The sequence below is a fragment of the Heterodontus francisci genome, chromosome 8, assembly GCF_036365525.1.
Source record: "Heterodontus francisci isolate sHetFra1 chromosome 8, sHetFra1.hap1, whole genome shotgun sequence".
Taxonomy (NCBI): domain Eukaryota; kingdom Metazoa; phylum Chordata; class Chondrichthyes; order Heterodontiformes; family Heterodontidae; genus Heterodontus; species Heterodontus francisci.
This window is the reverse complement of record NC_090378.1, coordinates 101,270,070-101,342,158: the sequence shown is the minus strand read 5'-3', so window position 1 is coordinate 101,342,158 and position 72,089 is coordinate 101,270,070. Positions and strand designations below refer to the sequence as shown.

The following is a 72,089-nucleotide window of genomic DNA, read 5'->3' as shown; positions in this document are numbered from 1 at the left end:
AGGAAACCGGAGCACCCAGCGAAAACCCACACGGTCACAGGAAGAACTTACAAACTCCGCACAGGCAGTACCCAGAATCGAACCCGGGTCCCTGGAGCTGTGAGGCTGCGGTGCTAACCACTACGCCACTGTGCTGCCCCTCCTCCTGTTGGAGGAGCCATGGTAACTGCATTCCTTCTTTAGCTAAGTTCCCTGCAGTGTGCCTGTGAGTGGAATCCTTCTTTGGCCTCCTTGTCTCAGGAGACAATGGGTAAGCACCTGGAGGTGGTCAGTGGTTTGTGAAGCAGTGCCTGGAGTGGCTATAAAGGCCAATACTAGAGTGACAGACTCTTCCACAGGTGCTGCAGAAAAAATTGGTTGACGGGGCAATTACACAGTTGGCTCTCCCCTTGCGCTTCTGTCTTTTTTCCTACCAACTGCTAAGTCTCTTCGACTTGCCACACTTTAGCCTCACCTTTATGGCTGCCCGCCAGCTCTGGCGATCGCTGGCAACTGACTCCCACGACTTGCAATCAATGTTACAGGACTTCATGTAGCATTTGCAGACGTCTTTAAAGCGGAGACATGGATGGCCGGTAGGTCTGATACCAGTGGCGAGCTCGCTGTACAATGTGTCCTTGGGGATCCTGCCATCTTCCATGCGGCTCACATGACGAAGCCATCTCAAACGCCGCTGAATCAGTAATGTGTATAAGCTGGGGATGTTGGCCACCTCGAGGACTTCTGTGTTGGAAATGCGGTCCTGCCACCTGATGCCAAAGATTCTCCGGAGGCAGCGAAGATGGAATGAATTGAGATGTCGCTCTTGGCTGACATACGTTGTCCAGGCCTTGCTGCCATGGAGCAAGGTACTGAGGACACAGGCTTGATACACTCGGACTTTTGTGTTCCATGTCAGTGCGCCATTTTCCCACACTCTCTTGGCCAGTCTGGACATAGCAGTGGAAGCCTTTCCCATGCGCTTGTTGATTTCTGCATCGAGAGACAGGTTACTGGTGATAGTTGAGCCTAGGTAGGTGAACTCTTGAACTACTTCCAGAGTGTGGTCGCCGATATTGATGGATGGAGCATTTCTGACGTCCTGTCCCATGATGTTCATTTTCCTGAGGCTGATGGTTAGGCCAAATTCATCGCAGGCAGCCGCAAACCTGTCGATGAGACTCTGCAGACACTCTTCAGTGTGAGATGTTAATGCAGCATCGTCAGCAAAGAGGAGTTCCCTGATGAGGACTTTCTGTACTTTGGTCTTCGCTCTTAGGCGGGCAAGGTTGAACAACCTGCCACCTGATCTTGTGTGGAGGAAAATTCCTTCTTCTGAAGACTTGAACGCGTGTGAGAGCAGCAGGGAGAAGAAAATCCCAAACAGCGTAGGTGCGAGAACACAGCCCTGTTTCAAACCACTCAGGATAGGAAAGGGGTTTGATGAGGCGCCGCTATGCTGAATTGTGCCTTTCATATTGTCATGGAATGAGGTGATGATACTCAGTAGCTTTGGTGGACATCCGATCTTTTCTAGTAGTCTGAAGAGACCACGTCTGCTGACGAGGTCAAAGGCTTTGGTGAGATCAATGAAAGCAACGTAGAGGGGCATCTGTTGTTCGCAGCATTTCTCCTGTAGCTGACGAAGGGAGAACAGCATGTCAATGGTCGATCTCTCTGCTCGAAAGCCACACTGTGCCTCAGGGGTAGACATGCTCGGCCAGCTTCTGGAGCCTGTTTAAAGTCACTCGAGCGAAGACTTTCCCCACTATGCTGAGCAGGGAGATTCCAGGTTGATGGTAATCTCAGGGAAATGTGAATCAAGCTTTCCACCTGCTTAGATTTAAAAAAAACATGATGTGGAACAGGTTCCAAGGACAATGCACCTCTTGGGAGCTCAGGCGACATTGGTAAACTAGTCGAGCTTTGCTCTTAACTCCTTGCTGTGCTGCTACTTTGTGAAACGTTGCTGTCTGCGTTATCCGGAGTGGAATCCATTCCAATATTAAAGGTGCGAATAACTTCAGGATGTCTACCCAGTATCTCAAACTCATCTGGAATGATAAAGAATGACTTGCATTTGTATAGCACCAGGACATCCCAAAGCACTTTACAGCCAATGAAGTTTTTTTTAAAGTATAGTCATTATTGTAACGTAGGATACACAGCAGTCAATTTTGTACACAGCAAGCTCCCACAAACAGCAATGTGATAATGACCAGATAACTTGCTTTGGTGCTGTTGATTGAGGGATGAATATTAATCAGGACACCAAGGATAACTCCCCTGCTCTTCTTTGAAATAGTATCACAGGATCTTTTGCATTCACCTTACAAAGCAGATAGGGCCTTGGTTTAACATCTTATCCAGAAGACAGCATCTCTGATAATGTAACACTCCCTCAATACTATACAGGAATTTAAGCAGAGATCATTTACTCAAGTTGTTAGGGTGGGACTTGAATTCACAATATTATAAGGCTGAGACAACAGTGCTATCAATAAAGCTACGCCTGCCACTGGAATGTACTACTCCCAGATAGCTAACTTTGCAATACAAAACATCGTGCAGTGAGTGGAGTTTCAAGTACGTCTGCAGACATTCCACAGAGCAAAGGCCTCCTGACTTGTGACTAAAAGACACATTTGAGGTGTCAACTTTGGCTCAGTAGAAGCATTTGTGACTCGGAGTGAGAAGATGGTGGATTAAAACCCCATTCTAGGAACTAGGCATTTCAGTATAGTACTGAGACAGCTCTGCACTGTTGGAGGTGTTGCCTTTTAAATGAGTTGTTAAACCAAAGCCCAGTCTGCCATCTTAAATGGATGTAAATGGTCCCATGTCACGATTTTGTATAAGAGCAGATAGTTCTCCCCAGTGCCATGACCAATGCATCCCTCAAGTAATATCGCCAAAAACAGATTTTTTGATCATTATCTCATCACCGTCAGTGGGATATAGCTCTGCACAAGTTGGCTGCCATGTTTTGTACAACAGTGACTGCACTTCAAAAGTATTTCATTTGTTTTATCATGCTTTGGGAGGTTGTGAGGTTGTGGAAGGTGCTACATAAATGCAAGTCTTTCTTTCTTTATATCTTCCCTTCTTATTGATGACAGTGACCTGGGGTTATATACCCTAGTGACTGGATATCTGAAGGAGTGACTGGGCCTGCTATGGTGACGTCTTATGAGCTGTCTTCCTGGATTGCCCGTTGTTCTTCCTTCACTTCTTCCTTCAACAAATTAATAATTTTGCCGCCTTGCCTTTGACTTTTGAAATTTTCTATAGAAGGAAGACTTTGTATGAAGACTTGGAAACAAAACTTGGCTCTTCAAAAATAATTGCAAAATAATTTCCAAGAAAATGTTCTATGACTGTCACTCTCTATAACGCCACAATGAAGCACAACAATTTACCTTTATGTTCCCAACATCTTCGCCCTTCCTAAGCTGCTATTCTATAATGTTTTATAGTGTTAGTTTTATCCTCGGACGGAAATGATGGAATTACAGACACATGATATCATTATGGCCCTGAACCTATCATTTGAATGGCTGTACTCTGGATTCACTCATGTCCTTCCTATAGCAGGTTATGAAGAGGGGCAATTGGGAGAAAAGTTAAGCAAAAAGTTAGTCATTCCTTGAATTACACACACATCTTACACACGCCCTCACTTCTCATGGAACCTAGGGACGAAAATAAATAGGAGCCAGACTATCCAAATTCCCAAATTCCCACCTTCTCCCAATGGATCTGCTGGGTTACCACCTTACTAATCTGCCAGATTGTTGGGGCTTGGATATTTATAGGTTCCATGTTGCACACGATGCTTGTAGCTGAGACTTAACTCTCTCAGCATTATAGGTAGCTTTTATTTGCTTTGATATTTAGGCAAAATTTATAGTATGCCTAGGAACTGAACAGAAAACCATTTTCAGTTTATTTCCACTGCAGGTTCTAACCCCTGCTTTTACTCAATCTTCCTGCTCTTTGAAGATGGGAGAACAACTCTGCACTAGAACTTTGTCTTCAGATTCAAGTGCCAACCAAAATGATTAAATGGTAAAAGAACAAGTGAACAGTAGCAGTAACACAGTATGCATTTATATAGTTATTAAGCTTAATAAGTTCCTCAAGGGGTAGAAAAGAAAAATAGTGCACAACTGCTATATTAAGCTATGATTTCTTAGTTAGCAGTTCTTTGTTCTCTTTCTGACCAATTACAGAATCTATCCGGCCTGACTATTGCTCTTGGAAAGCTTCAGGTAGGTTCACTCACTTGAAAAAGACAGACTGATAAATGCATTCAGACAGCAGCACTCACTGAGTTCAAATAACTGTCCAGTTCAAAAGAAGCATTACTTCTTGTTGCTATTGGAGTTTCTCACACTTGACTCTCTTGTCTTCAATTCTGTTTCATGGAACATGAGCAGTAAAGTGTTCAAAGCATGAAGCACTCAGCCTTTTCAATCATTAGACAGTTTCAGGTATTCATTCTACCACAGAACACTGACATGAACGCCACAGTATCGCTGAAACCATGCTACATGCCGTGTAATTTCTTGGCCTACTGCTCTTGACACCAGGGAGAACTCCCCTGCTTTTCTTGAAATGCATGCCGTTGGGATCTGTTAGGTCCACCGCAGACAGGAGGACCTTGGTTTAACATCTTATCTGAAAGACAGTAACTCTGACAGTGCAGCATTCCCTCAGTATAGCACTGGAGTGTCAGCATGGATGATACGCTCAAGTCTCCAGCAGGGGGCATGAACCCACAACATTTTGACTCACTGGTGAGAATGCTACCAATGTGCCAAGGCTTATACCATCAGTTGCCTCAGCAGCAAGTAGCTGATTTTTGACTTTCCTGTGCACTTTGGGCTCTTGGCTGAGAAATTATTCTGTTCTCTTAGTACTACTAATCTTCTGATTCCAAGCTGAATAGACTTCTTTCTATCTGATGTGACCTATTACCATAGTAGGCCATTCAGCCCCTCAAGCCTGTTCTGCCAGTTAATTAGATCATGGTGATCTGTATCTTAACTCCAGCAACTCACTTTGGTTCCATATCCCCTGAAACCGTTAACTAACAAAAATCTAACAACATTAGTTTGGACATTTTCAATCGTGCCAGCCTCAACAGCTTTTTTGGGAGAGAGTTCCAGATTTTCTCCACTCTTTGGTGAAGACATGCTTCCTGACACAATTCCAAAAGCTTTCAAAAATCTCCGTAGACTTCATATCTGAAGCCATTTAAAAAAAAATATTTTATCCTAGCTAAAAATTGCAGATCATCTTCGGCCCTTAGCTCTTTCAGCTGCTTTGCTGTCAATTTGCAAGCTTTACATCTGTCACTGCAAGATTTCAGTCAGTTTTGACTCTTTAGAAAGTTCTTACTGGTGCCATCACTCTGCTTGCCAATAGCCGTTCAGTCTGTGACTGTAGGTTTTCCTCTCAGCTCCTTATTAACATTAAGATGCAGAGCGTCACCACACAGGATCCTAATATTTAATCAGCACACTAATCATGATAGAAGCGTAGCGTTAATCGGCTTCATTGGTTTCCCTGACATGAAATTGTTCCCTCTTGATAAAAACACCAATATCTTATCTTGATGTCCGGAACTACAGGCTATCAGTGTCCCTCCTAATACAGGTAATAACCACAACAGTTCTGACATCTTTAGGCTGCTTAGCTAGATTATACTTGTATCTGTTTTTAAACATTTCTGGTTGACCCACAGTAAGTTGCTTCCACATTTGCTTCGTAGTACAACAATACACTGGGATCTAATGAACAGCATAATACTTCTGGCGTAGATGACTGTGCTCTCAACTGTGCCACAATCTTAATTGCATGCCACAGCTGTCAATCATGAAGCAACCTCCTCGCCTGAGGGCAGAGTTCAGGAGATTCCAGCACTTTCATGCAAAATTCCACTCCAATCTCATTGCACAGCCCTTGCTTTAGCTGCTAATGTGGAGAATTGGCAAGCACACAAGCCAATTTCTAAATAATTAATTTTCTTTTTTCGTGGATTTTCTTGGTGTCTGTGTAATGAAATTTTCATAGAGCTGGAAACAGAGAAGAAATATCAAGCTGGGCTTACATTCCAACTAGTTTTGTTACTTAATATTAAATATTCCGCATTTTGCTTTAATGAATCATTTATGCACAAACAAATAAATGCAAAATGCCATTTTTATCCCTTTGTCAATTTGACAGTGTCAACACGGTCAGAGTTACAGTCGCAGTGAAATATTGAATAGAAGGTTAGTGTTGCATCAGTGCTGCAAATATTTTAATGATCAACATTTCTTCTCACCACAGAATAAGTCTTTTGAACCTTTTTACTGAACTGGTTGCTCTGAGCAACAACAGAATGATCAAACCCATTCTTGGGCCTTTCTAAAGCTATTAGGAAGGTAAAGCTGTTTGTGTTAGCTCTGTCAAGAAGATCACCCATGTCACCTTCTGCTTTTAAGGACTGAGGGAGAATTCATCAGCTTCTCCCCAGAACCCTTGAGGCCAATGTTCAGTCTCTATAGAGTCCAGGCCCTGATGAAATGTTCTGACAGATGGGAACAGACTCTGGGCTTGTTTTCAGGCTGTACAGAGTATAGGCCCCCAGACAGTCTTGAGACTATACCACATATAGGAACTGACACAATGGGCTGGATTTTATTCTGGCAGGAGGGGTCCCTGCGGCGGGCTGGAAGGTGTGGGGGGGGGGGGTGGGGGGGGTTGTGGAGAACCCGCCTCAGCCCTCTGTTGGGCCCCCAGTTGCGATTTAATGGCAGGCAGCCAATTAACTGCCTTCCGTTGGAGACGCCGTCCCTTTAAGGGACGAGCTCCTGACTCTGGAATTGCCAGCCAAGACCAATCAGAGGGACGGCAGCTCCGCAGCACTGGGGGTGTCTTGTTTGTTTACTGTATTGAACCCTTTGCTGAGTCTATTAGGAAGGATGCAAGCATAAGAGGGGTGACAATCCCAGGCAGTGGAGGCACTCAGGTTAAAACCTCCCTGTACATGGATGACGTCGCCATCTTCTGCTCGGATCCGCTGTCTGTGCGCAGACTGATGAGCATCTGTGACCAGTTCAAACTGGCCTCAGGAGCCAAAGTTAACCACGGCAAGAGCGAGGCCATGTTCTTTAGGAACCGGGCTGACCGATCCTTTGTCCCCTTCACCGTCAGGTCAGACTACCTGAAGGTGCTGGAGATATGGTTCGGGAGGGCCAGGGTGTGCACCAAAACCTGGGAGGAGCGAGTAGCCAAGGTACAACACAAGTTGAGCATGTGGGGGCAGCGATCTCTCTCCATTGTGGGTAAGAACCTGGTCATCAGGTGTGAGGTGCTCACGTTATTGCTGTACGTGGCGCAGGTCTGGCAAGTACCTGACTCCTGCGCTGTGGCGGTCACCCGAGCCATTTTCCGCTTCATCTGGGGATCTAAAATGGACTGGGTCCGGAGGGACACGATGTTCAAACCTCTGGATAAGGGCGGGAAAAATGTACCCAACGTCGTCCTCATCCAGATGACCACATTCGTGTGCGGCTGCATCAAGCTGGGTGTAGACCTCCAGTACGCAAACACCAAGTGTCACTATGTGCTGAGGTTCTATCTGTCCCTGGTGTTGCGAAGGATGGGCCTGGTCACACTGCCGCGGAACGCTCCATCCAGTTGGACTGTGCCATACCACCTATCCTTCGTGGAGCAGTTTCTGCGGGAAAACACCTTTGACCACAATCCATCAGGCAGTGGTCTGCACGGAATGTCCTCTAGGCCCTACGGGAAAAGGAGAGGGTGGATCCTGTCGGATGGTTCCCCGAGCAGACTGCCAAAGTCATTTGGCGGAATGCCTCATCACCAAGCACCAAGATATAGCTTGGCCATTGGTGAGAAGAGCCCTCCCCGTCAGATCCTTCCCGCACGCCCGAAGTCTCACCCCCTCCGCACAATGCCCTCGCGGTGGCTGTGGTGGGGAAGAGATGGTTGCCCACCTCCTTCTGGAATGTGTCTTTGTAAAGCAGGTGTGGAAAGAGATGCAGTGGTTTTTGTCGAGGTTCATCCCAAGCAGCTCTGTAACACAGGAGTCTGTGCTCTACGGGCTGTTCCCAGGGACGCACACCGAGATAAACATCACCTGCTGCTGGAGGACTATCAATTCGGTGAAAGACGTCCTTTGGTCTGCCCGAAACTTGATGGTCTTCCAGAGCAAAGAGTTGTCCATGAACGAATGTTGCAGACTGGCACATTCCAAGGTCCAGGACTACGTGCTGAGGGACGCACTAAAGCTTGGGGCAGCCGCAGCAAAAGCTCAATGGGGAAAGATCACAGTGTAAGGTCCACCCACTAAGCTGAACGGAGGAGCTGGATCCGTGGGAAACCCCTCGAACTGTATCAGGAAAATATTGTGTGCTGTAAAACGTAAAAATGTATATGGCATGACAAATGAAATGGAAGGGTTGTGAGGCAACTCATGATTGTATAGAAGGAAACTTATCACCTTTGCACTGTTTGTTTTTTTTGACTTGGTGCTGTTTGAAACTGTTTGGTAATGTATTTTTTACAGATTTTTATGAATAAAGTATATATTAAAAAAAAATAACTGGCTTTACCTGGTGGCGTCTCCACATGGTGGCGGGCCCCTCCATCCTCCATGAAATTTGAGTGAAATCAGGAAGGTCGTCCTCACCCTCCCCTGCATTGGACAAAATAACAGGGGGCTGGGACAACACCGGGAACGGTATCCCTTGCCATTTTGTTCGAACCGCCCCTCACCTTTGCTCCTGTCTCCAAGGGCAGGATAAAATCCTGCTCAATGTTCCAACTATGACAGGAACAGGCTCTGAAGTAGTTTTCAGACTGTACAGCATGCAGGCCCCAAGACATCCTTGGGACTGTTTGAGGCAATGTTCAGACTCTGCTGACTATTGTCACTGAAGCAGTGAGTGTTCACTGTAAACAGCAAATGTATTTGTGTGAGCCAACATACTGTATAACTGGCAACCTGTCAATGGCTGTTAACCTGATATAATTATGGCAGATTAAGTTGGCAATGTCTTTTGTCCTGATATATGTTCTAAGGATTTTGAATGACACATTTGTGGCTGACTTCATGAGAGACTGAGCAGCATTTTGCTACATAAGGAATGAGCAATTGTAATTCATGGATTAATGTTAAGTTGAGGGTTAATACAGTAGAAATGTCTTCATTGCTGTGGTATTTTGGAGAGAATGCTAAAGTCTGTAATTACTGTGGCTATATTCATTGTGGAATTGTTCTTTTCTATCTTATTGTGAGAAATTACAGCATTTACTAAGTTGAAAGTAGAATATACTAAGGTTCAAGTTAAAATGCATTGAGGAAGGGCTTAGAACGGACTACAGTCCAGTCTCTTGGCCACATACATTGCGGCTAAAACGCACTAAATTACAGAATAGTCTTACTCTGCCACCTTCCGAAGACAAGCAACATCACATGAAGGCACAGAACAGAACTGATAATTGAAATAATCTGAATAAGGGTTCGCTAACATGCTACAAATTTTACTCAGGTTTCTGTATGAGTGATGATGGGAGCCAAGATTCACCTACAAGAGTAGTCTGAAAAATACAATCTCAAAATATCTAGAGTAAAAGAGATCCAAAAACAGAACACTTCTGCTTGCAAGTTGTAATTGGCAAATTTAAAGGATAGGACCACTTAAAGGACAAAAAATGTAGGTTACCTATAGGTTGTTTGGATAATAAAAGTTTCTGGCCAAACCTAGTGCCTGCCACAACAATAACAGAAACAAGTCTGTGGCTAGGTGCCAGAGTAGTGAAACTCCCCCCAACCCACTGTCTGGCAGCTGGTGAAGTGGAGGTGGCGCAGACTGAGGTAGTGTTTTGCCTTGTTTGCCACACCAGACATCCTGCCTCCCCTTAGGACAACATGTTGTACCTGAGGGCACAGCTGGCCAGTATTACCATTGTCAGTGCCCTACAGTACATGCTCACTCAGGTGACCTTGCAGTGGAAGGCTTGGCTCTGCACCTGTCTTCACCCAGAGCTAAAAGGGCTAAATTATGAGGAGAGGTAGCATAGACTAGGCTTGTCTTCCCTACAGCATAAAAGATTAAGTGTTATCTAATTGAAGTTTTAATGATGATTAAAAGATACAACAGGGTAACATAGAGAGAAACTATGGGGCAGTCCATAACAAGAGGCATAACCTTAAAATTAGAGCAACGCCATTCAGCAGTGATGTCAGGAAGCACTTCTTCACATGAAGGGTAGTGAAAATCTGGAACTCTTTATCCCCTTAAAAAGCTGCTGAGGTTGGGAAAAATTGAAAATTTCAAAACTGAGATGCATAGGTTTTTGTTAGGTAAGGGCATTCAGGGTTACAGAATCAAGATGGGTCGATGGAGTTAAGCTACAGATCAGCCATATACAGGCTCAAGTTGCTGAATGACCTCCTTCTGTTCCTGAGTTCACTGACTGAGAGCTGGCATCACCAGCTCTGCGTGATCATTGCCGATTGGTACTGGTGGATGGGCACAGTCTGTCTCTGGTGAAGACAGAGCCGACTGGTATTCCTCTATTGTTCCTTCCATTCTCCGTCATGAATCATGAGAAGAGGCGAATTCTTACTGAGAAGCCTGTTGCCCCGAAATGATCGATATGCCAAAAATAAATGGGCAGTGTCAGGATACATGACTCAAAGTCCTCTTAACAACTAAGTGGAAAAAAAGAACATAACAAAACAATCTAAATAATGTAAAAACAGAAAATGCTTGGAAGACTCAGCAGGTCTGTTAGCATCTGTGGAGAGAGAAACGGAGTTAACGTATCAAGTCGATGACCTTTCATCAGAGGTTCTCTTTTCACAGCTGCTGCCAGATCTGCTGTGTCCTTCCAGCATTTTCTGCTTTTATTTCAGATTTCCAGCATCTACAGTACTTTGCTTTTGTAACCTAAATGATGCAACGGGGGTCTAATTTTAATGATTAACTGTAAACTAATGAAGGTAATTGCACCTGATTAAAATCCAATCAGAAGAATGGATGGAACTTTAATTAGGTGGAAATCAGGTCCAATGAATCTCCCATCCCCCACCACCTCCCGACATTTCTCTAATTGGTAATGCCCGTTTTTACATATGTTAATTAGATATACCAGATAGGAAAATCCCCGCTGACGAATTACATTGACGTGCATTACAGTAACTGTCATGTTGGCAAATGTGGCAGCAATTTCTTTTTTCCCAACAAGGTCCTATGAGCAGCAATGAGATGAATGCCCAATGAATCTCTTGCTGCCCCCGCTGGTTGAGGAAGGAATTTTGGCCAGGACACCTCTGCCTTGAATCATTTTGAACAGGATCCAACCATCCACCTGAACTATGGGAATGAGGAGGAGGTTCAACAAACATCCCGGTCCTCAATGATGGGGGAGTCCAGCACATCAGTGCAAAAGACCAAGCTGAAGTATTAGCAATCATCTTCAGCCAGAAATGATGAGTAGATGATTCGTCTGGGCCTCCTCCTGAGATCCAATGCATTATAGACGTCAGTCTTCAGCAAATTCAATTCAACCCACACGATATCAAGAAACGACTGAAAGCATTGGATACAGCAAAGGCTATGGGCTCTTGACAACATCCCGGCTGTAGTGCTGAAGACTTGCACCACAGACCTAATCGTGCCTCTAACCAAGCTCTTCTAGAACAGCTACAACACTGGCATCTACCCGAAAATGTGGAAAATTGTCCCGGTATGTCCTGTCCACAAAACGTGGGATATATCCAGTCCGGCCAATTACTGCCCATCAGTCTACTCTCGATCATCAGCAAGGTGATGGATAGTATTGTTGACAGTGGCACTTACTCAGCAATAATCTGCTCACTGATGCTCAGTTTGGGTCCTACCAGGGGCACTCGGCTCTGGATCTCATTAAAGCCTTGGTCCAAACATGGACAAAAGAGCTGACTTTTAGTGGCAAGGTGAGGGTGATGGCCCCTGATATCAAGGCAGCATTTGACCTAGTGTGACATCAAAGAGCCCCAATAAAATTGAAGTCAATGGGAATTGGGAGAAAATTCTTCTCCTGTTTGGTTGTGGTTGTTGGAGGCAAATCATCACAACCCCAGGACATCGTTGCTGGAGTTCCTCAGGGTAGCATCCTAGGCTGAACCATTTTCAGCTGCTTCATCAATGACCTTCCCTCCATCATAAGGTCGGATGTGGGGATGTTCACTGATGATTGCACATTGTTCAGTACCATTCACAGCTCCTCAGATACTGAAACATTTCATGCTGACATGCAGCATGTCCTGGACAATATTCACATTTGGGCTGATAAGTGACAAGTAACATTCGTGCCACACAAGTGCCAGGCAATGACAATCTCCAACAAGAGATAATCTAATCATCTCCCCTTGACATTCAATGACATTACCATCACTGAATCTCTCACCATCAACATCCTGGGAGATACCATTGACCAGAAACATAACAGGACCGACCATATAAATACTGAGGATACAAGAGCCGGTTAGAAGCTGTGAGTTTTGCAGGCAAGTGACTCACCTCCTGACTCTCCAAAGTTTGGCCACCATCTACAAGGCATAGAATGCTTTCCACTTGCCTGAATGTGTGTAACTCCAACAACACTGAAGAAGTTCGACACCATCCTGGACAAAGCAGCCCACTTGATCAACACCCCAGCTACCACATTAAATATTCACTCGCTCCACCATCAGCAACCAATGGCAGCAGTGTGTACCATCTACAAGATGCACTGCATCAACTTGTCAACTCCTTTGACTGCACCTTCCAAACCTGCGACCTCTACCACTTAGAAAAACAGAGCAGCAGACACATGGGAACACCACCACCTGCAAGTTCCCCTCCAAGACACAGATCATCCTGAATTGGAACTATAATTGCCATTCCTTCACTGTTGCTGGGTCAAAATCCAGGAACTTCCTCCTTAACAGCACTGTGGATGTACCTAGTCACATGGACTGCAGCGGTTCAAGAAGGCAACTCACCACCACCTTCTCAATGGCAATTAGGGATGGGCAACAAATGCTGGCCTTGCCAGCAATGCTCACATACCATGAAAGAATAAAAAAAAAGTGGCACATGGTGTTGAGATATCACTCTAACAATGTAAGTAGTCCACACAGCATCACTGGAAGTAATGTCATTCAGACCATGATAAATTCGTTGGCGCTGAGCAAGACACCTAGTCACACATATTCTAGTAAATATGTCACTATACAAATAAAAAACCCACAGTTTTATAACCAACCAACTTAAGATTGTTTGGTACCTTATTGCTACATCAAAGTAATAACACAACACATATGGCCTCAGTTTGCACGCGAATGGCAGCATAGATGTGTGAGCTCAAATTCCTGCCATGCAGCATAAATCCATAACTCCTCCAGGCAACTGAGTTAAACTGAAATGCAAAAGAGAATCTACAATGGGTGGAAGCTGAAACGGCCGGTCAATGTGGAAGGGCAGGCTAGGACAAGTAGCAGAGGAATCCATAAGGTGTCATATTGTAAATCAGGAAATGTCAGCCCGCAGAATATTTTGTTCCGCCCAAAGGCTGTTTGCAACATCATGAAAAATTAATTTTCCTGAGAGGCATTTGCTACGACACATTTGATGTGTCAGGTTAGGTTTAGCAGTTCAGTGGCAATCACTGAACAGGTACAGATAAAGTTAAGTGTCTACCTCATTCACATCTAAATATGCTGAATCTTCACATTGGCAAGGACCTTATGTATAAATATAGCACAATATAATCAACAGCAAAAGTCTGTCTGCATTTTAGATGGTGCACAAGAACAGGACAGATTATTGCCCAAGCCAGTAGATGCAAAGGATGAAGTGCAGCATGGAAGAAAGGAGGAATGAATGATCCGGGAAAACCATGGGAGAACAGATCGACTGGGACACTCCAGAAGAGTGAGAGAAAGAAAATGAGATCCAAGAACTGACCTGCTAAGAGAACAACAGATAATGGAAACAAACCTGCTGATGCATGAGTTTCTATGATCAAAGCTCAATTAATAAATTCAACTACTAATTTCATTATTTATTAATTGCAGAAAGAAATTTACTGATTTAATGCATTCAAAGAGTTCAATGCATTCAAACATTAATTTATTTAATTAATTGTCAGCATTTTAATTATTCATGAAGTTCTGACAGTAAGTTATTTAATTAAGTCAGTATTTTAATGATTCATTAAAATAATACAGTAAGAAGCACAGAATGTTGGCTGGTAATTCGGTGCTGCATGTGAGAGTCTCCATTTTTTGAACTGAAATGCTATTCATCAGCTGTTTACCAAGTCATTCATTCTGGACCATTGCCAGGATGCCTATATGGTCGTGGTTGATAATAAGAAGAAGAGTCTGTACAAGGCCAAGATCAGTCGTTACAGGACCCTGACGTCCTTTTCTGAGGGGAATGGTGGTGCTCTACAACAGTCACAAGTTGACAGTTGATTAAAGAAATATTGGTAAAGTAAAGCGAATTGGGAAAGTGGTAAACAAGGCTTTTTAATATTGTAAGAATATTATTATTAACTTGTCCCTATGTTTAGGGAAATAACTTTATTACTGGCTCTAAATTTGAGTGGAGATGATTTCTACAGTAAATGGTTACTAAGATTTCTAAACACTTTATTCGATTTCCAATTTGATGTAACAGCTCTAAACAATGTTCACAACTGGGAACACGGTTTAGAATGTGGATTAACAAGATCCTTGTTCTTGAGGAGACCCCCGGAGTGTCTGTGGAAGCCATTTTTCCGCTCCTTCATTCTTTTTCTTCTTGACGACTGCCTCTTTTTTTATACAGCTTTTTTGAGGCTTTGTCTTCTGGCTGCCAACTCCCATAAACTGTCAACTTTCTTTTGCTGCAGCGTCCAAAGTCACGACCTTTCCAGTTCTATGCTTGTTTTCCAGCAGCAGGCAAAAGTCTGTGATTTGTTGCTGTTGCCGTGTTCAAAGTTGAGACCTTTACCCTTTCTATTTTCTATGGCTTTTCTTAGCAGTATACAAAGTCTGTGGTTTGTGCGTAACTTGAGCCTGGGTTTTCCATTAACCAAGAAAAAGGAGGAAAGTTCAGAGGAACATGGGCCATAGTATTGATTAAACAAGACGTGAGAACACTGGAGGTTAAAAATGAGAGAAGGTTCTCCTGTCAGATGACTTGTATCCTGCCATCGACAGCAGCCGACCACTCAAATTGAATACCAGTGAGCTTTTCATCAAATGTAGTCTCACCAAGGACTTATCTTAATGAGGTACACAATATTTTCTGATGAAAAGTCATTGACCTGAAATGTTAACTTTGTTTCTATCTCCACAGATGCTGCCTGACCTGTCAAGTATATCCAAGATTTTCTGTTTCATTTCAGCATTTTAGCTGTATGTTTGACTAGTTTCTGCACCTCTGTTTTAATTTCTACAATAGACCCTAACAGCAAGCTTGTATCTACTTCTTGTTGTTTCAGCTCCTGTGACACTTCAGCACGGACTACAAACAGCAACCATCTCAAATTTTGTGAAACTGGTCGAATAGTTGTGTCAACGTGAAGAGGATGACAGTACCCGTGGACTCCCCAAATAAAGAAGGATACTGGTGTGTATAATTGGCATCGTCACTGTGTGCTCCAGTGCGGTCTTCAATATGAACCCAAGCCTATCGAAAAGGTTTACCCCCATAAGCCTTTAGCTACATGGAAAGCGAACCTTTTTGTAGGGTACTAGAACTGTGATCGTCTCCAAAACTGGAATGATTGTGTCGTCATAAGCTTGAAGAATGTCTGTTGCAGGAGTGAGAGAGAATTATGAAAAATACCAATGATAGAGTTTGACACTCAAAATAGATACTTTCACGCCAACTTCGATAAGAAGTGAAACTGAGATGCCTGCGATCTCGACTGAGCACTCCTTAAAGTGACGTTTTTTTTATTCATTCATGGGATGTGGGCATCGCTGGTTAGGCCAGCATTTATTGCCCATCCCTAATTGCCCTTGAGAAGGTGGTGATAAGCTGCCTTCTAGACCCGCTGCAGTCCATGTGGGGTAGGTACACCCACAGTGCTGTTAGGAAGGGAGTTTCAGGACTTTGACCCAGCGACAGTGAAGGAATGGCGATATAGTTCCAAGTCAGCATGGTGTGTGGTTTGGAGGGGAACTTGCAGGTGGTGATGTTCCCATGCATCTGCTTCTCTTATCCTTCTAGCTGTTAGAGGTCGTGGGTTTGGAAGGTGCTATCGAAGGAGCCCGGGTGCGTTGCTGCAGTGCATCTTGTAGATGATACACACTGCTGCCACTGTGCACCAGGGGTGGAGGGAGTGAATGTTTGTGCATGGTGTGCCAATCAAGCGGTTGCTTTGTCCTGGATGGTGTCGAGCTTCTTGAGCGTTTTTGGAGATGCACCCATCCAGGCAAGTGGAGAGTATTCCATCACACTCCTGACTTGTGCCTTGCGGGTGGTGGAGTCAGGAGGTGAGTTACTCGCTGCAGGATTCCTAGCCTCTGACCTGCTCTTGTCGCCACAGTATTTATGTGGCTATTCCAGTTCAGTTTCTGGTCAATGGTGACCCCCAGGATGTTGATAGTGGGAGATTCAGTGAGTGTAATGCCATTGAATGTCAAGCGGAGATGGTTAGATTCTCTCTTGTTGGCGATGATCATTGCCTGGCACTTGTGTAGCACGATTGTTACTTGCCACTTATCAGCCCAAGCCTGCATATTGTACAGGTCTTGCTGCATTTCTACACAGACTGCTTCAGTATCTGAGGAATCGCGAATGGTGCTGAACATTGTGCAATCATCAGTAAACATCCCCGCTTCTGACTTTATGATTGAAGGACGGTCATTGATGAAGCAGCTGAAGATAGTTGGGCCTCGGACACTACCCTGAGGAACTCCTGCAGTGATATCCTGGAGCTCAGATAATTGACCTCCAAGAACCATAACTATCTTCCTTTGCGCTAGGTATGACTCCAGCCAGCGAAGTGCTTTCCCCTGATTTCCATTGACTTCAGTTTTGCTAGGGCTCCTTGATGCCATACTCGGTCAAATGCTGCCTTGATGTCAAGGGCAGTCACTCTTACCTCACCTCTTGAGTTCAGCTCTTTTGTCCATGTTTGGACCAAGGTTGCAATGAGGTCAGGGGCTGAGTGGCCCTGGCAGAACCCAAACTGAGCGTCACTGAGCAGGTTATTGTTAAGCAAGTGCCGCTTGACAGCACTGTCGATGACACCTTCCATCACTTTACTGATGATTGAGAGCAGACTGATGGGGTGCTAATTGGCCGGTTTGCACTTGCCCTGCTTTTTCTGTACAGGACATACCTGGGCAAATTTCCACATTGCCAGGTGGATGCCAGTGTTGTAGCTGTACTGGAACAGCTTGACTAGGGGCACAGCAAGTTTTGGAGCACAGGTCTTCAGTACTATTGCTGGAATATTGTCAGGGCCCATAGCCTTTGCAGTACCCAGTGTCTTCAGTCGTTTCTTGATATCATGCGGAGTAAATCGAGTTGGCTGAAGACTGGCATCTGTGATGCTGGGGACTTCAGGAGGAGGCCGAGATGGATCATCAACTCAGCACTTCTGGCTGAAGATTGTTGCAAATGCTTCTGCCTTATCTTTTGCACTGATGTGCTGGGCTCCCCCATCATTGAGGATGGGGATATTTGTGGAGCCACCTCCTCCAGTTAGTTGTTTAATTGTCCACCACCATTCACGGCTGGTGTGGCAGGACTGCAGAGCGTAGATCTGATCCGTTGGTTGTGGGATCGCTTAGCCCTGTCTATCGCATGCTGCTTATGCAGTCTTGCATGCAAGTAGTCCTAGGTTGTAGCTTCAGTAGGTTGACACCTGATTTTGAGGTATGCCTGGTGCTGCTCCTGATATGCCCTCCTGCACTCTTCATTGAACCAGGGTTGGTCTGCCAGATTGAAGGTAATGATAGAATGGGGGATATGCCAGGCCATGAGGTTACAGATTATTGTTGAGTACAATTCTGCTGCTGCTAATGGCCCACAGCGCATCATAGATGCCCGGGTTTGCATTGCTAGATCTGTTCGAAATCTATCCCATTTAGCATGGTGACAGTGCTACACAACACGATGGAAGGTATCCTCAATGTGAAGGCAGGACTTGGTCTCCACAAGGATTGTGTGGTGGTCACTCCTTCCAATACTGTCATGGACAGCTGCACCTGTGACAGGCAGATTGGTGAGGACGAGGTCAAGTAGGATTTTTCCTCTTGTTGGTTCCCTCACCACCTGCCACATACTCAGTCTAGCAGCTATGTCCTTTAGGACTCGGCCAGTTCAGTCAGTAGTGGTGCGACCGAGCCACTCTTGATAATGGGCATCGAAGTCCCCACCCAGAGTACATTCTGCACCCTTGCCATCTTCAGTGCTTCCTCCAAGTGGTGTTCAACATGGAGGAGTACTGATTCATCAGCAGAGGGAGGGTTGTAGGTAGTAATCAGCAGGAACTTTCCTTGCCCATGTTTGACCTGATGCCATGAGACTTCATGGGGTCTGGAGCTGATGTTGAGGACTTCCAGGGTAACTCCTCCTGACTGTATACCACTGTGCCACCACCTCTGCTGGGTCTGTCCTGCTGGTGGGACAGGATGTACCAGAGATGGTGATGGCAGTGTCTGGGATATTGTCTGTAAGGTATGATTCTGTGAGTATGACTATGTCAGGCTGTTGATTGAGCAGTATGTGGGACAGCTCTCCCAACTTTGGCACAAGCCCCCTAATGTTAGTAAGGAGGACTTTGCAGGGTCAACCGGGCTGGGTTTGCCATTGTCAGTGCCCAGGTCAATGCTGGATGGCCCATTTGGTTTCCTTATTTATTGACTTTGTAGTGGTTAGATACAACTGAGTGGCTTTCCCGGCCATTTAAGAGTCAACCACATTGCTGTGGGTTTGGAGTCACATGTAGGGCAGGTGAGGACAGCAGATTTCCTTCCTTGAAGGGCATTCGTGAACCAGATGGGTTTTTACAATAATTGGCAATGGTTTCACAGCCATCATTTGATTAGCTTTTTAATTCTAAATTTTTCTTTGTCAATTGAATTCGAATTTTACCTTCTGCTGTGGCAGGATTCAAACCCATGTCCCCAGAGCAATACCCTGGGTCGCTGGGTTATCAGTCCAGTGACAATACCACTACGCCACCGCCTCCCATGGTGCTTTACTTTTCATGATGGTAAATACATGTTGTACCTCACTCTCAGGAAGAGACACCCCAAATGTCGAACTGATGACATCTTTTTCCTCAACGACCTGCGCATCTTTGCTAAATGGTTCCACTTTAAACATGAGTTACACTTTTTTCTTCAAGCTGGATATGGCATTGTGACTCGATGAGCATTTTCACGATTTGATTAGATTAGATTAGAGATACAGCACTGAAACAGGCCCTTCGGCCCACTGAGTCTGTGCCGACCATCAGCCACCCATTTATACTAATCCTACACTAATCCCATATTCCTACCAAACATCCCCACCTGTCCCTATATTTCCCTACCACCTACCTATACTAGTGACAATTTATAATGGCCAATTTACCTATCAACCTGCAAGTCTTTTGGCTTGTGGGAGGAAACCGGAGCACCCGGAGAAAACCCACGCAGACACAGGGAGAACTTGCAAACTCCACACAGGCAGTACCCAGAATCGAACCCAGGTCCCTGGAGCTGTGAGGCTGCAGTGCTGACCACTACGCCACTGTGCCGGCCTGGGCATGGTTTTGATGGTAGCTGATCGTGATGGGGCACATTTTGATGACGTTGCTGAGGTCTTTTTGTCCTTAACCCTTGCACTGAAGCTGGTTGGGTAAGCAGTGTCTACAACCCTGAGTCTAAGGGTGCACGTGTGTGAAACCACTTTGAATCTAACATGGCAGATTCGATGTGGACTGCCAAGGTTATGGCTTTTTCCAAAGTTAAATCATCATCGTCCATGAGGAGACATTCCCTAATTCATGGAATTGAAGTCTTTTCAATTAATTGGTCACAAATCAGTTCATTGGTTAGTGTGCCAAATTTACATGTTGCCGCCAGTTGCTGCAGTGCTGTCATATATTATTTTATGGGCTCACCATGTCTCTGGGATCTCTGGCAAAATGCGTATCGCTCTATCATTACACTTTTCTTTGGCTCAAAGTATTTTTTGAGAGCACTTACTGCCATAACAAAGGTAGACATATCTCCTGTGAGCTGTTTGAATATGCACTGGCCTTCTGCTCCTGGACAATATACGAGTATTGCTTTCTTATGGTTCGCTGCTATATCTGGGCTGTCCATCCTCGTAGTGAGCAAGTAGGTCTTGAACCCCGAAATCCATCGCTCCCAGCACAAGGGAGGATTCCCCAGCATTGAAAGAAATGGTTCTGGAGTGGATAATATTAAATTTTGTTGAATCATCCTCTTCGCCACGTTTTTATACTTACGCTGGGTTGCTGGATACTTTTTTATATGTATCTGATTTATCTCAGAGCAATGTGGATATCACACTTGTATTCAATCACCAACTACTTTATTTACAGCACTTTACAATATCTCAGCACTACAAGGTCTCAGTACAATGTCTTCTTCAGAATGGTCTGTGTTTACTGTTTCGTGGAACATCCAAGCTCTTTCTTTTTAGTTTCAGTTTCAAACTCTTCAGCTCCACCCATAGGCTTAAGCAATCAAGTACAGTGAACACTGATCAATAGACAGACTAATACAATCAAATCCAGATCAATCAAACACTACACTCACTGCTGAGACTTAATTTTGTTCATTCAAAATTTTCTATATCGAGAGCTCAAAACGATATTCATTTCTTCTTGCAAAAGCAAAATGTCGCCAATGCTGGAAGTCTGAAATAAAAGTAGAAAGTGCTGGAAATGCTCAGTAGGTCTGGCAGCACTGATGAAGAGAGAATGTTTCAGGTCAATGACCTTGCGCCAGACTGGAAGATATTAGAGATTTAACAGTTTATAGCCAAGTAAAGAGCAAAGGGAAAAGTGAGGGGAGGGTGGGGAACAAAAGGGAAGGTATTTGATTTGGTGGAGAGCAGGAGAGATTAAATGACAAAAGGGATGACGGTGCAAGCAAAAGGGGGTGGTAATGGGACAAGCAAAGAAGCAAAAGATGGATCCAGAAAGCTGTCTGCCTGTCTTTGCTTTAAAACTGTTAGGGGTGAAATTGGTCCACACTAGCAGAGCAAAACAGGCTTATAGCAAATTGGCAGCCATTTTTCAATGTGCACGATCTTCTTTCCACTGAAATTCACAGAACAAGAGCTCAAACTCTCTTTGGAGACTATTTGCTCGACTCACCTTTATTTGGATTTGAAATTAAAAATCTTGGCAATATTTTCCAAGTCAAACAGAAAATAAAATTTGCCGCAGTGAAAAATTGGATGCTGCTTCAATACGAGCGTTTGCATTGCTGATATAAGCCATTTCCACTCTCCTAATCTCCAATACCTTTCAGTTCTGATGAAAGATTATTGACCTGAAATGTTAACTCCTGTTCTGTCTCCACCATTGCTGAGTTTCTCCAGCATTTTCTGTTTTTATTTCTTTTTTTTGAGTATGTTGCATTCAACAATGCTTTGATTCTGTCTTGAATTCGTGATGACTAGGCAAGGCTCAAAATAATACTTTTTGGTAATTTTTTTAACCCATTGCCTGGTCACAGGTCCAGAGAACCAGTGTCCTTGGGTCAAACATTTCTCTGCTCACCCAGCATGGCACTGAAAGAAACTAATATTATAGTAATAAAGCTACTCTTTATAGTTATAGCGATAAAGCTACTCTGTTGAAGAAGTTTAATTGCCACCATTTCAAACTATGGAGTCCAAAAATCTCACACGTATAAAAACATATAAAACATTCAACTTCTGTTTGTTGTATCTTTTTCCTCTTTCTATTATGACTGAACAACATTCATCCCTCAACAAGCACCATCAAAGACAATTTCTACGTACTTTTATAACTCAGTTTTAATTAGTTAAGAACTAGTGCAAATCTCACTGAATGGCAATGCCAGTAATAGGACACAGTTCTCCAAGGTCAGGCTACTTGCATAGTTATTCAGAGCTACAGCCCTAGGTGTGGACTGGTACAGGAAGCACACTCATGGTGGGAGCAAAATATTGTGGCTGACATGTAAAAGGGATGCAGATACTTAAAGGAAAGTTGCAGAAGATGAGTACTTAAAATTCTTGAATCTTTGGAAAGATTCAGAAACATATTAATCAATTGACAGCCTTTGCTAAAGCTTCAGGGACAGAACATAAAGAAGTAACAGGCAAACCTTAAGCAAAAGGGGACCCATAAGAACATAAGAAATAAGAGCAGGATTAGGCCATTCAACCTCTCGAGCCTGCTACACCATTCAATGAGATAAATGATCAGATAATCTGTTTTTAGTGGTGTTGTTTGAGGCATAAAATTGGACAGGACAAATTGTTGCATTGGAACAGCAGATTTGCTTCTAGAAAATGGCACAGTTCTAACACAAGCATTAAAAGGTAGGTGTGACAATGCAAGTAAATATAATTCAGCACCTTTTGGAAGATGCAATCAGTCAGATTTTGTTTGGCGATGGTCCCCTGGGATGCCTTCTCTCATGTAGTACCATAGAAAACATAACATACTCTAATAATATGTTTCCAAGTAACCATTCACCATAGTGGTTAGCCAACCACTGGGAACAGTGATGGGACTGATTATCTCCCAAAATGAGGTATGTGGACCTGTTACGATCAGGGGATGATGGGTCGAAGGGCTCCCCTCTTTTCCCTCTCCTTGTTTGACCACAACAGGTTTATTTCTTTTTTTAAATGGATATACTTGCTAATTCATTGAGTGTGATCATAAAAAGAACCAATTGAACAGGTTTTCTTGAGTTTAACAAAGAAAGAGGTTTGTTTTATTGTACTTAAACCGATATAAGTAAATAAAATACACGCTGACTTTCACATACACACACACACACACACACACAAACACTTGAAGTTCACACACACACACAGAAATAGGTTACAGAATGGAGAAGGATAGATTGGTCAAACTAGAGTCCAGAGAAATAAAAGGGTTATACAGTCTGTGGAGGTTGGTGACTCAGCTGGCTTCAGGCTGAATTCAGTGGTCATGCGACTTTCCTTTGGTGGTCCTGAGGCTTGAAGATGTGGATAGCTGATTCGGTGGTTCTCCTGGAGACAGTAGTGCGGCTGATTTTCTTCAAGAAGTCTCTGTCTGCAGCAGGAGCATCACAGGGTGGTCACAGTCAGCAAACAGGGTTCAAAGCTTGCATGGTAGATTGGAGAGAGAGAAAGGAAGGCGGGATCCCACTCAAGTCTTCTCTCATCAGTGTCTAGCAGGTTGTCTCTCTGCTGCAGGGAAAACACCAGCTTAAGCACATGTAGGATGACCATCAGCCAGTGTTTCAAGCATGCTGGTTACCAATGTGTATTCCCTCTTTTAACTTAATCAGTCCATGTCTAGGAATTCCCTTCTCATAGCTGGGGTCCCATTGATCAAGTGATTAGTTTTGAGTGGTTTGTCTCTACCAGTTAAACATTCAATTAATGGCTAATGGGAACAGGATAGGTGGTTCACTCAGATGCCCCAGGTCATTGTCCTTGATGGGTCTGTGCAGGCATGCTGTCTCCATCTCAGTGCACTGGAATGTAGAAAGTACAATGATGCAAATTGGGGTTGCCATCTTTTGCTGCCAGCATCAAGTCACCTTTAATCTTTTTTTAAAAAATTCAATTCAGGTTTCCCGCCAGTGGATTAAAATTATCAGTCACATAAAGCGTGTTTTCGTGACAGCACCCGTGTCTTTCTGTGCCAGTGACTGGGTACAACATATCTTCAGTGCAGCCTGGCATTACTGCATTGCTTCTTCTCCTCTTTCTCCAACGAGCTGAGATGGGGGAATTCTCATTGGTGACATTAGTGTAAGTGGAAAAACAAAAGGCAGATGAGCAATGACTGCACAGGAAACCTGAATTAATAGACCAAAACAAGAAAAAAATCACTGCCGAAATGTTGTTAAACCCACTGAGTAATCTTCTAACTAAACCTTTTAAACTGATATCTGCATGCAATATATAGGAGTACCACTATGATCGGGTGCTGTGTGGGTTTAATAGCCAGGGAATGATGTCAGAGGTATTATTACATCATTCCATTTAACTAAATGAGGTTCATTTCATTTTCATTTTCATTGTTAGCAGCTTTTTCGGGAGCAGAGAGTGCGAGCGAGTGAGCAGCTGGGAAGCAGCTTTTTCGGGAGCAGAGAGTGCGAGCGAGTGAGCAGCTGGGAAGGTCAGTTTAAAGTAAATTTAATTTCCTTTTGTTTTCGGCAGTGACCAGGGGGCTGCTGGGTAAGTAAAACCCTATATATTTGGGCCGTTTCTGAACCCGAGACACTACACCTGCCCTCCCACCTGCCCTCCTCCTCTAACCAAAAAAAAAGGACTCGGTGGTGTGTAGATAAGGTAAGGTTTTTTCTATTTCTCTTTTTTTTTATCGTGTGATTGGTAAAAAACTTTTCGTTCCTTTTTCATTTAACTAAGTTTAAGCTTAAGATTAAAAATGGCAGGAGATCTCAGACCCGTATCATGCTCCTCTTGCTCAATGTGGGAGCTCAGGGACATGGCTGATGACCCTGTCTCCTTCACGTGCAGGAAGTGTGTCCAGCTGCAGCTCTTGTTAGACCGCATGATGGCTCTGGAGCTGCGGATGGACTCACTTTGGAGCATCCGCGATGCTGAGGAGGTCGTGGATAGCACGTTTAGTGAATTGGTCACACCGCAGATTAGGATTGCTGAGGGAGAAAGGGAATGGGAGACCAAAAGGCAGAGAAAGAGCAGGAAGGCAGCGCAGGTGTCCCCTGCGGTCATCTCCCTCCACAACAGGTATACCGTTTTGGATACTGTTGAGGGAGATGGCTCACCAGGGGAAGGCAGCAGTAGCCAGGTTCATGGCACCGTGGCTGGCTCTGCTGTTCAGAAGGGCGGGAAAAAGAGTGGAAGGGCTATAGTCATAGGGGATTCGATTGTAAGGGGAGTAGATAGGCGGTTCTGTGGTCGAAAACGAGACTCCCGAATGGTATGTTGCCTCCCAGGTGCACGGGTCAGGGATGTCTCAGATCGGCTGCAGAACATTCTGAAGGGGGAGGGTGAACAGCCAGTTGTCGTTGTGCACATAGGCACCAATGATATAGGTAAAAAACGGGATGAGGTCCCACAAGCAGAATTTAGGGAGTTAGGAGCCAAGTTAAAAAGTAGGACCTCAGAGGTAGTAATCTCAGGATTGCTACCAGTGCCACGTGATAGTCAGAGTAGAAATGAAAGAATAGTCAGGATGAATGCGTGGCTTGAGAGATGGCGCAGGAGGGAGGGGTTCAGATTTTTGGGACATTGGGACCGGTTCTGGGGGAGGTGGGTCTATTACAAATTGGACGGTCTACACCTGGGACGGACTGGAACCAATGTCCTTGGGGGTGCTTTTGCTAACGCTGTTGGGGAGGGTTTAAACTAATGTGGCAGGGGGATGGGAACCAAATGAGGTCAGTGGACAGTAAGGATGTAGTAACTAAAGCCTGTAAGGAACTAGATAATGAAGTCAGCGTGACTAAGGGAAAGAGTAGGCAGGGAGGAGATGATGAAAGCAAAGGGACTGGTGGTCTGAGGTGTATTTGTTTTAATGCAAGAAGTGTAGTAGGTAAGGCAGATGAACTTAGGGCTTGGATTAGTACCTGGGAGTATGATGTTATTGCTATTACTGAGACTTGGTTAAGGGAAGGGCATGATTGGCAACAAAATATCCCAGGATACCGATGCTTCAGGCAGGATAGAGAGGGAGATAAAAGGGGTGGAGGAGTTGCATTACTGGTCAAAGAGGATATCATAGCTGTGCTGAAGGAAGGCACTATGGAGGACTCAAGCTGTGAGGCAATATGGGCAGAACTCAGAAATAGGAAGGGTGCGGTAACAATGTTGGGGCTGTACTACAGGCCTCCCAACAGCGAGCGTGAGATAGAGGTACAAATATGTAAACAGATTATGGAAAGCTGTAGGAGCAACAGGGTGGTGGTGATAGGAGATTTTAATTTTCCCAACATTGACTGGGATTCACTTAATGTTAGAGGTCTAGATGGAGCAGAATTTGTAAGGAGCATCCAGGAGGGTTTTCTAGAGCAGTATGTAAATAGTCCAACTCGGGAAGGGGCCATACTGGACCTGGTGTTGGGAAATGAGCCGGGCCAGGTGGTTGACGTTTCAGTAGGGGACTACTTTGGGAATCGTGATCACAATTCCGTAAGTTTTAGAATACTCATGGACAAAGACGAGAGTGGTCCTAAAGGAAGAGTGCTAAATTGGGGGAAGGCCAACTATACCAAAATTCGGCAGGAGCTGGGGAATGTAGATTGGGAGCAGCTGTTTGAAGGTAAATCCACTTTTGATATGTGGGAGGCTTTTCAAGAGAGGTTGATTAGCATGCAGGAGAGACATGTTCCTGTGAAAATGAGGGGTAGAAATGGCAAGATTAGGGAACCATGGATGACAGGTGAAATTGTGAGACTAGCTAAGAGGAAAAAGGAAGCACACATAAGGTCTAGGCGGCTGAAGAAAGACGAAGCTTTGAAAGAATATCGGGATTGTAGGCGCAATCTGAAACGAGGAATTAAGAGGGCTAAAAGGGGTCATGAAATATCTTTAGCAAACAGGGTTAAGGAAAATCCCAAAGCCTTTTATTCATATATAAGGAGCAAGAGGGTAACTAGAGAAAGGATTGGCCCACTCAAGGACAAAGGAGGAAAGTTATGCGTGGAGTCAGAGAAAATGGGTGAGATTCTAAACGAGTACTTTGCATCGGTATTCACCGAGGAGAGGGACATGACGGATGTTGAGGTTAGGGACAGATGTTTGATTACTCTAGGTCAAGTCGGCATAAGGAGGGAGGAAGTGTTGGGTATTCTAAAAGGCATTAAGGTGGACAAGTCCCCAGGTCCGGATGGGATCTATCCCAGGTTACTGTGGGAAGCGAGAGAGGAAATAGTTGGGGCCTTAACAGATATCTTTGCAACATCCTTAAACACGGGTGAGGTCCCAGAGGACTGGAGAATTGCTAATGTTGTCCCCTTGCTTAAGAAGGGTAGCAGGGAAAATCCAGGTAATTATAGACCGGTGAGCCTGAAGTCAGTGGTAGGGAAGCTGCTGGAGAAGATACTGAGGGATAGGATCTATTCCCATCTGGAAGAAAATGGGCTTATCACTGATAGGCAACATGGTTTTGTGCAGGGAAGGTCATGTCTTACCAACTTAATAGAATTCTTTGAGGAAGTGACAAAGTTGATTGATGAGGGAAGGGCTGTAGATGTCATATACATGGACTTCAGTAAGGCGTTTGATAAGGTTCCCCATGGTAGGCTGATGGAGAAAGTGAAGGCGCATGGGGACCAAGGTGTACTAGCTAGATGGATAAAGAACTGGCTGGGCAACAGGAGACAGAGAGTAGCAGCGGAAGGGAGTTTCTCAAAATGGAGACGTGTGACCAGTGGTGTTCCACAGGGATCCGTGCTGGGACCACTGTTGTTTGTGATATACATAAATGATTTGGAGGAAAGTATAGGTGGTCTGATTAGCAAGTTTGCAGACGACACTAAGATTGGTGGAGTAGCAGATACTGAAGGGGACTGTCAGAGAATACAGCAGAATATAGATAGACTGGAGAGTTGGGCAGAGAAATGGCAGATGGAGTTCAATCAGGGCAAATGCGAGGTGATGCATTTTGGAAGATCCAATTCAAGAGTGAACTATACAGTAAATGGAAAAGTCCTGGGGAAAATTGATGTACAGAGAGATTTGGGTGTTCAGGTCCATTGTTCCCTGAAGGTGGCAACGCAGGTCAATAGAGTGGTCAAGAAGGCATACGGCATGCTTTCCTTCATCGGACGGGGTATTGAGTACAAGAGTTGGCAGGTCATGTTACAGTTGTATAGGACTTTGGTTCGGCCACATTTGGAATACTGCGTGCAGTTCTGGTCGCCACATTACCAAAAGGATGTGGATGCTTTGGAGAGGGTGCAGAGGAGGTTCACCAGGATGTTGCCTGGTATGGAGGGCGCTAGCTATGAAGAGAGGTTGAGTAGATTAGGATTATTTTCATTAGAAAGACGGAGGTTGAGGGGGTCCTGATTGAGGTGTACAAAATCATGAGAGGTATAGACAGGGTGGATAGCAAGAAGCTTTTTCCCAGAGTGGGAGATTCAATTACAAGGGGACACGAGTTCAAAGTGAAAGGGGAAAAGTTTAGGGGGGATATGCGTGGAAAGTTCTTTACGCAGAGGGTGGTGGGTGCATGGAACGCATTACCAGTGGAGGTGGTAGACGCGGGCACGATAGCGTCTTTTAAGATGTATCTAGACAGATACATGAATGGGCAGGAAGTAAAGAGATACAGACCCTTAGAAAATAGGCGACAGGTTTAGATAGAGGATTTGGATCGGCGTAGGCTTGGAGGGCCGAAGGGCCTGTTCCTGTGCTGTAATTTTCTTTGTTCTTTGTTCTTTGTTCTTTGTTCCTGCCTTCTTAGGGTAGGAATTTCCACCACCCACCTCCAGCTCCACTGGAGAAATGGGCAAATAAATAATCAATCCAGACTCATGGCCTCAGCCTATCTATGCCTGTTTCTGAGTTTTTAATAGATGCTCATATTTGGCACATTGACTTGATCGTTCATCACATTGTTGTTTGTGAGACCTTGCTGTGTTCAAAATGGCTGCCTCCTTTGGCCAAACATTGCACTTCCCTGCATGTGAAGCACTTTTGAGGAATGTTGTGATAAGGTGCTGCATATATGTTCATTTTACTTAACCTTTTTTATATATATAGTTACAATAAAATGCCCTATTTCCAGTTCTTGTTCTCTTTCAGCAAAATCTTCAAATACTTTTTCTTGCATTATTTTTGTGCTCAGACCCACATTGAAAAAGAATTATCTTCCGACTTGGCTGAATTCCAATCTGCGAGGATGTTTTCTTTGGCCAATCAAATGCCAGAGCTCCAGGATCACCAATTATTTCATGGATGAAACTTAGTCAACTTTTGTTGTACTTTTAAGATATCAACCAGAGAGCTGCTGCCAATTGATAAGTCGTGCCTTTGGTATACAAAAGTTTAAATATCTGCCAAGCTAACAGTCAGCTGTCCTTCCAATTGATGGTTAACATGAAAGTTATACCACTCAATAACTGAATTAACTTGAAGTGATAGCTTCTCAGCACATCAATAATTGTTTTAAAACCCTGTTGATCTGATTTCTCAGTATTGAAATATCAAAAGCACAGTTGCTCTCTGACCATTTTGCCTAATATTCATTTTGAAGTACTGATGAATCCAATTCAGTCAAGCCACAAAATTCTTCTCTGTTACCATGCATCGGAAATCTTTTGGCCAACTCCCAAAACAACCATTCTTTCTGTCAACTAAATTCTTTCACATTTGTGTCTCGTTCTTCTAGTTTTTACTTTTTTACTTTTTGATTTCTGAAGATCCCAACAAAATATACTTTAAAATAAATCATTCCAATGTGCCAAACATCCTGTGCAGCATACACAGAAATAGTTCTTGTTGACAATTACTATTCAGTGGCAAATTGGTTTATTCCCAGAATATTGCCAATGTTAATCAAGCACAGGTGCTGTACACCTTATAAAATACACATTTTATATACTGTGGCATTTTTAATACAAAAAATTGAAAATATTTTTCAAATATAAATGCTGTATAGTGCTGCAGTGGTATGTATTTCTGTCTTTAGTGTATTTCCATGTGTCTGCTCAGGCGACTGGCAAATTGTGCATTGTTCTTTCGCCTGACTTCACAACATCTTGCAGCTAGTCACATGTGGACACACAAACATTCATAGGAACATAGGAACAGGAGGAGGTCATTCAGCCTCTTGAGCCTGTTTCACCATTGAATTAGTTCATGACTGATCTGTATCTTAACCATATCGACCCACCTTGGTTCTATAACCCTTAATACTCTTGGCTAACAGAAATCTATCAATCACAGTTTTGAAATTCCTAATTGACCTGAAGTCAACAGCTTTTTTGGGAGAGAGAGTTTCAGATTTCCATGGCCTTCAATGAAATGTTCCAAATTGTTAGACTGTATCAATTTCCTCTTAATGATGCCAACAAATCCTTCTATTCCCACAATATTGCACTTATTTTGAGCCAAGAAAATTTGCACCAAATCTTCCTTCTTGGGGAATCAATAACCTATTTGAAATGCTTCTTATTGCTTAGCAGTGCTGGGTGGTGACGTGAGCCAATAAAGACATTGTCCATGTGCATTTCAAACCTGAAAATATTAAACCAGTTATTCTAATCTTTATTTTGAATATTTAATGCGAAGGGCAATGCCGTCTTGAGTTCCAGATGGATGCAGGACAGATAAAACCTTGTAAGGATAGGCACCTCGATACAAATTATATCCATCGAATTGCATTATTTCTTGGCCAGATTAACTTTTAATTACTGGTAAGAAGGCATATTGTGCATTAATGTGTTTGTTCTGTTGTTGACAGTTTGTTAGCTAATGGATTAATCCATGAGAAAAATTATAAATATACTTGCACTAAACATGAACATAAGGAGTTTGCAAATTCTTTCGAAAGCTTTTTAAAGAAAGTAATCACACAGACAATGTGAACTAGAGGAATGAATGAAGGCAGTCTGTGTGAGGTGAGCTAGACAAATGGATAATCCCATCATTGTGCATAGAGCTTGTGGCACAGATGGGGCCAGTGTCTGTGACATATTGCAGCACACTGACACCAACGTGTCAGGTGAATAGTTTCATTTGTGTCAAGATTGCAAAATTATCACAGTGACTCCACTTCAAAAGTACTTCATTGGCTGTAAAGAAGAATGCCTTTGACTTCCTGAGGCACAAAACATTTCATGGGGGCTGAGCATGGACCCTAAGCTTAATTCACTGAAGCCCAACTTATTGTTTATTACCTCTTTTCAACCTTGGTGGTATTCTGTGCTATGGGCCACACTCTTTGCTTTGTTTCTCAATGAGAGCAATTCACTATTGGCTGTGGTTCAATGGTAGCACTGTCGCCTCTGAGTCAGAAGGTCGTGGGTTCCACTTGAGCACAATAATCTGGACTGACACTCCAGTGCAGTACTGAGGGAGTGCTGCACTGTCAGAGGTGCTATCTTTCAGATGAGATGTTAAACCAAGGTCCCATCTGCCCTGAAATGAGAACAGAAACTGCCAGAATTACTCAGCAGGTCTGGCAGCATCTGTGGAGAGAGAAACAGACGTAACATTTCAGGTCTGCGACCTGTCATCAGAACTGGCAAAAGTTAGAAATGTAACAGTCTTTGAGCAAATGACACGGGGGAGGGGGGAAGAAGAACAAGAAGGGAGGACTGTGATAGGATGGAAGGGAGCGAGATTAAATGACAGATGAAACAGAATGCAGATGGAGTGCTAAATAGTTGTAGCGAAAGACAAAACATGAGTTCAGGGAGAGTGCTCATGGCAGAATAATGAACAGCTCTGTATGGAAGCAAAAACATGAAAAATAAGTTTACGACTAACACATGGTTAAAAAATAAATAAATAAAATTAAGAACGAAGAATAGATGTAAAATAAAATTAAAATAATAGATAAACAAAAAACAATGGGGCTCATGGTCTGAAATTATTGAACTCAATATTGAGTCCAGAAGGCTGTAGAGTGCCTAATCAGAAAATGAGGTGCTGTTCCTCGAGCTTGCGTTGATGTTCACTGGAACACTGCAGCAGGCTGAGGACAGAGATGTGGGCATGGGAACAAGGTGGAGAATTAAAATGGCAAGAAACCGGATGCTCGGGATCATGCTTGTGGACCAAGCGGAGGTATTTTGTAAAGCGGTCACCCAATCTGCGTTTGGTCTCCCCAATGTAGAGGATACTGCATTGTGAGCGGCGAATACAGTATACTAAATTGAAAGAAGTACAAGTAAATCACTGCTTTACCTGGAAGGAGTGTTTGGGGCCTTGGATGGTGAGGAGAGAGGAGGTAAAAGCGCAGGTATTACACCTCCTGCGATTATATGGGAAGGTGCTGTGGGAAATGGAAGAGGTGTTGGGGGTGATGAAGGAGTGGACCAGGATGTTGCGGAGGGAACGATTCCTTCGGAATGCTGACAGGGGAGGGGAGGGGGAGATGTGTTTAGTCTGCTCGCTCAGGTGGACGCAAAATATCCCATGGCACTATTTTGAAGAAGAGAAGGAGAGTTATCCCTGGTGTCCAGGGCAATACTTACCCCTCAATCAACATCACTAAAACCGATTACATGATCACATTGCTGGTTGTTGGCGTTTGCTTTGCGCAAATTGGTTGCCACATTTCCAACATTACAACAGTGACTGTACTTCTAAAGTACTTCATCAAAGTGCTTTGGGACGTCTGGTGGTTGTGAAAGGTGCTATACAAATGCAAGTCTTTCTTTTTTTTATAAGAGTTACTCACTTTGAAGTTATGTATAGTTCATGTTTATTAAGCTGAAAGATTGTGCACCAGCTATCTTGGAACATAGGGACAGCAATAACTCATTCAGGACTTCGAGCCCTACTCTGCCATTCTGTGATCTGTATCTTCATTCCATTTACCCATGTTGGTTCCATATCCCTTAAAACTGAAGTTCATTTGGTATAAACAGCAAGTGTTACTCATTCTGTAACTTTGAAATCCCTGGTTACTCAGCAACAGCGGGAGAGCACAATGTGTAACTGTGTGGAGTCACAGTTTATTCAGGAGAGTAAGAGTTTAAGTGTTCCTCCATTGTGCTACTGTGCAGAGCTGCAAATTGAAGGTTAATAGCCACAATTAGCAAAAGATTCACTTCAAGCCTTCTACTCAGGGCAATGGGGCTCTATGTCACATCATTCTGCTACTGCATGGCATTTTGCCCAGCTGGTAATAGTTGTTCTATAATATATGCATGCAGAGGTGACTATGGTCATTTCAGTCCAATAAGGCAGCAGGCAGCCAATGTAGTGCATGTCTTACATCTGCATCTGGTGTAAGCTCACATCTTCAGGCCTTTGGAGGAGTCAGTATTAACTGCTGGGATTTCACAAGGTGGCTCTGATTTTACCTGAACTGCGCTTTAGCTAAAGATCTTGTGGCATCAGTGGAAAATGTACTTATTGAAAGATGTGCTGTCACTGACATTTAAACTAAAGCAAAATACAAAAGCAGATGCTGGAAATCACCAGAACTGACAAAGGCTCATCGGCCTGAAACACTGGACTGAATTTTAATGTGTGGACATGCTGGGAGCAGGAGTTGGTGGGGGTCTGCTGTGGGGTAACACATCAGAAACCCAGAAATATGTTCAGTGCGTCTGTTTTTAATGCATCCACTTCATTAGCATATTGTTTCCAGGTTTCCCATCCAATCAGCAGCAGTGGGCGTGACGAATATTCACAAGATGTGATCTCAACTCCAGAATTAAAAGGAACAATATCAACATGCAAGTTGAAGGAGTTGGAGTTGGCTGTCAGAGAACTGAAAGTATTGCACAGGAGTCCAGATGGGCAAAGGCTGTGCGCCACTTCAGCAACATCTCCCTGGATGTGCTGCTGGGGGTTATGATGAAAAGAAGAAAGATACTCTTTCCTAGCATGGGGAGAAGGAAGCCGACTAGGGAAACCAAGAAGGCATGGTTGGAGGTGGCAAAAGAGATCAACAACAGGAGTGTTGTGCCATTCTCATGGATTCAATGCAGAAAGCATTTTAATGACCTAAGCAGGGCAGGGTGGGTGAGTACAGTGACACATTTAACTACATCCTGATATGTGTATCATCTCAACCTCCTCACTCTGCCTTCTGTAGCCTGCTCCAGCACATCGCACCTCACACCAACTTACCTTGCATCCCACTCACCCATCCCTCTCTGTCTGCACTTCCTCACATTACCATCAGTCCATCTACCACTGATACTCACCCTTATCCTTATGCAATGTCATGCCTCTCCCTCATGGTTATGCTCAATGAATGTTCTCCATCCATCCGTTCAACACATGACAATACTTTCAGTCACAGGTCTGTTGTTGCACTACTTGCAGGAGATGACAGCACAGAATACCAATGAGAGGGAGTGAACTGGAGGTGATCCTCCATTCATCTCGCAATTAATGGCTGCAGGGGAGGTGATGCTGGAGATCAGTAGAGCCTCAGTGTGTCTGACTGTTAGAGATGGGGAGATGGGGGCCTCCCAGCTATCTGGTGACAGAATTAAATATTGGACAGCCATATGGCATATGACACTCAGTCACACTGGCTTGATGTCAACAGTGAGTGAAATATAATCACCTTCATAATGATAACTTGCAACAATCTTACCTTGACAGTATTCATTCATGTACTTCATCTCTCACAAGGCTGCATCCAGCAGGAGTTGGTCAAGGTCACTTCAACAACATCTCAGAGGACCTCAATACTACTGAGGGTGCACCATCACAGGACTCGCAAACCATGCACTAGCTCAGATACTTGCACTTTTATGGGACTATTTAGAGAGATATTTGAATTGTCACAGCTGGGGCCCTCACAGGCTCTAAAACCTGCAGCAGTCAGACCAGGGATGTGAACAGCCTGCCTCTAGCTTTGCTCAAGCCACAGGGGTTGCAAAAACGTGAAGCACTCAGAAAAGAAAGAGTAAAGGGTATGAACATGGATGTCTTACACGTGGTTTTATTGTGAAGTTTCTCTTTCTCATTTGAAGTGCATCAATATTATAATTTTTATTATGTGCCGTCCCAAGTTGCCCATTCTTAGCCGCTGGTTGGTAAGGGACCTTTTCAGATTGTTAATGACGAATGGGAGGACATGAATTGATGTCGACCAATTGGATGCTTGATTGTTTGCAGGACTGCTTTGTGTTAGTGCCATTGGGATTGGTCCAACAAAAGTGGCTTTTGAATGTGGTTGTGAGATGGGTGCACCGATGGAACCTAAGTGAACCTCAAAATAATGAGGGTATCCCAAACATCCCAGGTAGCAATGTGAGCCACCGTTGGTGCATTGCCCGTATCACCTTCTGCCTCCTCATCTTCCTCCTCTTCCTCGTCCTCTGAAGAATGCCTGCACTCTGCGCCTGGTCCACATGCAGGTCCAAACCTTGCTGCTGGACAATGCAAGCAAAGTGCATCACACCACGGCTAGCCTGGAAATCTTGATTTGTGTATACTGTAAGGTGAATCCGATCTGTCCTGGTACCTGAAGAGCATCTTCAGCATGCTATTGGCTTGCTTAAGGACACATCTGGTGCTCATTTGGCACCCATTGTATCATTCCTGGGACTCATTTCTTTGGTATCTGAGAGGCGATACCAGTCACATTTTAAGTAGGTATCCATTATCTCCAAACAGCCAACCAGTAAGTTTGCTTCCAAGTGCGAAGATATCTGGGAGGATGGACAGCATCATGGCAGCTGCCCAGGATTTTTATTTACACCTGCATAAAGACCTTGTGGTGGTTGCGCACCAGATGCAAATTGATGGGGCGGAAGTCCTTGCAGTTGATGAATTCTCCTGGATAATTAGAAGTGCCTTAATTGCCATGTGCACCTGTGGGAAGCCAGCCAAAGTCACAAACCTGAACATCCACTCATTCTGACTATCACCATCGCAGGCAAAATTCACATAATTTCCAGCCCTGGCAAACAATCCATCAATCGCCTGGGTTATACATTTGCGTGCTGTGAGAGATCCTGCAAATGTCTCCAGCTGAGTGCTTGAAAGGATCCAGAGGCGAAAAGCTTGAGGGCACGGATGACTTTGACAGCCGCTGTAAAGCACTGGCCACCAGGTCCGGCTGGCAGCAGCTCTTGTTCCAGCAGGCTGTGAAGGTCTGCCGTCACCTGATGTGATACCCTGTGCCTCCTCAGATACTTGTGTTCCGACAGGTCCAGGAAGCTTATCCTCTGCCTGTAGACGCTGTGTGCTGAGAATAGCCTCCAGGAGGCCAAGAAAACCCGTGGACCAGACGTTAAAGTGAAAAATATGTTCTAATTGAACGATTAACAGATGTTAATTATATCTCTCTCCGGAGGGGCTTGCGTGCACGCAGCCTAACATGCTGAAAGTCAGTGGGTTGGAACTAGCTTCCTGACATGTATCAATCTCACCAGTTTTAAACCTACACCTACACCCAAACCTACATGATACTGCAAATTAAAATCCACCCTGTAAACTCTGTTTCTCTCTCCCGCAGATGTGGCCTGATCTGCTGAGTAATGTTTTCAGCTTTTTATTTTGTTTTTACTTCCATTTCTAACATTTGTAGTACTTGTATATGATAATCTGGAGCTGACATCTCCAGTGTCAATGCTGTGCTGACTGTGCAGACCCAGAGTTTACTGAAACCTCATTGTTCAACCTGCTGAGGGAGACAACGCTGGAGAATTGGCTGTTTCCAAATTTTTGTCCCGGTGCAAGTACATTGCGGGATGTTAGAGGTGGAATCTAACTTTCCACTACACCAAACACTCACAGCCCAGAGACACTCGGGGCAGGGTAGGAGGGTGACAGTGGTGGTAGAGATAGAATCTGGTTCTCTATTACATTACAACTGCTGTGTTACAGATGGATGGGAACTTCTGAAGGATTCATGCCTCAAATCCTCACTAGGTCTATTGGAGTCACATGATCAGCAGCCAGATCAAAATGGATTTGAATGTACTTTATTTAAAGTTTGATGCTGGATGTTTAGTGCCCCAGAAATGGCATACAAACCTAGGTGAATTTAAAAATGGTTAAAGGAGAGGGAGAAACTGCTGCATGTTTGCTTTCTGAAAAATGATATGTGGGTGGAATTCTCAGCCCCAGCCTCCTCCTTTAAGGATCTAATTCCATCTCCCATGCTATATACAAAATGGCGACCCAAACAAAAGGCGTCATGCTTGTTTTGTAATTAGGTTGTGTTTATAACAAGTAAGGGAAATTGTTGAGAGCTCGATCTTTTGCAAACATTTGAGACCATTTGGATTTCATTTCAAATAATCAGTCAGTAGACTGAAAGTCCAGTAAACATGTTTACAGAACATCTGCCCTTGTGCTCAGAACACAGTCAGCTTCAAGAAACCTGGCTGGAGACCTTACCAGAGGCTTTGAAGAGACAGGAGATCTCCTGCAGCTGTGATCTGTCACACTGTGTTAAAGCAAATCTTTTTGTGCCAGACAGGCCCAACTAGCTTTTTAACCTGTAATAGATCCAGTATCAACACCAAAACCCAGTGGCGATTAAAAGGGAAAATGGGCTTAGACAAATCAGCTCACTGATTGCCTCAACACTCAGATTGTAAGTTCATGACAAACTAAAATGCAAGAAGAAGAAATTCTGTCCCCTCGCTGCAGAAGAAGATAATGCTGATGTTGAACATGGCAAGGGGTGGCAGGGGCTAAGGATCAATATGCAGGGTAAGAAAAAGAAGATAGAGACAGGGAACTGTGAAATACAGACAGATGCTATTTCCTACCTGGGCTGAGACTGATGAAACATAAATGGCATCAGCTGCATGTGTTCTGAGGCTTCACACAACAGCAGGACGTGTTCTGCTGGTAATGGGCATATCAGTTTTTATATTATAATCTCATGCATTATTCCAAGACAGTACAGACAGAGATTTTATCTATCTATATATATCTATATATATATATATATATATATATACACACACACATGTACATAGGTGAAACAAATCAAATCTGTGCTGCCAAACCCCACAGCGCAAAGAAGTCAGAAGAAATTTATATTGCACGGCATGTGGGACTCATATATCAACTTTTATTAAGTCATTATGATTCTAAATTGTTTCTGCCTCAACAATTCACTAAGATGTACCCAGTATCCTCTATGTCTAAACCCTTTGATCAGATTACTGTCCTATAGTCACTGAGAGGTAGCCAACATGCTCTTTATACGTCCCATAGAAGTCCTCTCGATGGGATTACTGCCCTGTAACCCGCTGATAGGTTTCCATATCCTCTATATATGGCCCCTGGAAGCCCTCACAATGGGATTACTGTCCTATATCATACTAAGGTACTTGGGATTGTGTAAATTCAGTTGATTAAATTTGTAAGCACATTATAAGCTTTAAAATCTAAGTTTTCTGTTGTATCCCTTTTTTATTTTTTCTCATTAAAATGTAAAGGGTCTGGAAATAAATGCAGCTAGGTATTATCACACCAATTCGAGTGTTTATTTGGACATAACAAGTAACTCACCGAAATAAAACCAAGAAATGCTGGAACCACTCAGGAGGTCTGGCAGCATCTGTGGAAAGAGAAGCAGAGTTAACGTTTCGGGTCAGTGACCCTTCTTCGGAACCCTCGCGGATGTAGGTGGGAAGAGACTGGACCAGCAGAGAAAAGATAGAGTCAAGATAGGAAGAAATGAGTTCACTGGGGCAGGAGCAGGCTGACACAATGGGTCTGCCGGGACAGTCCCGTTTGTGGATTTTGGGAAGGAGGTAGAAGCGGGCTGTCCGGGGTTGCGGGACTATGAGGTTGGAAGCTGTAGAGGGAAGATCTCCAGAGGAGATGAAGTCAGTGACAGTCCTTTGGACAGTGGCTTGATGTTCGGTGGTGGGGTCATGGTCCAGAGGGAGGTAGGAAGAAGTGTCTGTGAGTTGGCGTTGAGCTTCTGCAAAGTAGAGGTCGGTACGCCATACAACAACAGCACCACCCTTGTCTGCAGGTTTGATGACCATGTCGGGGTTAGACCTGAGAGAACGGAGTGCCTCAAGTTCAGAGTGGGACAGGTTAGAGTGAGTGAGGGGGGCAGAAAAATTGAGATGACCAATGTCTCGCTGACAGTTTTCTATGAAGAGATCAAGAGCGAGTAAGAGGCCAGGGGGAGGGGTCCAGGTAGAGGGAGAATGCTGGAGGTGGGTGAATGGGTCTGCTGGTCGGGAGGAGGACTCCTGGTCAAAGAAGTGAGCCCGGAGACAGAGGCGACGGAAGAAGAGCTCAACGTCATGCCGAGCGTGAAATTCTTTGAGGTGGGGACGTAAGGGGATAAAACTGAGACCTTTGCTGAGTACAGAACGCACAGCATCAGAGAGGGGGAGGTCAGAGGGTATAGTGAATACATGGTAAGGGGTCAGATCAGAAGGGGTGGGGTCAGAGGGAAGTGAAGCGGAAGAAGGATCTGGAGGAGCATTCGTCCCCATCAGCTGCTGGAACTTGCGTTCCTTGACATCTGAAAGGAAGAAAAAAAGTTTTTTGTTAATGCGTCGGATGAGACGAAAGATGAAATGAAACTGCAGAGCAGAACAGCTTTGAGATAAAGTGAGGCGGTGCTGCTGGAGAGAGAGGTTCAGTGTGTGCATATGGCGACGCATCGCACTGAGTGTGGATCTCAGGATGCGGCGAGAGTAGCAGTCCGAGGAACGTTGTATTTCTCGGAGATACCTGTAGTCCTGGGTGGATTCAAAACATGATGGGTGAAACTGCAGTTGGAATCCACGTGGAATAAGTCGGAGCCGGAGACAGTCACTGAGGAAGGAGATGTGGCTGTGAAAACGAGTTTTGGTAGAAACGTTATCAAACACCAGGAGGGAAATAGAAAGCAATGAAGGTGAACAAGGTAAAAGAGACAAACGAAAATCCCGTCGGAGAGAAGAGCAGAACTTCTTCAAGGTAGGCATTCCTGGAAGAGAAGTGGCAGTGAATTAAACACTAAAATAAAAGCAAAATACTGCGGATGCTGGAAATCTGAAATAAAAACACGAAATGCTGGAACCACTCAGCAGGTCTGGCAGCATCTGTGAAAAGAGAAGCAGAGTTAACGTTTCGGGTCAGTGACCCTTCTTCGGAACTGTAATCACCAATCCTTCCACAATGTTCATTTGTCTCCCACAGTGTGTTGAGGATACACTTATGGGTCCAAAATATGTGAACCTTTGTATTGGAATCATGCTTTGAAACATCTTCACTACCAGCCTTCAATTTTCAAAAGTTCTACTCTTTGTGCTTTGAGACTCTGCTGGATGGTCAGAGTTCAGCATTCTGATGCTATTGCTGCCAGTCTGCCCCCCATGGATAGGGGCCCACTGTTCAATCCCTGTCATTTCCAGGCAATCAGGAGACAGACTGGGAATCATCTGTCCTACCAGCCTAACCATGGGGCAAGCAAGGAATATTACACCAGTCTCAGCACCAGGTTGGCACATCTTATTAGGACCCAAGCAATTAGCCACTCAAACTGTTACATTAATAGCCTGACTCTTTTCTCCTCTCTCCTACCCCTTGTTTTGAGTTCCAACAAATATTTTCCACGATGTAAGAGTGTTTTCACAGGAGAGGTGCTCATTAAAAAGAGAAGACGTCTCAAGTTTTGTAAAAGCGTGGAGGTTTTAGCTCTTTGTTCTGTCAGCACAGAGCATCTATCTCTGCGAACCTGTAGTCTCCAGCAGTGTCTACTTTGTTCTTTGCAGCACTGAAGGATTTGGTCAATGCAGCACAATCCTACCATGTTACCATCCTGTCTGCAGAAGATGTCCCTTTCATTTCTCCCTCTCCCAGATGTAAAACAAAGCCCTGTTTAGTTATGAAGTTTTATCTGGATGTTGATTTTATGCAGTGTCAGTAATTCCCACTGCAGTAATGATCAGTGCCAATAGCAATAATAATAACAATAATAATAATAATAATAGAAGCTGCAGCAGAGGGCAAACTTTCACACTTGGGATCCACAAAAGTTTGAAAAGCAAAATTCAATTATCCAGAAAGTTGCAAAAAGCTGCAAATTCTATATAACCGATGATAATGTCTTCTGAGATCTTTCTGAAGTTTGAGTCTGCTTTTGCTGCAAGCTTGTCACTTATTTTTCCCACTGCCTCAGGCACAAAGATTCCCTTTCCATTGTTTTAATTCACACTGATTCTGCCCGACTGACTTCCTAAGACCTTTTTCCAACACTGACCCAAGAGTCTGGGAAAATGGAGGTTTTCCAGCACTGTCCTGTAAAATAGGAAATTCCAAAATTCCTCACTCCCCTTGCATCGTTCCTCACTCCCTCTCTGTCACTCAGGAATTTCTCACTCTGTCCACTTCCTCTCTCAAAAGTCTCCTTTTCCTTTCTCAGGCATCTGTCACCTCTTTGCTTTACTCCTCTAGAGGCCCTCATTCCCTTCTCTTTGCCTTTTCATGCAGACATCATCCATAATTGGATGAACCTCTCTTGCTGTCCCTGTGGAAGATTTGGGAGTAAAGGAGAGGGAAAAGCAATGGTTTGGAATTCAGCAGATTGGGAATACAGAGGAGCAAACGGGATTGGCACATGAGCTGCAGAGACTTGGACAGGCATTGAGGTTTGAGGTTTTCTTCCAGGTATCACAGGTGAGACTGTGTGACAGATGTGAACAGGTATAATAATCACAGAGCCTTTTGTGCCTGCATTTAAATCCCCTCACAGAGGCTGTGTACCCTGATCACCAGACTGCTGTTGTACAATCATTCATTCAATATCAATTTTGAATCTGCATTTCCCACAGATTCATAAATGTTACCTAATTGTCTGAACATTATGAATGGAGAAATCCTCTGAATCCTGAAGAACTCCAACTTTGGGTTCAGTGTGCTGCATTCCTTAAGTGTCCACCTCCGCACACTTCCCACCCCACTACCTCCCCAGTCAAGAAAAGTCAATGAGATTAACTGCACTGGGATTACAAGACCAGTGATACAGTTACAGTTACAGAGATACAGCACTAGTGATCTCGAATATATTAATTTGAAAGAACCTGTGTTCAGCTTCTGGGCTTGATTGTTCAAGAATCTGCAAATGTATTGAAAGGGTTTAAACCCAGATTATAACTGACAATAGAGCGAAGCTTAAAATATATGAAGAGCAAAGGCAGAAAGTGAATGCTGAATATTCTGTAAAGCCTTGGAGAGAATTGCACACCGTAACATAATCACAGCAAAGTTCCGGAGTTGAAAGTAACTCTCCAAAGGTTTATTGAATAAGTAATATTTGGTATGAGGAGAGAGTTGGGGCCAGGCTCTGTATGCCTTGGAAATCCAAAAATGAAATCTGTATTAACTGACTTGTTAAAGTGAAGGCAGGTACAATATGCAGATACATAGTTAATGGGGCCACAGGGCTTTCTACTCCCAGAGCTCTCCAGCAAGGAAGAAAGCAGCCCTCCTTACTTAGGCTATCAGCAAGAAACAGTTGGGAGGAATTGTCAGATCTCTGACATGAAATCCACCAGTGAGAGGGATGTTCAAAATATCAGCCAGTCTTTTTAATCTATGAAACACATTGTATGTATTTAAAATAGCCTGAGGGATTAGCTTGCCTGCTGTTCCTGAACCAGGAGAAAGTAGGCAGGGGAGGGAGACAAAGGGCTGAATTTTGTTCTCTTGTCGGAGATGGGTTCGGCAGTGTGGGGGTGGGGGGGTGGGCAGAGAATCTCCATGGAGCCGTGCACCACAAAACCCGGTGCCGTGCCAAAGTGTGCCAATTCTGTGAGAGGCAGGGAAGTAACATGGTGGCACTGATGCCCTGACACAACAGCATCATCATTTAAATGTTTGAAATGCTGCTTTAAATAAATTTGAATCTAATTCATTGCGATCCAACAAAGGTTCCTAGTGGTTGATATGCAGCACTCATGTGCCTTCAGTTTCGAGACTCTGAAAAGCTGGCGCCACCAAGGCAAGAGTCTTCGGTGCAATGAAAGGGAAAGTAACCTAACCATAGCAGAATAGCGCAAGTGGGGTTTACAGCGGCCATTGCTGCTATGCTGAGTCTCCAAGGAGCTTGTGTGTGAACAGGGGGGAGCTCTGCAAGGGGATTGTCTATGAATGGGGGCAACATCAGGTGATACCATGAACAGCATCTCCATCGCTACTCCAGCCACGTGATTTGGGGTGGGGGGGTGGGAACGGACGCCGCCATGATACAAAATGGCGCGGCGGTGCAGCCACTCATGTCACAAGTGGGAACGCTGCCTTTTTGTGCACCCGCCACCGCTCCCGGTGACGTGATCATAAAATTCAGCCCAGAGAGTGCACCCATGAATATGTACTGCCAGCAATGTGCAGTTTAATTTAAACAAGTTAAGATTGCTGAAAATTAAAATTACAAGAATTGAGTAATTAAGCAGTATGCACAAACAGGAACTTAAACAGGTTTCAGCTGCTAGTTCACTTTCTACCTCCTATGTTCCATGTCATTACACAATGGTACATACACCAGGGATTCGGTAAGGCTGAGACATATAATGTGAAACAGGATGCAAAGTAAAACACATGAAGCTGACTTTATTTTATTTCTTTCCCCTCCCCATTTGAAGGCAGCAGCTCAGTCTGGGCTCACGTTCTGAAGGTACTGGTAGACACTTGTTAACTCAGCCAAAAATCCCTGCTTTATGTGTGAGCCCAGGGAGCATGTGTCAGTGGGCTATTCAGACTTGAGACGCCCCAACCTGCACTTCTAGAAGGGCAGAGGTCACCAGATGGGTATCTGCACTGGAAACCCTGGTAGGATGTCAGCTGAGGCCAGAATTGTACTCAGCTGTGGCGCCGAACATGGTCAAATAGCTTATCAACACTCTCTGCCCAACTCACACCTGAGCAATGGCTCCTCAGGCAAAGTGACAGAGAGCATTCAGAGCTGATGCAACCATAGCCTACAAAGAGGGGACAGGAACAAATAAACATGTGATTGAAGGCCAAATGGGAGCAGTTTACACTGTCAAGTGCATGTTACTTTGCAGTCTTGACATTGGCAATGGAGGGAGGTGTGGGATTGCCTCATATTCCAGCAATCAGATCAGTGCTTTCTGGAGGAACAGACCTATTTGTTGCACAGAACATCTTCCTTCTGAACTGCTTCTCGCCCCTTCTGTCCTCTGACTCAGTTTCTGATTAGCCCTTGTTAAGCTGTGAAAATGCTTGGCGATTACTGTACCCTGACAGCCCATATGCTCCCTTCAGTCAGATAGACCTGTCCATACATCCTGGCAGACAGATCAGTTCCTCCTCCAAAGGTTGTATGAATACAAGTAATAATTCCCTCAGCCCTCTCAGGGTAGGCTTTTCCTCTCACTAATTGGTGTCCCCGAGTTATTCTGCATTCCCTGTGTGATTCTGTATCATTGCGCAGCACTCTCTCCGGAACACTGACAATGCACAGAGATTGTTACGACTGATATAAACAGTTGAACACTGGTTCTAATGATTCCCCATGGCCCACTTACCTCTCCTTCCTCTTGTACTAATTTGTAAGGGCGAAGGTACAACAGACGTTTTGTGTGCCCCTATTACACACAGAACATCTCACCAAATTTGATCTGTACCTAGATAATGCTGGATCTGCATATACTGCAGAACCAAACAGTGCCTCATTATTGTAAACTAGAAATATAGTTATCTGGAGGTTTCAAATGCAGAAATTCCAGTCAGAATTAACACTGGTGCCAAAACATTATCCACTTCCACTTGGCAGCCTTTGCATGTCAATAATAGAGCTAGCCCAATCTCCCACTCAAACTTGCTGCAACCTGTACACAGAAAACTCTGTCTTCATGAAACTGGACTCTGTGTGCTACAGACCTTATGGATTATATACATACCAATTGATCAATAGTCAGAGTGTGGAGGTGGGAAAAGTGCTAGGATTGATGGGAGCCACAAAATGTGTGAAAGAGTGGAATCCACAGCACTGGTACTGCTGGGGAACCTGGGGAGAATGGAAGGGAGTGGAATCAGTGCTGTTGGGAGCATAGGGAGAGTATGAAAGAGTGGGACCAGTACTGCTGGGACAATGGGGAGAGTATGAAAGACTGGGATTGGTGCTGCTGGGAGCATGGAGAGAGTATGAGGGAGTGGGATCACTGTTGATGGGAGCATGATGTCATGCAGACTCCCCACCTGCCAAGAATGAGGCATATTAATTTTGTCACATGAACATTGATTTTAAACTGTTGCTGGAACGAGAAATGACTTGTTAAACAGATCAGCCATGGCTGGAAAAATATTTGCATACTAACAAACAGTGCTTGGAGGGACAAAGGGCTATTCCCCGTTCTAATTTAAACCACAATGGACCTTTGAGCACCAGGTATTGTGTGTAAGAGATATTCTAAGGTTGGCTAAGACAAGAGAATCCACAAACAGACATGGTCAGACCAGCTAGTCACATGACTAACCTGCTTGGCAACCTGGGTTTTTCTGAATTGTACAAAGTTGGAACAGGAAAAGACTGTTTGCTCCTGGAGTGAGAAGACCGCTCTCCTGTCTGCTCCCATCTCTTTCTCACAAGCCTTTGGACCCATTTGAGGACATATGAACTTCAAGAGAGAAAAGTCTCCTACATCAAACAAGGTTTAAGAAGAATACTGGGCCCCAACAAAAAGCAAGACTTACCTACAATCAAGGACTCTACAGCGAGCTCGAAGAACAGTAACCAAAACCATCTTCAGATGTGGCCTAAACATTTCCACTTTATTTCTTCTGCTCTTTTCTGTCTCTATCTGCATGTGTGTATCATGTAAGCATGCTAGCATGGGCGCTTTGCGTATCTGGAGGCATTAACCAAATTAAAGTTTAAGTTTAATAAAGTTCAACCTTTTTTCTTTAAACCTAAGAAAACCTGTTTGGCTAGTTTCTTTGCATTATAATTGAAAGTTAGTGACCAAGGATTCACTAAGCGGGAGCTAAAAAACAGTGGGTTTAAAATTAAATCCTGTTATGGTAAGACCAGGTGAAGGCTGAGAAGGAAACCTAGACTCCTTTCCCACCTGGTCATAATGATGGGGAGAGTATGAAGGAGTGGGATTGGTGCTGCTGGGAGCCAGGTAAGGTTGCCCCGTAGTAGCATGTTTTGCAGTGTTCTCCTATTGCTATGGTCAAGTTGCTGCTTTGCTGGTATATTGAAATATGTTGTAAATAAAGATTATATTGATTTTTATCTATGCATGTGAGTAATCTTGTCTGATTTGACAGGCCTGAAGTCAAATTATATTTAGTTATGTAGTATTTTATATATTAACACATCTTGTGTGAGTAATCGATTTATCGATCAAGTAATGTTGCAGCCAGCAGACCAAATCTGAACATCTTCCTATCTGGGTCAAGCGGCTAATAATAATTGGTATAGAAGGGAATTGTGGCCCAAGAGGCAGGAACTGGAATGGTACTGATAAGCAGAGTATCCTGGTGCCAGAGCTCACAGTATTACAGTTTGTTGGTGTCCAAGCACATGTAATCACTTTAAATTGCTGGAGCTGTCCTTGGCATCATTGTGAGTTGGTGGAGTTATTCATGTTATCACCATGTATTGCTGTCCATGTTAGCACCATGTATTGGAGCTGTCCATAGTATCACTATGTGTTGGAGAAAAAAGAAAGACTTGCATTTATATAGTGCCTTTCACAACTACCAGACGTCTCAAAGTGCTTTACAGCTAATTAAGTGCTTTTTGAAGTGTAATCACTGTTGTAATGCAGGAAACATGACAGCGAGAATATGCACAGCAAACACCCACAAACAGCTATATGATAATGACAGGACAAACTTTTTTTGTGATGTTGATTGAAGGATAAATATTTACCAGGAATAACTCCCCTGCTCTTCTTCAAAATAGTGCCATGGGATCTTCTACATTCACCCAAGCAAGCAGATGGGGACTTGATTTAACATCTCAGCCAAAAGACAGTACCTCTGACAGTGCGATGCTCCCTCAGTACTGCATTGGAACGTCAGCCTTGATTTTTGTGCTCAAGCCCTGGAGTAGAACTTGAAGCCAGAACCTTGTGATTCAAGAGTGCTACCAACTGAGCCACAGCTAACACATGGAATTGCCCATTGTATCACCATGTGTTGGAGCTGTACATGGTTTCAGCATGTCTTGCTGGAACTGTCCATGGCATCTACAAGAGATGGTGGATCTGTCCATGGCATCACCGTAGCTACATAACCTCTGTAACATCGCCCGACTCTGCCCTGCCTCAGCTCATCTACTACTGGAACACTCATTCATGCCTTTGTTTCCTCTAGACATGACTATTTCAACACAATCCTGGCTGGCTTCCCATGTTCGTAAACTAGAGGTCACCCAAAACTCTGTTTCTGTGTCCTAACTTGCATCAAGTCCCATTCAGCCATTACACCTGTGTTCGGCGACCTACCATGGCTCCCAGTTAAGCAATGCCTTGATTTTAAAATTCTTCATGGCCTCACGCTCCCTATCTCTGTAATCTCCTCCAGCTCCACAACCCTACAAGATATTGGTACTCCTCTAAATCTGGCCACTTGAGCATCCTGAATTTTAATCATTCCACCATTGATGCTGGTCCTTCACCTGCCAAGGCCTTAAGCTCTGGAATCCCTTCCCTAAACTCCTCCACCTCTCTAACAATCTCTCATCTTTTGTGATGCTCCTTAACACTTACCTTTTTGACCAAGCTTTTGGTCATCTGCCATAATATCTCACGTAATATGTAGCTCGGTTCCAATTTTGATTTTATAATGCTCATTTGAAGTGACTTGGGACATTTTATTACATTAAAGGAGCTACTTGGCTAGACGTTGTTGTTATTGTTGTTGCTGGAGTTGTCCATAGTATCACCATGTGTTGATGTAGCTGTTCATGATACCTGTGGGTGTTGCTGGCTCTCTCCATGGTATGACAGCATACTGCTCTAGGAGCCCTTGGTTTTAGTGTTGTGGTGATGGGACCATTTGTTTTTGATGTGATACTAATTGATTTAGCACAAGTTGTTCTGATAGAAGTATGATTTCATTAATATTAAAAAACAAAGACTTTTTGCAATGAGTTTAGCATGTAGAACCTGGGCTGGAGGATAGCTGCCTTATGGGGTCACCTTGTGTCTCAATGGTAACTGCTTGCACCAGCACAATAATACTTTGAAAGAAAGATGACTTTCAAACATATGGCTCCTTATCACATCTCCCAAACACCCAAAACTGCTTTGTGCATTCCCTTGGAATGCAGTAATCCCACAAACAACATAAAATGGAAGACTGGTTAATTTTTCATGTAAGGAATGTTGGCTAGGGCAGGAGGAAAACTCTCTGCCCTTTGTAAAACCATATCATGCCATCTTTAATCTGGACTGAAGCAAAAAGACAGGCCCTTTGTTTAATTTCTGATCTGCCAGATAGCACTTCTAACAATGAAAGATCCATTCAATACTGAGGTAGTGCTAGACTGCCAGAGGTGCCATCTTTCAGAGGAAACATTGAACTAAGGCCCCATCTGCCCTCTCAAGTGGATGTGAAAGACCCCACGGCATGATTCAAAGAGTATAGGAGTTCTCCCCGATGTCCTGACCAAGCTTTATCCCTCAACAAACATCACTGAAACAGATTATCTGATTATTATCACATTGCTTTCTGTGGATCATTTCTGTGTGTAAATTGACTGCTGTGTTTCCAACATTGCACCATTGACTACACTTTAGAAGTATTTCATTGGCTGTAAAAAATTGTAGGAATGTCCTGTGGTCATGAGAGGTCCTATATAAGTGAAAGATCTTTATTTCCTCTTGTTTGCACTGGAGTCGCAATATTCCAGTTGTGTTGGATCATGGCCAAGGCCAATGATGATTTTTCAGTGTGTGATCTAATCTGAAATAAATGTTATCTTTCTTGATTTAAAATAAAATGAAGGCTGGAAGGACCAGTCCGAAATCAGTGCAGCCAAGCAAGGCATGTCAGTTGGTGAAGAAAGGCATTTATTCTGTGACAATAGCCAACATTAGAGGTAATTGGAGTTTCTCATTATCCTACTGGTGTTGATATTTTCACTGCTTCAGAAACACAATACCTCACTGCAATGACATTTAATGATCTACCTGCTGTTCAATGCTCACTGCGTGGGATTCAACTACGGGTGGGGGGGAAGGGAGGGGTGGGCAGTGCTTGACTTGCAACAAAAGAAGACAATTCAGTCCAATTTGTTTAATTGCAACTGTGAATATTGAGTGTTAAAATGTAGCTGTATGAGAAATTAGATGCCCTTAGGTATATATTTGGCAACAGCAGAATGAAGTAAACTTAGCTGTTACATCAAGGCTTCAGTTTAATGTTATTCCATGATATAATCTCTATAATTGACCAATTAACTCCAGTCATATGAATAGAATGCAAATTCCCATTGGTTGTGCTCTGTGAATGCTGTGCATCAACATCAGGAAGTTTCAGTGGATTGTTGGTCTGTTCCCTTGACTGTTCTGGCTTGATTTCTGTAGCTGTGTTTTCGTTATCCATTGTCTTCTCAACCCACTTTCCACCAGGTCTCTGGACCCCTCCACTGGCGCTGTCCAACATCCAGTCTTAGACGAGCCACAATGGGCAATTAACATGCAAATGCAGCAAATTCTTAAAAGTAAAAGAGAGTTTGAGGAGTCTTTTGCGTGAGGCAAATAGCAGAGCATCGTAAATCAACCAGCAAGTTCTGGTGAATCATAGCATATCTCTTCTTCGCCTGGCCTTGCTGACCGATTTGTGCATTATGAACTCATTGTTATTTTCCCAGTAATATTTGGGCCAATATGTTTCATCTTCAAGCTCTGCTGGATAACAGCACAGTGTAACAGCACAGTGCAGTAATGAATGCCACTCTTTGAGTAATAATTCATTATAAGCCACAAGGCAGAATTAATTACATTGTTTTCTCTTTTCATTGTTTGTTACATGGTATCCTATATGTCGAATTGATTCTAAACACCTACGGCTGGGTTATGTACCTGCTGATTTATTATTTAAGTGGATTTCATTCTGTGGTCTATGTCACAGTTGCTGTTTCCTTTGCACAATGAGAAATCCAGGTCAAGACCCACGGTGCGGGCATTGCTTGAATTGCAAAGAGTGAAAGATAAGATGAGGCAGGTGAGAATGCCATGACATGATGAGACAACACTTGGGTTTCAAAAGTCCAAATGGAATGAGAAGACGGAAGGACTGAGGGAGACAAGGAGCTGCACAGTTTCCAGGCCCCAGAATGGAATGAGTTGGAAGAGGGGACAGTGTGATGCTTTGAAGATAGTGAAGATGCAGAGAGAAGGAAATATATGAGGGATTATGTCATTTGGAGCTTAGAAAGCTTAGAAAGCTTTGACAGCACCACTGACCTTAGTGATAGAACATAAAGATAAAGGTTGTAATTATATATATACATATATGTGTATGTGTGTGTGTGACAGAGAGAGAGAGAGAAAAAATGGTGCATGGTTGTAAAATCTAAATTGATTTTCATTTTTAGGTGGAGCCATGGGTATAACCTTTCAGAATATAATGATGTGTGATAGAGCCATTTGAAGCATCAGTATCTAATCTACCTTTGGACTCACACCAGAGGGGATAAAACATTCTATAAAGGTCAAAATAGCTTCTTAAAAAAATAGAGATCACCTTAAAAATCTGCAAGATGGCTGACCTTAACGTATAAATGCAAAGGTTTGCTAAGAACAAGGTGAAAGGTACCTGTGGTGAACTGTACTCCTCATCTGACCACAGAAGTTCAGACATGGATTTGCTGAAAAGATGTCGTGACAAATATCTACACCCCAAGGACTGCAGTGGCAGCTCACCACCACCTGCTCAAGAGCAATTAGGGATGGGCAATAAATGCTGGCATAGCCAGCGACACCTACATTCCCCGAACGAATAAAAAGAAATTCTCAGCCCCTGACACTGTCATGAAGTTGGATGAATTTATAACACATCACCACCAAGTGAAGACAATTAAAACCCTAAATGACACACACACAGTTATCCTCCAAAGAATCACAGAATCATAGAATAATAAAATGGTTGCAGCACAGAAGGAACTCATTCAGCCTGCTATGTTCGTGCAGGCTCTCTGCAAGAGCAACTCAGCTAGTCCCATTCCACTGCTCCTTCCCCATAGCCCTGCAATCCTTTTCTCTTCATGTACTTATCCAATTCCCTTTTGAAAGCCATGTTTGAATCTGCCTCCACCACACTATCAGGCAGTGCATTCCGATCCTAACCACTCGTTGCGTCAAAAAGTTTTTCCTCATGTTGCCATTCTTTTATTTTTGCTAAACACCTTAAACTGGTGTCCTGTGGTTCTCAACCCTTCCACAAATGGGAGCAGTTCTTTTCGTCGACTGTGTCCAAACCCCTCATGATTTTGAACACCTTCGTCAAATCTCCTCTCAACCTTCTCTTCTCTGAGGAGAACAATCCCAGCTTCTCCAATCTATGCACATAACTGAAGTCCCTCATCCTTGGAACCATTCTCGTGAATCTTTTTTGAACCCTCTCTAAAGCCTTCACATCTTTCCCAAAGTCTGGTATCCAGAATTGGACACAATACTCCAGTTTAGGTTGAATCAGTGTTTTATACAGATTCATCCTAACTTCCTTGCTTCTGTGCTGTTTGTCTCTATTTAAAAATCCCAGGATTCCACATACCTTTTTAACCACTTTCTCAACCTGTCCTTCCATTTTCAATGATTTGTGCACATATACCCCAGGTATCTCCGTTCCTGCACCCCCTTTAGAATTGTATCCTTTATTTTATATTGCCTCGCCTCGTTCTTCCTACTAAAAGGTATTACTTCACACTTCTCTGCATTAAATTTCATCTGCCATGTGTCCTCCCATTCTACCAGCCTGTCTATGTCCTCTTGAAGTTTATCACAATCCTCCTTACAGTTCACAATACTTCCAAGTTTTGTGTCATCCTCAAATTTTGAAATTGTACCAAGTCTAGGTCATTGATACATATCAAGAAAAGCAGTAGTCCTGGTACCATTCCCTGGGGAAATCCACTGTGTACCTTCCATCTCCATGATAGCAGACTGGCAAACTCCTTCCTGCAAGGACCAAGTTACACATTTACCCAATAGCTGACCAGCTGGAGCTGGAACTCCCACTCATGCTGAGGTCATATTTGGGGTCTTCAGCATGCCTTGGCTGAGTTAAACTCATGAACCCCTCCCTCTCCCTCATTGTGGGATGAAAAATCTTTCTCTCAATGAACAAATTCTCCTCCCAGCTGAGACATTAAAATGTTGGCCCATTCACACGCTCTTCCCTACCTTTCATCTTCTATTGCAATTCACACTTCGCTTTGACATTTCTCCTACACCTTTGTCCCTGCCCTAACCCTCTACCCTGCCCTTCCTTACCCCTTCACTCTCTCCCCTTCCTTGCTGTCTCACTTGCCTTCTTTCTTCCCTCTCCTTTCCTTTCCATATCCCCTCCATCTAACCTGACACTCTCTCCCATCCCTCTCTATCTCCTCCCTCTGTTTTTTCTTACCTCCCTCTCTCTCCTCTCAATTTCTCTCGCTCCCTCTCTGTCTCCTCTCAATTTCTCTCGCTCCCTCTCTGTCTCCGTCATCTCTTTTTTCCTTCTTTTTTTCTCTCCTTTCTCCCCTCTCCTCTCTCTCCCCTCCCTTTCTCCAAACCCGCTCTCTTTATATTTCCAATGTTTATTCTTCTCACTGAGTCTTATCACCTTGCACATGTTAATATTGAATTTCATTTGCTATTTCTCAGCCCAGCTCCCAATTTATCTTGGTCCCGAAGCACTGATCAGACTGCTGTTGATTTTAAATGTTTCTTTTTCCCCCTCACCCATTTTCAGATGCTTGCTAAACAATATGAACAGTGAAAGTCCCAGCAGCCATCCTTGGGGCATCCAACCCATCACTTCCCACCATTCTGATGCAGCTCCATGTGCTTTGTCTCCTTTGATGCAATCAGTTGCTAACTCAACAACTGCCCACCTTCTGTATCAAGCTCCTATCAGGAATCTTACTGATGGTTAAATAAGCAATGTTAATGGAGTTCCTCTCTTTAAACAATCAAACATATGATAAAGAGCAGTCAGCACAGATTTCAAAAGGGAAGGTCTTGCTTTGAACAATCTTATTGAATTCTTTGAAGATGTAACAGAAAGAGTAGACAAGGATAATGCAATAGATGGAAATACATTTGGATTTTCAAAAGTTCTTTGATTAGGTAACAGACTGATAACTAAGGTCAAAGCGTGTGGAATTAGGGATCAGGTAGCAGAATGGATAGCAAGCTGGCTACAAAATAAAAAGAGAGGAGGAGCTAAGGGTGGCGGCTCAGCCTGGTAAAAGATGGGAAGCGATATTCCACAAGGAAGTTGTTCACAATTTACATTAATGATTTGGACTCGGAAATCAGACGTACAATTTCAAAATTTACAGATGACACCAAATTGGGGATTGCAGTTAATCCAAAGGAAGAACCTGACAAAATACAGGAAGACACTAATAAACTTGCAAAATGGATGTGTAATTATAAAATGAATTTCAATACAGATAAGAATAAGATGGTATACTTTGGTGGGAAGAACCTTAGGAAATAAGAGGCTATATGACGTAGAGGAGCAATGAATCTAAGAACGCAGATCGGCAAATCACTAAAAGTAGTGACATAGATTAATAAGGTGATATAAAAGCAAACCAAGCATTCTGGTTCATTTCAACAGAATAGCACAGAAAAGTAGAGAAGTCATGTTAAACTTGTATTAAGCCTTGGTTAGTCCACATTTGGAGTACTATGCACAGTTCTGGTCTCCTTATTATCCAGACGATATAGAGGTATTAGAGAAGACGTAAAATAGATTCAAAAGGATGACATCAGAACTGAGAAGTTATACCTATCAGGAAAATTTGAACAGGCTGTGGCTTTTGTCTCTGGAGAAGAAAAGGCTGAGGGGTAACCTGATAGAGGTCTTTAAGGTTTTGAAAGGATATAATAGGGGAGATGTAAAGAAAATGTTTCCGCTTGTGGGGTAATCCAAAACTAGAGGATATAAATATATGATCGTCACTATTAAATCCAACAGGATATTCAGAAGAAACTTCTTTAGCCAAAGAGTGGCAAGAATATGGAGCTCGCTACCACAAGAAGTAGTTGCAGTGGATAGTATCGATGCATTTAAGGGGAAACTAGATAAGCATATGAGGGCGAAAGAAGTAGAAGGATATGCTGATAGATTTAAATGAAGAAGGGTGGGAGGAGGCCCTTTTGGAGCATAAACAGTGGCAAGGATCAGTTGGGCTGAATGGCCTCTTCCTGTTCTGTACATAAGATATAACTTGGCAAAATAGTGGAGCAGCTTAAATCAGCCAGCGGGGGTTTGGTGATTTGCCACTCGCGGCATCTCTTCTGTACCTGAAATTGCTGACCCATTTACGCATTAGTAACTGTGTGCATTATGAACTCACCATTACTTTCTAAGCAATATTTGGGCCAATACATTTCATCTTCAAACTCTGCTGGATAACAGCACAGTGCAGTAATGAATGTCACTCTTTGAGTAATAATTTATTAGACACCACAAGGCAGAATTAACTACATTGTTTTCTCTTTTCATTTCTTTGTTTTCTACATGGTATCTTATATCCTGGATTGATTCTAAACACCTGCTGCTGGGTTATAAACCTGCTGATTTATTATTTAACTGGTTTTCATTTGGTGGTCAATCTCCCAGTTGCTGGTTCCTTTTCAAACTGAGAAATCCAAGGGGTCAAGGCTCACAGTGCAGGCATTGCTTGAATTGAAAAGAGGCGAGCACACGATGACACAACACTTGGGTTTTGAAAGTCCGAACAGGATAAGAAGAAGGAAAGACTGAGGGAGACAAGGAGCTCCACAGTTTCCAGGCCTCAAGATGGAATGAGTTAGAGGAGGGGACAATGTGATGCTTTCAACATAGTAATGATGCAGAGAGAAGGAAGTGTATGTAGGATTGTGTCATTTGGACCTTAGATGGAATGAGAAAAAATTTAAGAGCAGCACTGACAATAGTGACGAGTAAATAAAGATAAAGGTTGTAATTAGATATAAATATGTGTTTGTGGGAGAGAGAGTAATGGTTGTAAAATTCCAATGGGTGGCACGTGTAGGTGGAGCCATGAGTATAACATTTCAGAACGTAACGTTATGTGACAGGGCCACTTGCAGGATTAATATCTAATCTACCTTTGGCCTCACACATTTAGGGACAAAAGTGACTCTTTAAAAAATACAGAGCACTTTTTAAAAAAATCTGCAAAATGATGGATCTCAAAAATTAAATGCGAAGCTTTGTTGAAGAACAAGGTGACAGGAACTGTCACTCCTGCTGAGGCAGCATTTAGTCTCCAGTATGCACTCAGCCTTGGCTGAGTTCATCTCGTAAACCTTTCCCCTCCCCTACTGCAGAATGAAAAATCACCACTTTAATAAACAAACTCTCCTCACTGATCAGGCAACCCTTCCTTTAAAATGTTGATCTTGTCTCTCACTCTTTCCCTACCTTTCCTCTGCCATTACAGTTCAACTTTCCCTTTACCCTCTCCCCTTCACCTTTGCCCCTCCATCCTCCCTTCCTTCAGGTCTTACTTACGCTTTTGCCTCTTTCTCTCCCCTCCCTCTCATCTTTCTTCCTTCCCTCTCTCCCCACACTCTGTCTCATCCCTCCCTCTCTCACCCCTCCCTCTTTGTATTCCCAATGATTGTTTTTCTCCCCTTGTCTCATTACTTTGAACATATTAATACTGAATTTTATTTGCTATTCTTCAGCCTAGCTCCCAATCTATCTCAGTCAATCTGCACTGATCAGCCTATTGTTGATTTTAAATGTTTTTTCTTCCCCTTGCCCATTTTCAGATGCTTGATAAACAGGTACCAGCACCCAAATGAGAACAGAGAGTGCCGGAAATACTCAGCAGGTCTAGCAGCATCTGTGTAGAGAGCAATAGTTCAGGTTTCAGGTCTGTGACCCTTCATCTGTTTCTCTCTACATAGTTGCTGCCAGACCTGCTGAATATTTCCAGAAATTTCTGTTCTCATTTCAGAGTTCCGGCATCCACAGTATGTTGCTCTCAAGTCCCAGCACCCATCCTGGCAGGCGACTCATCACTCCCCACCACTCTGATGCAGCTCCGTTTACAACCATCCTTTGTCTCCTTTGATGCAATCAGTTGCTAATTCAACAACTGCCCACCTTATGTACCAAACTCCTATCAAAGGTCTTGCTGCTGTCTAAATAAACGGTGTTAATGAGGTTCCAACTTTTAAACACAAGATCAAGCACGATCTCTCCTGTCCACCCTCAGTAAAGCAATGCTGACAGTTGCACGGACTGCTATACACCATCCATCTTGCCTCCCTCTCGCCTCCCACCCATATATTCCTTTGCCATGTAGTTGATTCTGTAGAGATAGTTTACTAGGGGATAGGATCACCATTGTTATCTACTGCAGCTATAGCCAGCTTTCTTTTCCAAAGGCTAGCAGAGCTTCCCCTCTTGAGATACAGCAGTTATATCCCAAGGCTGTCGCATGCTGAAAATGGAACTGATCATCCCTGATAACATGGAGCTTTTGGTTTGAAACCTCACTGTGACCTCAGATGCCACATGTTTGTGAAAATAAATTCTAGCATCTGTTGTTCTGATGGTGCTGGTCTTTTTATGGAGGGAATTAGTAAGTGACAAAAGCTTAGACGGTTAGCCAAAATGATTTATAAAATCTACACAGCTCCAACTGCCTTATGGTTGTGCTTCTTAATTGCAGAAACATTTCTATATTAAAGCTGCCCTTCCAGTCCTGTGACAGGATTACTGTGTAGTGACGGCAGCACAATTGTCTTTTTAGGTCTTCAATCAGTGGAATTTTAATTACACTCATAACTTATTACCCATATAGTTTTCATTTTATGGCAGGTTTTGTGTGTATCTGAGTGACAGTTTTCGTTGTATTCCTTCTGGTTGGTCAAGTGTCAATCATTCTGCCAAAAAAATAACTCTGCCAGTGCCGGCCATCAAAACATCTCCTCGCCTGAGCAAACCTGGCCTCTGCAGCAGAAACAAGGGAACAGTTCTCTTGTCTACTCCGATTTAGTAGGCCTCAACAAGAGTGAATAGGATTGTCCTGGAGTCTCCCAGAATTAAAGATTAATCTCCTGGAGACTGCAGTAACACCGGAAGAATAAATCATAGGAGACTTTGAAAATCACTTTATGTGATTTGTTTATTTTCTTTAAATACTTTCATTTATCCATCATGACAGTATTGGAGACATCAGCTGCATCTGCTGGCCCAGTCGGTGGGAGTACTAAAGCCCAGTCAAGAGAGTTGAAAAGCCCAGTCAGAGGGAGTTGAAAAAAATCAATCGGACAGAGTTGAAAAGCCCAGTGGGAGGGAACATTTCCATAGGGCCTGATACAGTACAGAAGAATGACTCACAGGGAATCCAATTGCATTTATTTGGGGCCATCAGTGTTACATAGCTTTTCCCCTTCCACCACTGTGGTCCAGTTACAGTTGAGCCTGCATGGCAGCACGTTCGCTGAGCCAGGTGATGCTAAGAATGGAGTGCTTCACATCCCGAGGCTGTTAATGCAGCCTGAGACATCATAGGAGCACCACCACCTCCAAGTTCCCCTTCAAATCAAATCATTACTGGGTCAATATCATAGAATTCCCAATTAACACCATTCTAGGAGCATAATGACTAGGACTGCAAAATTTCAAGGCAAAGGCTTACTATCATCTTCTTGGGCCAACTAAAGGGGGGGGGGGAGTAATAAATGTGGCCTTGCCAGTGTCACCCCTATCCCAATATCAAATATTTTAAAAATAGCTGAGGAAAAATGACTATTCCGAAGGATTTGTGGCAACTCTCCGAAAATCTTCCCCCGCAAAAGCTCTTGAGGCTGAGGGTCAATCGAAAATTTCAAAGCTGTGATGGATAGATTATTGTTAGACAAGAGTATTAAGGCTGATAGAACCAAGGTGGGTTGGTGGAATTTAGATACAGACCGGTCATGATCTAATTAAATGACAGAACAGGTTCGAGGGGCTGAATATTCCTATATTCCTATGCAATAGGTCCAAGCAGCGTAATCTTTAGTTAAAGTGACAACACCTGTATCAAATTAAGGTTATTTTTAGTTGGGAAGATATGGGCTGAAATTTTTCCTTCATTGTGAAAACAATGGCTGACCATATTTCGCAGAGCCGCCGTGATATTAAGTGCGTGGCTCATTTAAATAGCCAGGGTGGCCAGCCTCCCCTGATCAAGTGGAGGGGTGGGCTGTCCGTCCCCAGCAATGGTGTTAGCTGCCTGTGCGCAGGCACTGATGCCATTTTTAAAGGGCTTCGAGCCCTACCATTCAATTTAAATATTTAAAGAAACAGTTAATTAAAAAAATTAAATACATTTAATTTGCCCCCCTCCCATCCCCACAATAACCATAAAATTAATTACTTGCCCTCTCCCCCCAAAACACTTACCTTAACCACCTGACCTTCCCCCCGCCACTCCAAAGTGCATAAACATTAACCTAAAATCCTTCCCACCATCCCCTACACCAACGATGTCTCTTTGACCCCGTTCCCGCACTCCTGCCCCGTGCTGAGAAACTTACCTCCTCCCCCGTCCCAACCAATGTTCTGCCTCGTTTCCCCACATGGGGATCCAAGGGCACAGGAGTGCCGGCTAGCGGCACGAAGATCGCACCGGGACAGACGGTGGGAACATAATTAAAATTAATTCATTGGATTTTAATTTATTTAAATATTTAATTGGGGTCCCATTACCGAGCAGCAGGCGAGGGGCCGCCGTGAGTCCTCACCGCTGCTGGCAATATCGGGCCAGGTCCTCCCGGCGTCGAGGTCCGTGGTGGCCCGCTCCCAGAGGCATGTCCGGCACCTCCCCCCCACCCTGCCATGACCCCCGTCGGCAGGAGTTCAGTAAAATTCAGCCCATTGTGTTTTACTTAAGCCTCTGGCTGCCTGTTGATGGAGGTGACTGGCTGTGGACAGGATAAATGATTGCTCTACTATCTCTCTCCTTTACATTTTACCACTGCAGCTTCTATCCTGCTGCTCCTTGTCTCCTCTCCTGCCCATCATGGAGTGTAGGCTTGTGCTTGAGATGCCATCCTCTACACATTTTCTTTCTTTTTTCCATTTTGAAGAATTGCTGAGGCCAATTTCCTGAGCATAACATTTGTTACAGAGTCACTTAAATTACATTCTCTCACTGCAAACTCTGGTTGGGCTTACTGCAGAAATGGCATTGAGGAACTGCAAAGTTCAAGGAAACTCTTTGTTGTGTATTATAAAGTATGCAAGACTTACGTTTCCAAATCAGCACTAAGTAATGGTGCTATGCAGGTAGCTATTTATCAAGCTAGCTAGAGAAAGAGATTTTTTTGAACAAAAATGTTTCAAGTTAAAACTACTTTCAGCTTCTTTCTGGATCCTCCCCAGTGTTGCCAGAACCCAGGACCCTACCCCCTCCCCATGCCCATTACTGCAAGAGCCTGGGGAAACACCACTGAGGGAAGTCTCACATTCCAATCCTATCACCAGCAAGCTCCAGAATTCACGTTTGCGCTGCTGTCAAATTATAGAACTCATGTGTGCTGGTGCCAAATCCAAGGAGCCCACTCCTAGTCCTCTTCAGCTCCAGGAATTCACCCTCTACGTAGGGGTTGCCAACTCTGGACATATTTCTGGAGATATCACATGACCTCTGGACATACAAAGTTTTCTTCTCTCATCTCCAATAGTTTAACCAGCAAACAAAAGCGTGGAAAGAAAATGAAAAATGCACACTATTATCGGGGGTAGGTGGAAATGTGGAATAATCAGTTCAGCCATGAATTTATTGAATGGTGGAGCAGGCTCGAGGAGTCAAGTGGCCTACTCCTGCTCCTAATTCGTATGTTCGTAATGCCCCTATGATTTTTTTCTGGAGTTGCTCAGAGCAGTGTGCAGAAGATCAATCTTTAATTCCTGGAGGCTCCAGCACAATCTTGGAGTGTTGGCAACGCCATCTCCGTGTGCTTCTAAAACCACTCCCTCTGGGGGCTGCAACACCCTGTAACCCTCTTCCCACTACTGCTGACTGGCAAGTATCAGCCTATAACTTGCACCGAAGTGCAGAATCTTGCTGTATATCCTGGGCTTCAACAAAGGTACGAGACAAACGACTGAAAACACAAGTTAATAATCCCTTCCCCAGGTTTGCAGTTTTCATGGAATACATGACAGAACCACAGAATTTAATTCCCAGAACATTGGTGAAAGTCCCCAAATACCATGTAATAAAATCAGAACTGGATTTGTTCAGTCACTGTTATTATAAAAATTGCCCAGCCTCTGACTCACTGTGAACAAAGTAATTTGCTGGTAATTTAACAAAATTGGTTTGTCGAGCATGCAGTTCCTGTCTGTCATGCTGGAAATTTCTATGCCACACTAAAATAAATGCAAAGAAATAAAGGCAGTCATTTGGAATGTGCAAAGTCACCGAACAGTTGAAAATATCATTAATACAGGAGACAAAATCTATGTAACCTCGTCCTGACCTTACGAATCACACTTAAAACAAGCAAAGAAAGGCATGGTTCTGACCTGTAGCCTGAAGGGCAATTATGCTTTGACTTCACTTCATGTTCGGTTGACAGGCGTTATACTTGGTGGCCTTTAATTGGACACAACCTTACTTTAATACACTGGGTATCATGTAGTTGTGGACGGGGATTGTAAACTTCCCTCCACAATGGGTGTGAAGTCAGGGGGACTTGAGTGTCCAAAGAGTGACTGAGTATTCCTCTACCCCACCCCTCACTAGATTGTCTTCTGCTGGCTGACCATTTTCCAAGGGAAGAATGTACAAGCGGTGGTTGAAAATTGGTCTCTGTGATCACATTTGACCCTATAATACAATGTATAATCTAACTTACTATGAGCAATGCCATAGGAGATCTACTAGTGCTATCCTAAAAATGGAATGTCTGCACCTTTTGTCTCTTGCAGTTTGGGATAAGTAGATTTATTTCAGCTTATTGGCCCCATGTCATATTGCTAACTGATCAATAAGTTAGAGTTTGATCAGTAACGAGGAAAGCATTAAAAACAAAAAAAGAAACTGAACGCATCAAATCATAGAGTCATTTACGGCACAAAAGGAGGCCATTTGGCCCATTGAGTCCATGCCAGCTCTCCACAGAGCTATCCAGTCAGTCTCATTCTCCTGCTCAATCCCCATTGCCCTACAAATTTATTTCTGTCAAGTGGCCACCCAATTTCCTTTTGAAATCATTGATTGTCTCCACATCCACCACCCTTGTGGGCAGCGAGTTACCCGCTGCGTAAAAACTTTCTTCCTCATATTTCCCCTGCATCTCTTACCCAAAACCTTCAATTTGAGTCCCCTGGTCCTTGTACAATTAGTTAATGGGAACAGTTTATCCTTGTGTAATTGATCTAAGCCTGTCATAATCTTGTACACCTCTCTGAATTACCCCCTCAATCTCCTTTGTTCTAAGGAGAACAACCCTAATTTTTCCAACCTAACCTTGTAACTAAAATCCCCCATCCCTGGAACCATTCTGGTAAATCTCCTCTGCACCCTCTCAAGGACCCTCACATCCTTCCTAAAGTGTGGTGACCAGAACTGGATGCAATACTCCAGTTGGCACCAAACCAGAGCTTTATAAAGGTTCAGCAAAACTTCCCTGCTTTTGTACTCAATGCCACTCTTTATGAAGCCAAGATCCCATATGCTTTACTAACCATTCTCTCAATATGTCCTGCCACCTTCAAAGATTGTGCACATGCTCCCCAAATCCCTCTGTTCCTGCACACTCTTTAGAACTGTGCCATTAAGTATATATTGCCTCTCCCTATTCCTTCTGTCAAAATACATCACATCACACTTGTCAGTATTAAATTCTGTCTGCCACCTGTCTGTCCATTCTACAATAGGTGGACTCTATTTTAAGTGCCTATATCCACTGGTCTAAAGCAAGCTGCTTAATTCTTTCAAATTTGAGGTAAGTTTTTTCAGGCTGCTTTTGGAGGGTTTAGAATTTTTGGTGGTATGCCTCTGGTACTAGCTCATATGCACTTAGGATAGCATTTTTAGTCATCTCATAGTCTGATGAACTCTCATCAGGCAACAGTGAATAAACCTCATGGGCTTTTCCTGTTACTTTGCTTTGCAATAACAGTGTCCAGCTCTCTGCAGGCCGCTTCAACTGTTTTGCAAGCATTTCAAAAGAGACGTAAAATGCTTCCACATCCGCCTCATTGCACTTTGGTATCAACTGGGAGAACTTTAAGAACTTAGCAGCTGGTGCTGAGCTAGGGGTAACTCCCTCACTGATGGTGCCTTCACTGGGTATATTGGGTCTTCCCCTTAACTCCTTTTGGAAAGTTCTTTCTTTTCCCCTTTCCTGGAATTCTCTCTCCACTTTCTCTCTCTGGAAAGCTCTTTCTCTTTCTCTTTCCTGAAATTCTCTCTGCTCTTTCTCCTTCTGGAATTCTAATTCTAGTCTCCTCTGTTCTCGTTGTACCTTAGCTAATGTTGTTTTGTCTGTTTCAGATTCTATGCCTGTTTCCGATTCTTCAGTGTCAATTTTAAAATATTTGGCCACAGGTTTTAGGATTTCAGGCTTTCGAGATTTTGGACGGATAGTAATCTCTAACTGCCCAGCTACTTTCCTCAACTCTTCAACAGATAGAACTTTTAACCTGGCTCAAGTTACTTCACTCTGATCCAGGAAGGTACTGGCCTCAAATGTGAACATTTTAGTACTCTGGCACTGAAAACCACAAGAAAACCTGTATTGAAGTTTTTAAATTATTGCTAGGGATAAATTTAGTTTCCTGCTTCCAATATTTTGTTTGTCTTTGGGTTTGACCCCAGACGTGAGCCCCCAAATTTCTGTTACGGTCAAGTGAGGAGCGGTCAAAGGACTTCCCTCTTTTCCCTCTCCTTGTTTGAGCACAACAGGTTTAATGCTTTCTCAAAGTGGATGTACTGGCCAATTCAGTTGGTGTTTGATTACTCACTTGCTAGGATCATAACAATAACCAATCGGACAGGTTTTCTTGACTTTAACAAAGAAAGAGGTTAACTGTATCGTACCTAAACTGAACGAATGAAAATAATAAACTACGCACCAACTTTCACTCACACACACACTAGAGGTTTGTACACATACAAATAGGTGACAGAGTGGGGAAAGGTAGATTGGTTGAGTTCAAGTCCATAGAAAAAAGGCGCATACAGTCTGTGGTGTTTGGTAATTTGGCTGGCTTCTAGCTGAATTTGGTGGTCCTGAAGCTTTTAGTTAGAATAGGTAGATGACTGGTTCAGTGAGTCTCTTGGAGATAGCAATGCAGATGATTTCCTCCATCCGGGTTTCTGATGGTAACTGGAGTATGCAAAAGTTGTCAGTCAACAGGCAGAGATCAAAGCTTGGTAGCTGAAATGGAGAGAGAAAGAGAGAGAGGGACACCCCACTTGGGGTCTGCATGTGTCAGAGTCCAGAAGCTTCTTTTTTCTCTCCTGCAGAAAGACACAAGCTAAAAACCACAGATGGGAAACGGCTTGTCACATGACAGTCATTCAGTGATTCAAACATAGCAGTTAGCAGTATTTCTCTCTTGCTAAAAAGGACAGGCAGTTCCCTTAAACTTCCTGGGTCTTGGTTCTTGCTGGGAAATGGGCAGACATTTCGTCTCCCTCCTCACAGTCCTTGCAATGTAGGAAAATGTTTTGCAAATTAGGTGGCCATCTTAAGCTGCCTGCAAAGTCATCCTTTTAACTGTTCTTTTTTAAATGTCTTTTTCAAAAAAATTCTGATCTCTAGTTAGTGGATTAAAGAAAATTATCGTTCAACAAAGCACATTGGCATGACAGTTACAAAATTTTTACAGGATGTGATAGGGTGGATGTTGATAGGATGTTACCCTGGCTGGTGAGTCTATAACCAGGGGACATAGTCTCAGAATAAGGGGTAGACTATTTAAGACTGAGATGGGGAAGAATTTTTCACTCAGAGGGTGGTGAATCTTTGAAAATCTGTACCCCAGAATGCTGTGGAAGCTCAATCATTGGGCATGTTCAATGACTAATACTAATGACATCAAGGGATATGAGGTTGATGATCAGCCATCATCTAATTGAATGGTGGAGCAGGCTCAATGGGCTGAATGGCCTACTCCTGTTCCTATGTTCCTAAGGGGGATAAATGTGAATAGGAGGTTCACACATTTGGATAGATTCCTTTCCATTTAAGGAAATTACGAAGATTCTGTTCCCAACGCACTAATTTCCCTGTCAGATGTTCCTGTCCACCTTCTGAACAGATGATGTCTCATGTCCATGGGGTAAGGGCACAAATCTCCGCCTTATAGTCTTCTGTAAGTTTTTAAAAAATAGGACAGATGTTTAATTACATCACATGTACCCTGGTGAATAAACAGGTGGATGGATTTTACAGCGCCCCCCCCCCCCCCCCCACTGTCGGGAATCATGGCGGGGGCGGGGTGGTAGCTGGAAAATGCCTCCGGCAAAGGCCTGCTATGGGCCTCAACGCCAGGAAGGCCTGGTCCCATATTGCCGGCAGCAGCGAGGCCTTGTGGTGGGCCCCCCGCCGCTTGGCGACGGGAGCCAAATTTGCATAGGTATGTTTATTTAAATAAATGAATTAATTACTTACCATCTCCTGCCGTCCGTCCCGGAGTGATGTTGCTGCTGGCGGCCGGCACTCCCGTGCCTTCGGAACTCCGTCCAGGGATCCAAGGCATAACACTGATGGGGAGGGGGAAGCAGGTAAGTGTTTCAGTGCCGGGGTGGTGGCAGGTGGGGTCAAACTCTTCTGATTGGTGTAGGGGATGGTGGGAAGGGGTAAAGTTCACAGTTTATGAACTGTGCGGGGGGGAAGGTCAGGTGCAAAAGGTGAGTATTTTGGAGGGGGGGAAGAGGGCAAGGAATGAATTGTATGGTTATTGGGGGGCGGAGGGGCTAAAAACATTTATTTAATTTTTTGAATCCATTTTAATTTACTATATCTTTAAATATTCAGATGAAATGGATGGTTTGGAAGCCCTTTAAAAATGGCGTTGACGCCTGTGCAATGGTGCCTGACGCCATTGCTTGGATAGACAGCCCGCCCCCTCCATGTCATTGGGGTGGGTGGTCCGCTCTGGCCATTTAAATAAGCCGCTGCCGTGATGTTTGAAACTCGCTGCCAAGATCAGCAGCGAGCTTATAAACTCCGGCCAGGATCTGGACACAGTTGCACAACATCAGTGGCTGCTTCCTGAATTGTAGATGACATTTCCTGCTGAATTTAACGCTTGTATGTTTACCCTAATTCGCCACCTGAAACAATCCAAGTCTTTGACCTTACCCAATAATCAAATTTTATTATCATTCTTTGACCGTATGTTTTAATCCAGTGACTTATGATCGTGCTCTTAATAACAATAATCAACAGCACTCTGTTCATCACCATTAACTTTTTGTATGTTGCTATTTTTGTTGTCACTTAATGTATTTGGTTGCCTGGACTAATTGAGTGGTGTTAAATTTTAACAACCTGTTGTTTATAGTTTCATTATCATTATATAGCTCTAACCTTGGAAAGAACATTTAAAGATAATTGTGAAGTAAACATCGAAGGGGCTTGAGCGTCAAATCTAAACTGATATTTCAGTGCTGTACTGAGGGAGTGCAGCACTGTTGGAGGTACCACCCTTTGGATTGGAAGTTAAACCAAGGATCTGACTGCCCTGTCAGGTGGTAAACGATTCCACATTACAATTTTGAAGAAAAGCAGGGAGTTTTGACCAAAAATTATCTCTCACTTAGCATTCCGAAAACAGATTATTTAGCCATTTTCACATTGCCGTTTGTGGGACCTTGCTGTGCACAAATTGGCTGCCGACTTTCCTGCATTACAAGTGACTACACTTCAAAAAAGCACTTAGTTAGCTGTAAAGTGCTTGAGGATGCCTGAGGTGGTAAAAGATGCTGTATAAATGCAAGTTATTCTTCCTTCTATTGGACAGGACTTGCAGTCTCTGAATTTGTAGAACATGTATTTCCAGTTGGTAAGTCAGAGATTCCTAGTGGAAAATCTATAAAGATGTCAAGATTTTTATTGATAACTGTCCTGCAAAGTAGCACTGGACACTTAGCTTGTGAGTACAGTTTGAAGCTTTCTTCCCTAAGGGCTAATATTTCTAACTGAGCCAGTAGCTGTAGCTAGGGATAAAAAAAAACCTTAATAATTTGCTTCTCGTCTCTATACAGCATTTATAAAACAATCTTCTTGTCCAAGGAACATTCTAGTCATATACACACACTGCAAAGAAATATTAATGATGACATTTCAGATTCTGTTTATTTTCCCCTTGCTCTGTCCCTTCAACATCATCCTATTTTGCCTCCGATTCTGAAGGGGGGAAAACTAACCAGAGTTCTCATTTCTGATCTCTGCCACTAAAATAGATACAAGGATGGGATATGATGAAGCTGTGATGTCTCTGCCTGCATTCCACAGTCCAATAGCCTGTTCACCCATCAACCCTGGGTTCAGTTGACCTACATTGGCTCCTAGTCAACTAACACCTCAAATTTAAATTTTTCAACATTGAGCTGCATTTTACCAGCCCCTCGACGCCATGGGTTGCGACGTCGAGAAGTGTCGGCACATATTACTGGCAGCGGCGGAACCTCAGTGCGGCCCCCCGCCACAGGGCGGCAGCGCTACAATTAGCATACGGTAAACAGTATTTATCGTTGCTGATTATGCATCCCACCACCCCTTCATTGACACTTCCGGATTTTTCACTGAACGGGCGGCTGTCACGTGCCGTCCCGTTCACGATTTGAAAAGCCGGCAGGTCCTCAGAGGCAGCGAAGGTAAGTTCTGTTATTCAGGGGTGTCACTCTGCATTCTTAAACAGTCAATAGGGGGGAGACCTTGCAGGATGAGGAGAGACATGAGCAGGACTCATCCTCGGATGATGATGACGCTGAGGACTTAAAGCAGGGAAGGCACATGGGAGGACAGAGAGCATCCAGGCACCACGTGCAGGGCGAGCAGCGAGCGATGGATGCATGGCAGTGCAATGACCAAAGGTTCTTCATGCCATAGGAACCACCATGGGCTCTGCAAGCCACACAGCATCCTCATTCACCTGGTGTGCAGCAGTCCGCATCTGCAACATCTTTGCATCCACCATTACTGGCAGCAGAATACTGAGCCATTGTCCATGTTACTGCATCCGTGGAGACGGACATGAGTAATACTGGCATGACAATGATGTTATTGCATACATTGGCAGTTCTGAAAGGCCAATGATGTAATGGGAGGAGCCACAATCAGTACATGCTGGCACATTTCTTTCACACAGTAAAAGCAACGCAATGTTAGTGAAGATGATTTTGTTTCCAGCCTTTCTAGTGTTGTGTCACCCATGCATCTGTGTCAGGATGCTTGTTGGAAATGCTTACAAATTCTCCTGCATGGTGCCACTGCTGCGTTAGCAGCCTGGCTGTAGGAGGGCTGCTGCTGCTATGGTAGCCCTTTGACTGTGGATGACTTTGGTGGTCGTACCCTGTGTGCATGAAGCCTAGAGGGCTCTGGCTGGCAGGGAGAGTGATCGTTCATCCCCTTCCAGCATTGGACCCTTTGATGCCGGATGGCCCCACGGATACTCATCTTCTCTGCCACCTCCAACCAGACTGCCTTGTTCAGGCGGGAGGGCCTCTTCTTACCATCGCCGGTGAAAAGGATCTCCTGCTTTGCCCGCACAGCCTGGAGGTGAGTGAGCAGGGAGACTTCACTACACTGTGGGGCCTCCCTAGAGCACCTCTCTGCCATCCTCGGCTTTTTGTGTGGTCCTTTAACTGCAAAGATGACTCCACCATGTAACAGCTCTAATGTCTGGCTTCAAGGTTTGTCTTGCACATGTTTGAAAACCAATGCAGGACTGGTGGGGAAATCTGTGCTGCTGTCATGGTTTTTCAACAATTACACATCGGCAAGGTCCCTCATGGCAAACTGATACAAAAGGTGAAGTCACATGGGATCAGAGGGGAGCTGGCAAGATGGATACAGAACTGGCTCATCATAGAAGACTGAATGGAGGGATGTGACTAGTGGTGTTCCGCAGGGATCAGTGCTGGGACCTTTGCTGTTTGTAGTATATATAAATGATTTGGAGGAAAATGTAGCTAGTCTGATTAGTAAGTTTGCGGACGACACAAAGGTTGGTGGAGTTGTGGACAGTGATGAGGATTGTCAGAGGATACAGCAGGATATAGATTGGTTGGAGACTTGGGCGGAGAAATGGCAGATGGAGTTTAATTCAGACAAATGTGAGGTAATGCATTTTGGAAGGTCTAATGCAGGTGGGAGGTATACAGTAAATGGCAGAACCCTTAGGAGTATTGACAGGCAGAGGGATCTGGGCGTACAGGTCCACAGGTCACTGAAAGTGGCAATGCAGGTGGATAAGGTAGTCAAGAAGGCATACGGCATGCTTGCCTTCATCGGTCGGGGCATAGGGTATAAAAATAGGCAAGTCATGATGCAGCTGTACAGAACTTTAGTTAGGCCACACTTAGAATATTGCGTGCAATTCTGGTCGCCACACTACCAGAAGGACGTGGAGGCTGTGGAGAGGGTACAGAAGTGGTTTACCAGGATGTTGCCTGGTCTGGAGGGTATTAGCTATGAGGAGAGGTTGGATAAACTCGGATTGTTTTCACTGCTACGACGGAGGTGGAGGGGCGACATGATAGAGGTTTACAAAGTTATAAACGGCATGGACAGAGTGGATAGTCAGAAGCTTTTTTCCAGGGTGGAAGAGTCAGTTACTCGGGGCCATAGGTTTAAGGTGAGAGGTGCAAAGTTTAGAGGGGATGTGAGAGGCATGTTCTTTTCACAGAGGGTGGTGAGTGCCTGGAACCTGTTGCCGGGGGAGGTGGTGGAAGCAGATACCATAGAGACGTTTAAGAGGCATCTTGACAAATCCATGAATAGGATGGGAATAGAGGGATACGGACCCCGGAAGTGCAGAAGGTTTTAGTTTAGGCAGGCATCAAGATCGGCGCAGGCTTGAAGGGCCGAATGGCCTGTTCCTGTGCTGTACTGTTCTTTGTACTTTGTTCTTTGTTCTTTGACACATGCTCACAAACACTTTGATTCTGCAGCGGCTGATCATATTTATTGGTGTAATATTTGTAGTTGGCAATGCAGCTAGAATATGAACATATTTTCCTGTTTTTTTTAACAAAGATGGTATAATTGCAGCTACATGTATTTTCGCATAACAGTTAACAGAGAAATGAATACAGATTCCAAATGCATATTAGTCTGCGGCTTTTTTACAGTCAGATGATTAGATGCTCATAGTAGGTAATCATTCTTCAATTGTGCAAAATTAAGATTATTCACCCAGGTGCAGCACGCCTATAAGAAGGAATGTTACACTCAAGTGGAAGAAGAGGATCGCCACTTCACAGGACGCTGGGACACAACAGGGTAAGTATGTGGCAGCAAAGCAGAAAGTGCTGGGGTCGCTCAGCAGGTCAGGCCGCATCTGTGCAGAGAGAAGCAGAGTTAACTTTCAGGTCTGTGAACTTGGACAAGTTAACTCAGCTTCTCTCTCCACTGATGCTGCCTGACCTGCTGGATTTCTGCAGCTTTGCTGCCAGATTGACAACAGCCCCATTCTGCATTCTTCAACAGTCAGCTAAGTATTTCTTTGACAGCTGTCAGGAAGCAGGTGCTGGAGTGCTTAAATTAGGGCCCCAGCACCTGCTGCACAACTGTCAAAAACTCTCTCGCTGCGCCGAATGTCCCTCCTCTCCCCACGTATTATGGGGAGGGCGGCTCGGCGCCGTGATTCTAATGAGCCCTCGCGCGTAATATCACAGGGGCTCTGCGGCGGCCGCTAAATGCGGGCACCCCGCTGAGTTGAAAGGGCGCCGCAAAGCCAGTGTTTATTACCCATCCCTAATTGCCTTTGAGAAGGTGGCGATGAGCCACCTTCATGAACCGCTGCAGTCCATGTGGCCTAAGTAACACCCACAATACTGTTCGGAAGGGAGTTCTAGGATTTTGACTCATTGACAATGAAGGAACAGTGATATATTTCCAAGTCAGGATGGTGTGTGACTTGGAGGGGAACTTGCAGGTAATGGTGTTCCCACGCACCTGCTGCCCTTGTTCTTCTAGGTAGCAGATGTCATGGGTTTGGAATGTGGTGCCAAAGGGGCCTTGGCGAGCTGCTGTAGTGCATCTTGTAGATGGTACACGCTGCTGCCACTGTGCGCTAGTGATGGAGAGAGTGAATGTGGTGATGAGGTACCAATCAAGCAGGCTGCTTTGTCCTCGATGGTGTCGAGCCTCTCGAGTGTTGTTGGAGCTGCACTCATCCAGGCAAGTGGAGAGTATTCCACCACACTCCTGACTTGTGCCTTGTAGCTGGTGGATAGGCTTTCGGGAGTCAGGAGATGGAAAGCTAATAGAATGCTATCATTTATTGTGAGGGGAATTAAATACAAAAGTAGGGAAGTTATGCTTCAGTTATACAGGGCATTGGTGAGACCACATCTGGAGTACTGTACAGTATTGGTCCCAAAATTTAAGGAAGAATGTAAATGCATTGGAAGCTGTTCAGAGAAGGTTTACTAGACTAATACCTGGAATGGGCAGGTTGTCTTATGAGGAAAGATTGGACAGGATAGGCTTGTATCTGTTGGAGTTTAGAAGAGTCAGAGGCAACTTGATTGAAATATATAAGATCTTGAGGGGTCTTAACAGGGTGGATGTGGAAAGAATGTTTTATCTTGTGGGCAAATCTAGAACTAGGGGGTCACTGTTTAAAAATAAGGGGTCACCCATTTAAGAAAGAGATGAGGAGAATTTTTTTTCTCTCAGGTTGGTGAGTCTTTGGAATTCTCTTTCTCAAAAGGCAGCGGAAGCAGAGTCTTTGAATATTTTTAAGGCAGAGATAGATAGATTCTTGATAAGCAAGGGGGTGAATGGTTATTGAGAATGTGGAGTTGAGGTAACAATCAGATCATCCATGATCTTATTGAATGTCGGAGCGGGCTCAAGGGGCCTAGTGGCCTACTCCTGCTCCTAATTCGTATGTTCATATGGATTACTTCTGCAGAATTCCCAGTCTCTGACCTACTCTTGTAGCCACAGTATTTATATGGTTGGTCCATCTAAGCTTCTGGTGAATGGTAATCCCCAGGATGTTTATGGTAGGCAATTCTGTGATGGCAATGCTGTTGAATCTCAACGGGAGATGGTGAGATTCTATTGTTGGAGATGGTCATTGTCTGGTAGTTATGTGACGCGAATGTTAATTGCCACTTTTCAGCCCAAGCCTGTCCAGGTCTTGCTGCAAGCATGCACAAACTGCTTTAGTATCTGAGGAGTTGCGAGCATCCCCACTTCTGACCTTATGTTGTTGGGAAGGTCATTGATGAAGTAGCTGAAGATGGTTGGATCTAGGACACCACTCTGAGGAACTCCTGCAACAATGTCCTGGGGCTGAGATGATTGACCACCAACAACCACAACTATCTTCCTTTGTGCTATGTATGACTGCAACCAGTGGAGGAGAGTTTTCCCCTGGTCCCCATTGACTTCAATTGCGCTCAAGCTCCTTGATGCCATGCTTAGTCAAATGCTGCCTTGATAGCAAGGGCAGTCGCTCTCACCTCCCACGGCTGCAATGAGGTCTTGAGCTCAGTACTCCTGGTGAAACTCAAACTGAGCATCAGTGAGCTGGTTATTGCTGAGCAAGTGCCACTTGATAGCACTGGCAACAATACCTTCCATCACTTTGCTGATGATTGAGAGTAGACTGATGGAGTGGTAGTTGGCTGGATTGGATTTGTCCTGCTTTTTTGTGAATAGGACATACCTAGACAATTTTCCACATTGCCGACTGGATGCCATTATTGTAACTGTACAAGAACAGCTTGGCTAGGGGTGCAGCTAGTTCAGGAGCACAAGCCTTCAGTACTTGAGTTGGGATGCTGTCAAGGCCCATAGTCTTTGATGTATCCAGTGCCTTCAACCATTTCTTGATATCATGTGAAGTGAATCAAATTGTCTGAAGACTGGTATCTATGATGGT

The 72,089-nt window shown here is 43.9% G+C and overlaps 1 long non-coding RNA gene across 3 annotated transcripts; it reads left to right on the top strand.

Moving 5' to 3' along the window:
• The first annotated feature begins 15,063 nt into the window (after window positions 1-15,063).
• Window positions 15,064-47,665, top strand: LOC137373060 (uncharacterized). 3 transcript variants are annotated; one of them, XR_010975578.1, is made up of 4 exons: window positions 15,064-15,306; window positions 15,517-15,644; window positions 24,282-24,372; window positions 46,732-47,665. It is a non-coding gene; the product is annotated as an uncharacterized lncRNA (long non-coding RNA). The 3 variants fall into 3 exon arrangements; XR_010975576.1 differs by lacking the exon at window positions 46,732-47,665 and adding an exon at window positions 29,032-30,712; XR_010975577.1 differs by lacking the exon at window positions 46,732-47,665 and adding an exon at window positions 29,032-30,712 and having other exon boundaries at window positions 24,279-24,372.
• Window positions 47,666-72,089: the final 24,424 nt, after the last annotated feature.